Raw genomic sequence first — 72089 nt, forward strand, 5'->3', positions numbered from 1 at the left:
GTATTAATTAAAACACGCTTTTGGGCTTTTAGAATGAGGGAGAAATTTTGTGGAATCGAATATTCTCGAAGGAAAAGATTGAATGTTTCAATTTATTTATTTAATGAAATTAATTAAAATATACACGTATGTTGTACATAATTAAATAATATCTACAGCTTTATGAAGGGATTATTCCATAAAAAAAGCCTAGGTGTTTCGCCACTAAAACAGAAATTTAAAAAAAAAAGTTGTTTTTTTGTAAACCACTACTTTGTAGAATCCTAACGTAAAATATGTACAGGGTGGCTCAAATTCGACGCTCATCATTGGGATTTCGGAAACAAAAAGATACAGGATCCGTTAAATGGAGGCAAAGTTGCGCAATTTGATGCTCAATAAAATGTATCCATATTGAATTTTGAAAAATTCTGTATATATTCGAAAAAAAAATCGGTAGGCATTTCCGTTAAAAAAAAATTTCCGTTAAATTTGAATAACATTCCGTTAAATTTGAATATTCGGTAGGCATTTCCGTTAAATACTAAAAACTAGAAAATAAAAAATCGGTAAAAAAACTTTTAAGTTAAACGGTTTTATCTTATGTGCACTGAAAACTAGAAAATAATAATAACAATTAGGTATTTTGAACTTCTAGTTCAGAAATATTTTAGTACTAGGCATTAACTATTGCTGTAATACTTTCTTCTATACTAAGTGTGGATTGCATCGATTTACTATAATCGTAACTGGAGATTTTGACAATCAATAACCAGCCGTGGCGGCTTCACCAGCGAACGCCGAGCTCATGATCTACCAAAGTATAAAGATATGCTTTGCCATAGGTAGGATTTCAGCCCCACGTTTTTATTTTAGTCTAATATGCCTAAAAGCTATTCTGCCTAGTACTAAAATATTTCTGAACTAGATGTTCAAAATACCTAATTGTTATTATTATTTTCTAGTTTTCAGTGCACATAATATAAAACCGTTTAACTTAAAAGTTTTTTTACCGATTTTTTATTTTCTAGTTTTTAGTATTTAACGGAAATGCCTACCGAATATTCCTCATTATATTTAATTCATTTAGTGCATCATTATTACATGGTTTTTTACCTGATAATTTAGTACAATCTGACGCTCAGGTGTTTCTGACGCTAACAACTCTCTCGGTCTGTCGCGTTCTGATGCTAGCCTAGACTATGACGCTCAGGTGTTTCTGCCGCTAACAACTCTCTCTGTCTGTCACGTTGTGATGCTAGCCTGGACTCATGACGCTCAGGTGTTTCTGACTCTACCAGCTGCCTTTGATTCTCACGTTGTGCTATTAACCTGGCATCATGTTGCTCAGGTGTTTCTGTTGCTAACCGTTCTCTTCGTTTCTGTAGTCGACTATAGGTTTCATTTTCACTTTCTTTTGCACGTTTCGTTCTATACTTTTCTTTCGCCTTTTCGAGCCTTCTTTTTCGTTATGTAGCAGTTTCGTTTTTATTTTTGTTTGTTTTTTTATTTATTGTTTCCATGTTGTTCACACGAGTAATGGACATTTTAACGGTCGACCCCCCAGAGGTCCAGTAGAGGGGCAAGGCTATAATATACAACAAGAGGCGCCCAATCTTGAGGGGAAAACGCTTGCGACATTACATTTTTAGCCACCCTAATGCCATACAGTCCTCAGCACCTTTTAACCTATTACCTTAACTTGGGTGGTAAAGCTACTGCGAACTACGTAGGTACATCTAATCACCTATTTTTTTTTATCTGTCCTTCTAACGTCATACAATCTTGGACCCAACTGTTCTGGACACGACTATTCATGCCCTCATCTAATACGCCATTTTGTAACGACGTCCATCTTGGATTTTAAATTTTGTCATAATCACAGTATTCTACTAGTGTAGCCCTTTCATTTCATACCCATATTGAGGGGGTTGTGGAAAAATATGAAATCCGCCATTTTGTACCGGCGGCCATCTTAGATTTACAATGTTATTGATATTACTATATTTTATTGTCATCGGAACTAAAGGTGTGTACCAAATTTCAGATCAATCTGACAACAGGAAGGTACTTAAATTTCAATTTCTAATTTCGACCCAAACAAATAAATAAATACCGTACGGGTCGAGCTAAATAAAACCGTTTAAAAAAAGGAAAAATCTCCTCCCGCTTCTTAAGACGGGAGGTCACTGACAAGCTATAATGCTAAATAATAACATCTTTATTATTTAGATTTCTCTTTCAGTGGCGAAATAGAAATTCAGTGCTTTAATATTTTAAATATTTACTTAGTTAAAGTTAAAGAAAACTAAGCCATTTGTATCATGAGTATCTCGCAAACAACAATTTCTTTCAGATCCTTGGTAAAAGTATAAAAGAAGCTCATGGATGCTGCTGTCAGAATCCATTCGGTTATGGTACTGGTTAAGTGGAACTTGTAACCACCATCGTTAGCATCCCATAGTGTTATATTATCTCCTAAAATATATTTTTTAAGTTAATTTTTCTTATGGCAAACAAAATTGTAAGTAAAGGATACTTTCAGGCATTCCGACTAAAAAATTATCACTGGTTGGAAATCACCTTCTACCTTAATATTATTTCTGTCTTAATATTCAGATGTAATTTTACTGTACAAGGTGACCCAAATTTCGATGATTACTATTGGGATATTTCTGAGATACGAAGTAGGTCAAAGTGTGGCAATGTTTACCAATTTTGCAAATAAAAAAATAGAAAAAATTTCCAAATACAGTATATCTTCAGTAATCCGGATACTGCTATTATTCTGGCATTTTGAAACGTAAATTTCCTAATCTGGATCAGAACTGCAACAAGTCAGTTTTAAAAAAACTTAAGTCTTTTTTCAATCTGCAGTTATTTCTAAAATCAAAACGATTTAAATTTTTAGTCAAATTCAAAATAAAGTTCAAATGATTTAAGTCTTAAGTCTTTGACTTAAATCATTTTATTTGAAGTCAAGTCATTTTTGTTAAGACTTAAATCAATATAACGTTATTAAAATCGTTTTTATAAATTAAGTCTCCATTTTTGATTTAAATCGTGATGATCTGCAAGATGATTACCCTCAAGTCAAGACAACCAGAATTCAATTTAAGTACATTTTTTGTTTCACAAAATTGCAAGCGACGATCAAAATCGTCTTCGTTGTGTTCTTGTACCAACTGAATTTTGTACGGGTGGAACTTGTGTTTTAATATCCTTTGGACACTTGTACGATTCACGCCGGTCTCATTGGCTAATTTTCTTGTACTCAGCGTACTATCCATGGCAACTTGCAATACGAATACCTCCATAGCTTCATTTACTACAGGATTTTCCCTCTGCCTCTTTTTATTCATAAGGGAACCAGTTTCGCGAAATTTTGCTACTAACTCGCGAACAATTTTGCCATAAAGGTGTTTGTCAGGATGACGTTCGTTGAATATCTGCGCAACCCGATTGCCAGATTCATTATTTTTAAAATAAAGTTCGATTACGAAGCGGGAAAGTATAGATAATAGAAAGCCCTTTTCATTGCGGTACCACTTGATCCCCCTTCCCATTTGAAAAAAAAATTGGGGGATGATACCCCCGCTCAGAGGGTTGAAGATTTTGCAATCATTTTTGGGGCAAAAGTTGTCCCCCTCACAAACAAAATTGACGTGTTTTTGAATTTTCTGAAAAAAAAAATACCCCGGTCGTTATGCCTTGCGGAACGTTTTCGATGGGTCACCCTGTATGTACTGATTTCTTTTTGATTTTAATGAACAGTGCTTTCCATAAAATCAATATATTGAAAAATATATACGAAGTAATATATATGTACTGATTTCTTTCGAAAATCGACAACTATGAAACTATGAACCCTTCCCAGACACAAACGGTACATTGTGAAACAGGAAATTGTAGAGGGGCGTATATACGGGAGGGGTAATGGGGGTAATTACCCTTCCCAGAAAGAAATTAATTAATAAGATGAAATTTGGTATAAAATAAAATTGTTACTAAAAAGTTATTAATACGAATTAAAACAAAATATCCAAACCAATCTAAGTAGATTTTTTCCACAGTTACAATCTCTTCCAACAAAAATTTAATTCAAATTTAGTACTTTTTTGAATATTCACACCACCCCTCCCAGACTCAATCTCTAGATGCGCCACTGCTTTTTAGGGAAGACTTAAATCTTAAATCTTAAGTCAACTATCAAAAAATGACTTAAAATCAAATGACTTAAGTCATTAAAAAGATTTAAGTCAAAAAAAACTTTCTGTGAGCTTGCAGCTCTGATCTGGATAAGCAAAAACGTTTATATTTTGTTTATAAATTATTGTCGAGGGGTGTCTCTGTTGGAATTACATTTATATTTTCTTAGCAGTTGCTGGCATCAATCGATTATAATAAATATATAGCAGACATAGACAGTCGCTTGGCAGTAAATCTTGGCATTTTTTATCCAAGTGAGATACCCTTCGGAAGTTGGAGCTTTTAATTTAGATTATTTTTTTACCTGAAAATTTTAACAAAGACAAGGTGCCAAAAATGTTGCAAATTATGTAGGTGATGGTCGATATCGAGGTCAATATTACTCTGACGATATTTATCGTCTTTGTCTTCTGTCCTTGAGGGTTTAAATTCCAAGATAAAAATGTCTAAAACAAAATAAATATATTATTTATCTCTTTTTACATCAAACTTGACGTGTCTTCTATCTATACAGAATGTCCCCAGATGCATAAATATTTTTAAACGACGTCCTTGATCGCGATTCGGTTCTAGGCCGAACGATACCGCGTAAACAGCATACGATATCGCAAATCCGTCTGGTAAATAGCATCCGTGATTCCAGATTTTAACTGCCTTAATACCTCTTAAAAACACCATACGATATCGAAATGTAATAATGGGTTGCTCGTAATCAGCATTCAGGATCGCAAATTTTGTTTGTCAACGCAAAATTAAACGAGCTAAAAATAAGTTTTTTTCTCAAGTGGCCACCCCCTTCCAATAATAATTTCGATGATCGTATGAAAAATACACGTTAACGTGCTGTTATTCATAAAAATTTCGATTATTATAGGGGACTATAAAGTAAACCCTAAAATCGTGTCGAGAAATCAACAGAACATAGATTCCCAGATGACACTATTTTATGTTCATCCAACTTACATGCGTATGCAAATTACTTAAAACAAAATAGAGATATAATATATTTTCCATAGAACTCAATATAAATGTCTAATACCTACCTCACTTTTCTTAAAAAAAAGATGTGTCCTTAACTATAAAAAATATTCAAGAAGGAACTAAGTTACAATCTCCTTGATCTTCTTGTACTAGAAAAAGTCAAATTTTTACCTACAAAGAAACTACACAAAGTGTAGTTTTTATTTTAAATTTTCGAAGTAATTTGGAATGGATGAATGAAAGATGGAAATTTGGAATATTCTGTAACTTTATTCATTTCAGCCATTTTTTGGTTTCGATTTATAATCTGTTTTTTTTTTAAGTTAATTTGTTTTGAGTAATTACTCTTGTACGAGCAACCAATCAACAAATTTCGCGATATCGTCTGCTGTTTATAAGAGGAGTTAAGGCAATTAAAATTTGGAATCAGGGGTGCTATTTACTAGGCGAAATTGGAAGCGAATCGCGATCATGGACGTTATTTAAAAATATGCTCCCCGAATTGTCTTTGCGAGAGAAAAAACTTTTTTATTATTGACATTTTGAGATAAACGGGCACGGAGGGCCAAACCCCAAACGTGAAAGTGTATACCCTCGTAGGAGGTAGATGTCCACTCCTCGGAGGAAGAGCATCTGTTGTCAGAGAAGGATGGGAAATACCCTGTCACCCCTACAACAAGAAAATCAAGGAAGGGGGGCACAGTAGATCTTTAAGTTCGCGATGATTCTCGAGCATATGTTCTCGTGTAACGTTCTCCAGAAATAAATTGTCGTGCATTTTACTATTACTACCTGTAGCCATTGGTAAATACAACCTCCACCATACACGTTCCCGGCACCCAGCATGTGAACCCACATTAAATTCGTTTCTTGGAAACTTGCTACCAACACCAGGCCGAAGCAAGAAGCAAAGCCGAACCAAAGAGATGTCTTGTTCAGTTTTAAAATTGAAGTTTTCGTTTTTTCCGGCAGGTTCTCGCAAAATATTTGGACTTGTTTGAACCGTACACAATAGAGAACGCCCACTGAAATATAAATTATAAATTTATTTTATTCATTCCTTGTCATAACATATTTTTTTTAATATATTTGGTGAGAAAAAATCTCCATATACAGGGTGGTCCGAACTGTATTTCGGAAACATCGGTAGCATATTCTGCAGATAAAAATTCGTATAAATGTATGTTCTAGAAAGCTTAGTTTTGAAGATACAGGGTATAGAAATTTCATATTTATTTCAATTTTTGCCAAATAATTTCTGAAGTAACGTCAATATTTGTATTTAAAATTGGTGTCTGGGAGTTTTTTTGACATGAGAAATTTGATTTTGATGTCAATATGACTCCTATTTGTTGGGGGCGCTACCTACATGTGTTTTAACTTTTGAATAAGAAGACTGAGGAAGGAGCATAATGCTATGCATGTATTCATGCATGGTGGGCGGAAAAGCCACCATAAAAGCTCTCTAGGGTGGGGATCCTTGACAGTTCTGTATGACGATTCATTTGACACATTTGAATTTGATTTGAAATTTTGTGGATTTGTCAGTCTTTACGGAGCTTATTTTATGTTATTTATTGTTTAGTCTACTACTGATAGTTGTATAAAGATAGTAAATCTAGATGGAAATTGTGGCAGAACTTAAATTAACAGTGACACTATCGCGATTTATCGAAAAAGACTCTAAAATAGTTGGTTGTGTAGCGTGCGGTAGATCTGCGCAAAAATTCAGTGAAATAATGGAACACCTTTTCGCTAGTAAGTGCCTATATAATATACATACGTGTAGTAAAACCGATCATTTATGAAATTCACTTAAATTAACTAAATTATATATTTTCCTTGCATTTTAGCTTTTTATTTATTACTTGTCAAAGATTAGATATCAAAGAATTTAGATACGTTAATTTGACTTACCTGCTTCAGTAGCGTATCGGATGTTTGTGTTAATAAATACTTATTATAACTTATCTATTTTTATTAGAATTATATATTTTTATAACAATTTTAATAACTACCAACATTTATTCACAACGTAAAATAAAACAACAAATTATTGAGTCTACCTTACGTCTACCCTACATCATAGTTTTACATTTTTTAAATAAAATTAGAACGACACTGATAAACCGGAATTTAAGTCGGCCATATTTGAGGCCCATCGCGGTGTACCTAAGATTTTTGATATGCTCCTTCCTTAGTATTCTTATTCAAAAGTTTTAACTGTTTTGAAGAGTAATAACTTTTCGTCCGTACCTGTTTAAAACCACCGAGTGAAAAAATATACATTTCCGTGATCTTTTACGTAAAAAATGTCTCTTGGTAAAAATCGCCACGAGCAACCGTTCTGAACATATTTAGAATGGAAATAGTCAATGCATGTCATTATTGACAAAAAATAAACACGCCGAGTAGATAGTTATTTGACCGAAATGATAAATATGAGAACTTTTTATTTTTTTAAATTAGTCATAAATTTTTCTTCGAAAAAATGATGATAAAACAGTTTCTGTTGAACTTTTGACACAAAAACATTTCAAATTGATTCCAGTCTCATAACTATTTTGTAAACATGTTTAATTTATGTCATTGACGACAGGTATATTGATAATTTGAATTCAAAATATCTTGAGAACCATTACTCGCAGCGACTTTTACCAAGAGACTTTTTCTAAGTAAAAAACGTCGTAAATGTATATTTTTTTACTCAGTAGTTTTATACAGGTACGGACGAAAAGTGATTTCTCTGCAAACCAGTTAAAAAAATGTTGCTGGCGCTCTTTGCAAGTAGGAATTATATTGACATCAAAATCAAATTTCTCTTGTCAGAATATTCCCAGACACCGATTTTTATTCAAATATTAACATTACTTCAGGAATTATTTGAAAAAAATTGAAATAAAAATGAAACTTCTACACCTTATATCTCCAAAACTAAGCATTTTAGGACATACGTGTATAAAAACTTTTTTAATTATTTTTATCTGCAGAATATGCTACGGAAGTTTCTGGCATTCAGTTCGGACCACCCTGTATAAAAGATTCGATATTTCTCTATTCCTATATTTAAAAATAGTATGTTGTGTTGTAACTAAATAGTTATTAATTTTTATAAATAGAATGCTACACAGGGTGAGCCTCTAAATAAGTGCAAATATTTTCAGGGCTGGTAGATCGCGACAAAAGAAACATATTTTCTTTTACCGTTTTCAAATAAGTCCAAAATAACCCAGTTATTTTATTTCGAAAATTTCCAAAAAATAGTTTTTTGCTTAAATTTTGAAAACCACTAGATCTTTTCTGTTTTTTTTTTTTCTTGTAAATTTAATCTACTACTTATGTTTCCATATTATCAAGAAATTATGTTTTTTAACTAAAAACTAAAAAAATCCAATTTTTTTTTCAGAAAATTCCAAATTTTTTCGGGAAAAAACTATATAATGGTATTTCTGGGGTGGAAGTATACTACCCCTAAAAATATTTGCAGTTATTTAAGACTCACTCTGTATATTATATTTAAAAAAAAAATAAAAAATCTCAATTTTTTTAATGTAAAATTTATTCTCTTGAATGTGTTTAATCTAGTCTTAATTTAAGCTGATATGTTAGCACTTTTAAGTAGTGGAAATCGTATTTTGTATCCTGGGAAAACAGTGCAAGTTTTTCTGTTTTTTGTTAAAAAATACCTATCAATAATCGTATGTAGCAACAATTTATATGATTAAGAGAACATTTAAAACTTTAATTACATATGGCTTACTTATTATCGAAAATATGAAAAGCATCAAAGAAAATATACAGCTTTCTGGTGGCCATGTGCCTGTGTCACTGATATATGGAAAAACTGGCTTTACATGTTGACTAGTAGTTGACATTATATACCTAGGAAACCAAAATTCATATTAAATAATAAAATATTATATTTTCTAATATAATAATAATAAAAACAGATATTAAAACTTAGTCACCCTGTAATAACTTGATTATTTATTTTACTACTCTTTTCTTACATATTTTTTTTTTGATGGTTGCGTGGAAGAGCACAAACGTGAACGTCGCCATCGTTATTATTTTAATTTTTATACAATTGTTTATAAACCTAATAAAGACATTTTGAATTGAATTGAATTGAATTGAATTGAATACTTTACGTATGCGGTATTGATATACGATATGTCCCCGGATTGTCTTTACAAGAGGAAAAACTTTTTTATTATTGACATTACAAGAAAAGTAGATTTTTTATAAAGATTTTTGCTTGTTCTATAATGGTTAATATCTTTTATACTTTTCCAAATTTCCATACAGTTTTAGAGAAAATTAGTAAAAAAATGAAATAATGGTTGAATTTTTTAAAGTCCTAAAAATCGAAAGGCGTTTCTACGGTAATATAATTTCGTTTTCATTCTTTGATAGTAACAATCTATGATATTTAAAATTTAGATCGATAGAAAATTAAAAACAAACCGGTATTTGCAAACGCTGGCCCAAATTCAATAAAAATGAAAATTTTTTCTGTGAAAATCAGGCTTTTTTCACTGAAAAGGTATTTTTTGATTAATTAGCAGTCATTGTCAAGTTGACAATATACAGGGTGTTTTCGAATTAGTCTAAAAAAATATGGTGTGATTCCTCATGTGTTCTTAAAACTATTTTTATATAACCATTAGGTCTAAAGTACTTCCTTTCTGATCTACAGGGTGGTAAAAATGTAAAAAAAAATCGATTTTTTTGCTTAACATAAATGGTACACCACTGCTTTTTTAAAGAAAATATATTTTTTCTTGACTGGCCATCCGTTTTCAACAAAATTGATCTTTTGTGTTTTTCTTGTTCATCAAACGGTTGTCGAGAAAAAAAATATATACTTATTAAGAGCCCGCCTTAATTCGTTTTCTAACGATTTTTTATTTTTTAGATTAATTAGGAAACACCCTGTATATGCATATCACAGGCAACCAAATAAACTAGTAACCTCTAAAAATTATTTTTCCTGCCATTAGCGACATACCGTGAAATTTACTTACTAAATTATTTAATCAAAATTTCACCATATAAGTTTCCAGGCAATGCTTATATCTATCAAAAATAGTAGTATGAATAGTAGATAAAATACTTGGATAAAATAGTACTTTAACCGCAAGGGTAGATTAAATGATACTTTAACAGCGAGGATAGGTTAAAAACTGCATTTCTTCTTGCACGTTTTTTAATTGCTTCCATTTTTGAAAATTTTTGTATTCCTTTTCATAAGTTATTCGGGATTTAAATGGAAGTACCTAGTTTGGATATGGCGTTTGTCGCCTCAGCCTGAATATCTGTCCGTAATTTACTTATTTCGTTTTGAGCCATTTCTGGCTCCAGTTCAATCAGCAATCGACACGAAAGAGAATTAAACAATATTGACTCAAAACTGACAACTAAAAAGACAGCTTTATTTATTTGTCAAATTACATAGAAACCAATGCCAACTCAGCACAATATTTTTTCTACTCGTAATAAATTCCTTGAAATAATAATTTCTGAATATTTTTTAAAACGCTATGTAAAAAATATTGTTTTATACACGACGATAAAATTGCATTATCGTCTCTCGAAATTAATTCACTCGCGATTTCATCGCTCGTATCTTTTAATCTTTTCGGTCGATGATAAAATACCATGCATTTTATCGTCTTTTATAAAAATAACTATAGTTCAATGCTATGGAAAGGGTAATAACAATTACTGGAAAATATGATCCTTTAAAAGCAGTAGAAAATATGGCCTTAATCAAAATTAGCCATCTGTCAAAGAATTAAATCGATATTATATTACCATAGAAAACGCCTTTTGATGATTAGGACTTTGAAAAATTCAATTATATTTTCATGTTTTTTTCTAATAAGTAATCTCTAAAACGGTATGGAAATTTAGAAAATTATAAACGAGATTAACCATTTTAGAACATGCAAAGAGTCTTATGAAGAATGCATTTTTCTCAAAATACCCATAATAATATTTTTTCCTCATTTAAAGACAATCCAGAGACATACTGTATATTATATTTTATTATGACAATACTTACGTTATTAGAACAGTTATTAGCAATCCAATGGTTAGAATATAAGGAAACAAATATAAATATTTAAATCCCATCGATTTTTGTTGGTTTCGCAGCATTATTTAAACTAGAGCAATTATTGCTTCGAACGTACTAAAATATAATGATAGACAATATTACAAACCGGCGTTGTTCTGGTTGAATTTACGGACAAAATAATACTGAAGGAAAATTATTGACCGGAAAATTCACTGTTCCAAATGCCATAATTAAGAATCAATGTTTATCACTAATATCTTCAATATTCTCCTTCTATTTTTAAGCAAAGACTTTTTTATTACGACATTATATACCTTTACCATTATATGACAATGGATATTTATCTTTAATTTTCAATATAATCTACCTCAATATCATGAACCATCATTATGGAAGTAGGTATCTAATAAATAATTCAAAAATTGGCAACTTAATTACGATTAACTTACGTTAATTATAAATATTGAACTATATATATTTCATTAATTTATTAATTAACAAGGTTAAAGTAATATCAAATTCTATTTTATTAAAGTTAATGTTTTTTCTTAAATAATTTCAAAGTGTTCTCATTAACAAGAAAAAAAGATATGTTAAAATAAGTATATACAGGGTTATTCACTCATACGACATGGAGTAGTGTAGCCAGACGATTAGCTTTTTAGAAATTATTGTGAGTAGCGGAATCGTTGGAGGACTACTAAAGCTACAATTTAAAATTAATTTCAAAAGGTACAGAGTGTCCCAAGTATACAAATAAAATGTCATAGTTGTATTTATAAATGGAACACCTTTTTTAAATGGAACATATATTACATTTTTAGTTTCTACAATTAAAATAAAGATCTTGATTAATGTTTACCGCACTTTTATCGTACCGTTTTTTGAAATATTTACGATTTTGTGAAAATATACAGTAACAGTTTTAATGCTTTATTTTTCTATACGTATATTTATGTTTTTAAAACCAAATATTGTACTGAAGTTTTTATTTTTACTAAATTTTGTGTAGCAATAATAAAAATAATACAACCTTATACAGATCGTCTAAAAATTTATTTTAAATAATTACTTTTATTTATTTTTTTCAAAACTTTAAACGGCAATAACTTGTTTAATTTAAATGGAACACCCTCTTTATTTTACTAGAATGAGATGCACAATTTAATTGCCTCTCAAATTTAATTATACCATTCTTTACCTATCCCTTCAAGTTTTCGTAAAAAATGCATTTTCTTATAATTTAGACATCATTTATCAATGTATCCATGGAACATTGACATTTTAGATTATTTTTAAAGATGTAACAAATTTTCGAAGAGTATATAGATACTAATATTGTCTCTATAGTTCGCTTATTTCATTAAAAAAATAATAAAAAAAATGTTTAAGTATTTGTAAAAGGGGAACAATTTATAAAAAAATCTACAAAATAAAATAGTTATTTACCACCTATATAACTACTGACAAGTAGTTTCCGTTGGATTATAACGCAGCAGTGTTTACAAAAAATAACTATTTTACTTTGTAGATTTTCTTGCAGTGGCGAAATACCCATATACCTTTTAATTTTGGAGAGGACCAATTAATATGATTCCAGTATTCGAACTACATTAATTGACTGTTTGCGTTGATTAATAATTTTGTTCCAAATATTAAAAAAACTGAATTTTGTATGTGTATTACACAATGTGGTAAAAAGTAACACCTTATTAATTTTATTTCACTTTTTGACGAATGCTTATTTATAACACCGACGTTCATATTCATAGCTTATTATTATGTTGATTTCTGATTCAAATCCACATTTATTTAGAACAATTTAATTAACTAACGCAATTAAGTATGTAATTAATTAATATTCGGGCGGAAATAATAGCGGTATATTTAATTGGTTACTCTTTTACACAGATTTAAATAATTTTGTTTTTGTATACAAATGGGATAGTAATATATTGTCGGTTTTAGAACCTGTACATTTTGTACAATTGTTGCTTGATAAATGAGGTCTAAATTATATAAAAATGCATTTTCTACGAAAACTTGAAGAGATAGGTAAAAAATGGTTCAATACAATTTAATAGACAATTAAATTATGCATCTAATTTACGTAAAATATACAGGGAGTTCCATTTAAATTAAACAAGTTAATGCCGTTTAAATAAGCTAGTAATTATTTTTTAATATAAAGTTTTAGATACTCTGTATAAAGTAGCATTATTTTTATTAGTACTACATAAAATCTCTGATAAAATTTAGTAAATAGAAAAACGTCAGCACAATATTTGGTTTTAAAAACTTAAATACGTCTAGAGAAATGAAGAATTAAAATTGATAGCTACTACATTTTCACAAAATGGTAAATATTTCAAAAACGGTAAGATTAAAGTGCGGTAAACCTTAATCAAATTTACCTTTATTTTAATTGTAAAAACTAAAAATGTAATAATATACAGGGTGTTCCAATTAAAAAAATACAACTTTGATATTTTTTCTTTATTTGGAACACTCTATACCTTGTGAAAATAATTTTAAATTGTAGCTTTAATAGTCCTCCAACGAACCCATTACTCACAATTTCTAAAAATCTATTCATATGGCTACAATATTCCGTGTCGTATGAGGTGAATAACCCTGTATATGAATGACTATATTGTTTCTAATTATTTTACATACATTCAGATGTGTATGATTAAAAAGAATGACAAATGTTTCACAAAAGAGATGTCTAATCTTAATTAATAAAAACTGATATTTTCAAAATAAAAAATCTATGTAGGTATTTTGGATTAAAACTATTTTTATTACAAAGTAGATACAATTTTATTTTAATAATACATTAACAAAAATCTTAACTCTAAGCAGGAATGGCTGTGTTGGATGGCCCATACTGTTGACATATCCTTGCAAAATCACTCTCTTTTTGCTTTAAGTCCTTTATAAAGGCATGTTCTGGATGGGCATCTTTCAACTGTGACAAATACCTATTTGCAAACTGCAAAATACGTGAGTTAAAACATTTTTAGTACTTATATATGCAAAGAAAATATACTTCAGGTCCTTTTTCCAAATGCCTTTGCAATGTAATGAGGTTTATTAAAGTATCTGCATTCTTAGAGTCTTTGGTTAAAGCTTCCTGAAGTGCTGCTTCAGCTTCTTCATATTTCCCTTGTCCCAGAAAAGTTACAGCTTGACCATTCAGTAAAAGAGGCGTTGAACCATATTTATCAACCAGTTCCTGATAGATATAATAGGCATCTTGTAGTTTTTCACCTCCCTATAAACAAAAGTTTATTAATTTTAATACAATAGAATAAAAATGTAAATTACCATAGAACTATGAACCCAAGCTTGTGCCAGTTGAGTTAAAATAGCATCATCGTCTTTTTCTTGCATTTCTTTCAGTTTTTTCAACGCCAAATCGATCCTGTCCAACTTTAGTAAGATTTCAATTATCAGAGCCATACATTCCAAGCTTTCTGAAGCATGTAAATATCTATAGGCCCCATCAAAATTGCCTTCGTTGATAAAAATGGTTCCAGCAACGATAACCAACGTTTCGTTATGAGCGGTCGTGTCAATTTTCTGGTTTAGTTGATCCAGTAGTGTCGATTTGTTCGATTTTCCATGCAGATATTCGGCAAGAATCTTCAAAGGTTGAATTTCTGAGGGTGAATTAGGATTGATTTCATCCAAAACTACAAGAAACTTATTCTGAGCGATGTAAGACCGATAAGTAAAGATATCTCGCTGAATAGCTATCTCGGGAGACGATGGCTAAAAAAAGTTAGGCGGTTAGATGCGTTCAGAACGAATAATGATCTAGAATTCGTACCTTTCGTATTTTGGCAGCCTCGTTAATGCACTGCTGATAATTTCCAATGTAAAAATGAACTTTTACATCAAAGAGCTCGTCTATTTCTTGGTGTGGGGCCATTTCAATCCTATTTTAAAAATATTTACGTGGCCCAAAACATAAACGTCAAAAGGATGAAAAGTTAGGTTAGAAGTTAGAATAATTTTAATGACACTTGCTGCATCAAGCAAGACAAACTCCCACTTTCAAAGAATTGAATCATATATTTATATGATTAATATATTTTAAATTAACAGTAATACTATATTAATCAACGGTTATTATTACTACTAATTGCTCTTGAAAACTCTAGTAAGAAAATTCAAAATATTTTAGAATAATTGATGTTTTTGTTAAACAATGATATTAGTAGTTCTAATGAATTCCCGTAGGTCTTTGATAGAGTCTACGCTTCATATTCATTTTCTAACCTAAGATATTTACAGTGTAAAGTGCTTGTTTTTTTATTTGTATAAACATTTTATAAAGTTTTAAAATTGTTATTCCTTACTATTTATTTGAAGAATTAGTTTATAATATTATTTTTCTGGGTAATTTATGCTCAGCATGTAGTTATTAAAATCATTAATATGGTAAGGCAAAAATCTAGACAACTCCCGTCATAATTAGTTGAATAACCTTAATTTCTGTCTTAATAACATTTAAAATTTTGCAAAACAAAGCAGGGCATGTTACGAGACCATCTAAAAATTATTTTTAATGTGACCAGAACTTTTTTATCACTATACATTATTCTAATATCTAGTATAACTTTTTGGTAAGAGACCCTTATCAGTTTTATGCATCTTATGCAAGTTAATCATTGCTTAGTTTGCTAATTCTAATTTGCTTATCAATGACATTATTTTTTTTCAGTTATTGGCTTATTTATGGAAAGAGTATGACTGGAGATATAGAAATAAGTGTAAAGAGAAAACAGAGAATCGAAAATAAAAAGAAAAAAATGGCTGCATTGTTAGATATAGTTAAACTTAATGAATACGATAGACAGAAAAACAAAAACAATAAAACTGAACATCCTGATGCTCAGGAAGATATTGTGTGCACGATAAACACCGAGGGTATAACAGAAATTGATCCTTCCCCTAAGAAAAAACTCAAAACTGAGGAAATAGAGTTGGGTCCTTCAGGAAAACCAAAATTACAAGGCATAGAACTTGCAGAACTTAAAAAAATGCTTAGGGAGAAAACTTCCAAAATTAGACAGGTGTGTGAATAATATATATAGAATAGAAATTTTTGTATAAAAGAATTTTGTTATAGGCCCCAAAGCTTTATCTAAGGGATGTTGGTAAAAATGCCAGTCTAGCCGTTGATTTAGAAAGCAGATGTCCCTTGTTTTTATCAGATATTCAGCATTTAATTATGTATTCTCAAGTGGGAGTGCATTCACCATATTCACCAGCCAGGTATTGCGTGATAATTTAAATTGATACAATTATACAAGTATTTGTGTTTTAGATGGTGTGGTTTAGAGAAGTACAATAAATTAATGAATGTAACAATGTTAATCATTGAAAATATATCTTTGTATCATTATGAAGCTTTTCAAAGTCAATTTGAGTTTATGAAGTCGAATTTTTACCATAAAATTGAGGTGGTTAGTCCTCATTCTTACAATGATGACATTGTACAAGAATTGTCTATGGTTCCCCTATCAGGTACTTAGTTTATAGAAATCTTGTTTTTTAATTTTTTTATTACAATTTTTTTGTTCAGCCACTCAAATGCGTAAATTGGTAACTGAATATGGAACATTAGAAGAAGCTACAAAACTATGTGGCGAAGTATTCAACACTGTAAATAATTTCTTTCCTATTGATTCGGATGATCAAAGCACAAAGGCCCAAATTGATGGTTTACCATCGTCAGACAAATTTCCAAGGTTGTATTTTATCTATTATTCTTTATTTTCTTATTTTATGTTTAATTATATATTTTAGAACGCATTTATTGTTATCTGGCTGGCAAATGATTGAAGAAAATTTTCCTTTGCCCATTAAAGGTTTGGCAGAAAGAAAATATTCTGGTTATAGACTGACAAAAAAGAAATATAAACATGTTAGTCCTCATAGTCCACTGATAGCTATCGATTGTGAAATGTGTAAAACTGAAACAGGTATGTACATACGTTTTTTATTTTCTGAGCGTTTTTGGATTTTTCTATTGACAAAATGGTGAAAGAGTTTTTATTAAAAAAAAAACTGTAAATGGATTTATTAATATATTTTAGGCGATTTGGAATTAACCAGGGTATCAGTTGTCAACGAAAAACACGAGGTCATATACGATAGTCTAGTAAAGCCGGAAAACAAGATCGTTGATTATTTAACGAGGTTTTCTGGTATAAATTCAAAAATGTTGAGAAATGTAACGAAAAAATTGAGGGACGTGCAAGATGAGTTAAGTGAACTGATACCGGACGATGCTATTTTGGTTGGACAGTCTTTGTCTAACGATTTACATGCCTTAAAAATGATGCATCCATATGTTATTGATACAAGGTGAGAATTTTGAATTTTTTGTCTTGATAAAATGGTGAATGCGCCTGCAAATTATTTTTATATGAGGGGTATTCACCTCATTCGACACGAGGTATTGTAGCCAAATGATTGGATTTTTAGAAAATTGTTGAAAGACTACTAAAGCTACAATTCAAAATTATTTTCAAAACGTACAGAATGTCCCAAATAAAGAAAAACTATCAAAGTTTTAGTTTTTTAAATATCACCCTGTATATTATTAGATTTTTAGTTTCTACGATTAAAATAAAGGTGAATTTGATTAAGGGTTACGGTTTACCGCGTTTACCACTTTAAACTTACCGTTTTTTAAATATTTATGATTTTGTGATACAATAACAATTTTAATGCTTTATTTCTCTAGGCATATTTGAGTTTTTAAAACCAAATATTGTACTGGAGTTTTTCTGTTTGCTAAATTTTGTGTCTAAAAAATTTCATTAAATAATTACTAGCTTTAAATGGCAATAACTTGTGTAATTTAAATGGAACACCCTCTATATTTTACATCAATCAGATGCCCAATTTAATTATCTATGAAATTATATTATACCATTTTTACCTATCTTGTAAGTTTTCTTGAAAATGCATTTTTTTATAATTTATTTATCAATATACCCATGGAATGTGTGTTGGAGCTCAATTTTTGTCAAAAACATGATGGTGAAAACCGCATATCGATGTCTGTTACCGTTTCGGAGTTACGGGGTGTTGTTCTAAAATATGCATTTTTAATAAATCGCTGTAACTTTTTTGCTATGGAAAATTTTGTATTTTTATGAAAACATTTCCTAAGCACCTTTTTACGTAAAATTTAATGGTTTAAGTATAATTCTTTTAAAAATACGATAGTCTAGTAAAGCCGGAAAACAAGATCGTTGATTATTTAACGAGGTTTTCTGGTATAAATTCAAAAATGTTGAGAAATGTAACGAAAAAATTGAGGGACGTGCAAGATGAGTTAAGTGAACTGATACCGGACGATGCTATTTTAGTTGGACAGTCTCTGTCCAACGATTTACATGCCTTGAAAATGATGCACCCATATGTTATAGATACAAGGTGAGAGTTTTGAATTTTTTGTCTTGACAAAATGGTGAATGCGCCTGCAAATTATTTTTTACGGGGTATTTACCTCATTCGACACGCAGTCTTGTAGCCAAATGATTAGATTTTTAGACATTGTGATTAATGGGATTGTTGGGGGACTAGTAAAGCTACAATTTAAAATTATTTTCAAAAGGTACAGAGTGTCCTAAACAAATAAAAAATATCAAAGATGTATTTTTTATAAATATAACACTCTGTGTATTATTACATTTATAGTTTCTACAATGAAAATAAAGGTAAATTTGATCAAGGGTTACCGCACTTTAAATTTACCGTTTTTTTTTTAATTATTTGAAAATGCAGTAACAATTTTAAATTTTAATGCTTCATTTAAGTTTTTAAAACCTAATATTGTACTAAAGTTTCCAAAAAAGTCATACTATATCTACAAATTCATTTACCCAGTAGTAGGTATAAAAAACATTTTTGGTAAACTCTTATCTCATAGAGTTTCTGAAAATTTTTTTTTAAGAGGTCCGATTAAATTTATATCTCCCAAACTAAAGTTTCAAAAAAAGTCATACTATAGTCCGAATTGGACTTTTCGATTTCCTAAATTTTGTGTTGCAGTAATAAAAATAATACTACCTTATATAGAGTGCCTAAAAATTTGTATTAAATAATTACTAGTTTTAACAGCAATAACTTGTTTAATTTAAATCAAACACCCTGTATATTTTACGTGAATCAGATGCACAATTTAATTGTCTATGAAATTGTATTATAACATTTTCAACTATGTCTTCAAGTTTTCATAGAAAATGCATTTTCTTATAATTTAGACCTCATTTTAATATACCCATAGAATATTGACATTTTAGATTTTTTTTTAACGCAACAAATATACAAAATGTAGAGGTGCTAAAACCGATAATATTACTAGCCCCTTTGTTTATAAAAAGAAAACTATTCAAATCTTTGTAACAGACTATTGTTATACAGGGTGGCCCATCGAAAACGTTCCGCAAGGCATAACAGCCAGGGTAATTTTTTTCCAGAAAATTCAAAAACACGTCAATTTTGTTTGTGAGGGGGACAATTTTTGCCCCAAAAATGATTGCAAAATCTTCAACCCTCTAAGCGGGGGTGTCATCCCCCAATTTTTTTCAAATGGGAAGGGGGGTCAAGTGGTACCGCTTTGAAAAGGGCTTTCTATTCTCTATACTTTCCCCTTCGTTTTTGAAAATCGGTCGAGTCATTGAGAAAATATGAAGGATTGAAATTTGAAAAGTTTATTTAAACATTTATCAGAGTAAATGATAAGGATAAATTCCTTTGACCAATTTGCTGTTTTTTCTTATTATTTCTAGATGTCTACGCATTTTTTCACTTGTCACAAGATTGAACGATCAGGTTAGGTAGAGTGTACTTTCTTTTTGAAAGGTGTAGTTAATCGGCACAACTGCCGGTACTGGGCTGAGGGCAACCCCAGGGTTTTTCACGAGGTGCACATACGAAACCCTAAGAAATTGAACGTGTGGTTTGGTATTTTTAGAAATTCTATTGTGAATCCTTTTTTTCTTCCTGGAAATCTAACAGGTGATATGTACTTGGATTTACTGGAAAATACCATCGACCCAGCCCTAACTGACATCATAGAGAACAATCCTGGATACGTTGAAGCGGAACTAATATTTCAACAAGACGGTGCACCTCCACATTACTCTCAAAATGTGCGTAATTATTTAAACAATAACTTTCCCGTTCGGTGGATAGGACGAAGGGGTGCAATTGAGTGGCCTCCCCGGTCACCCGACTTGACTCCTATAAACTTTTTTCTATGGAGACACATAAAAAGTAAAGTGTATAGCACTCCACCCGCCTCATTAGAAGACCTGCGGAGACGAATTATTGATGTTTGTTGCGAAGTGACTCCGCAAGTTCTTCAGAATGTTCTAGAACGGGTTGAAAATAATTTGTATTACTGTATGGAGGTTGACGGGCAACATTTTCAGCATTTTCTTTATTAATAAGATAAGTTTTTTTTAATTAATTCAATTTATGCGTTTTTTGCAAAAAATACTTTTCAAATTTCAGACTTTCATATTTTCAAAACGACTCGACCGATTTTTAAAAATGAGGCGGGGAAATATAGAGAATAGAAGGCCCTTTTCATTGCGACGCCACTTGACCCCCCTTCCCATTTGAAAAAAGTTGGGGGATGACACCCCCGCTTAGAGGGTTGAAGATTTTGCAATCATTTTGGGGGCAAAACTTGTCCCCCTCACAAACAGAATTGACGTATTTTTGGATTTTTCGAAAAAAAAAATACCCTGGCTGTTATGCCTTGCGGAACATTTTCGATGGGCCACCCTGTAAATAAGCATTTGTCCAAAAATGAAATAAAATTTATAAGGTGTTACTCTTTACCACACTGTCTAATACACATACAAAATTCATTTTTTTGTATTTTAATGCATATTTTTGAAAAAAACACCCCGTAACTCCGAAACGGTAACAGATATTGATGTGCGGTTTTCACCATCATGTTTTTGATGAAAATTGAGCTCCAGACACCGATATTAGTTTTCGTTTTCGTCTCATCTCTTATAGAAAAGGATGTTTCCATTTAAAAGCGTCGAATTTGACCCACCCTGTACAGGTGCTAAAACCGATAATATTACTAGCCCCCTTGTTTATAAACAGAAAACTATTTAAATGTTTGTAAAAGGGTATACTAATTAAATACACCACCATTATTTCCGCCCAAATATTAATTAATTACATACTTAATTGTGTTAGTTAATAAATTATTCTAAGTAAATGTGAATTTGAAAAGAATTTCAGAAATCAATATAATAATAAGTTATGAATGTGAACGTCTCTGTTATAAGTTATAAATAAGCGATGAAGAGATAGGTAAAAAATGGTATAATACAATTAAACCCTGCATCTGATTCTTGTAAAATATACAGGATGTTCCATTTAAATTAAACAAGTAATTGCCGTTTAAACTAGTAATATTCAAAATTCATTTTTGGACACTCTGTATAAGGTAGTATTATTTTGATTATTGCAACACAAAATTTAGTAAATACAAAAATTTCAGGACAGTATTTGGTTTTAAAAACTTAAATTCGTCTAGAGAAATGAAGCATTAAAATTTTTACTGTATTTTCACAAAATCGTAAATATTTAAAAAACATTAAGATTAAAAAAAACGGTAAACCTTAATTAAATCTACCTTTATTTTAATTGTAGAAACTAGAAATGTAATAATATACAGGGTATATTATTTAGGTGTATAGGGTTTTCCATTTAAAAAAATATAACTTAGATATTTTTTATTTATTTAGGACACTCTGTATCTCATGAAAATAATTTTAAATTGTAGTTTTAAGTAGTCCTCCAAGGATCCCATCACTCACTATTTCTAAAAATCCAATTATTTGGCTACAATACTCTGTGTCGAATGAGGTGAATAACTTTGTATATGAAATATTTGGGGAAAGTATATAAAAAAATTATGTTTTTCAGTGTGATCTATAACATAACCGGCGACAGAATCAGAAAAACGAAACTGCAAACCTTGGCTAGAGAATTCCTAGACGAGAAAATCCAGGCTGGCCACCAAGGCCATTGCAGTTCCGAAGACAGTTTGGCTTGTATGAAACTAGCCCAATTAAAGCTTGGAAAACACTTATTTTTCGGCGACGCGGTCATGAGTTCGGTCCGTAGCCGACAGAGGGCCTATCCAGACATGGGAACCGCCAATTATGCAACCAGCATGCTAAAACAGTGCACCAAAAGCGGAAATACCGCTAATATCGTTGCCGTGGACGATATAGCTAATAAATATCGATATTATATCGATAAGGACACTTCGAAACCGTTGAAAAACATTAATTGCACGAGGAAGGATTCGAATAAACAGGTGGTGGAACATTTGTGCTCCACGATCAACGAGCATCAATTAAACATCGCTCATTTGAGGATCGCCAGTGACAAGATTGACGAGAGCAGCTCGAACAAGGAGAAAATATTTAAAACTATCGATAAGTGGGTGTCCAAAGTGCACTCTGCGTCAAACTTACCGTCTCTGGTCGGGGTGATGTTCAGCGGACAGAAAAACGGCGGCAACGGGTTGTGTTTTTTGCATTTGAAACAGGAATGGATTGTATAGAGCGAAGGATATGGTAATTGCATAGGTCTTTCCATTTTTATTTATATATCACGTCAATTTCTTGAAATAAAACATTGTTTTCTTTCTGTTTGAGTGGAATTTGATTTTATTTTATATGAGATTTTATCAATTTTATTAATAGGAATTCATAAAATTATTTCTATTGATATAGAAATCTATATAGCCTACCTTACAGCGGTGTCGTATAGATGTCACATAATCTTTCCTTCACTACTGTTCCATTCCCATAGATGACGCCACTATCGAGAAAATGTATTTTATTCCAATAATTTACTCTAAATAGAGATATAATTATTAAATTACTTAAATACAAATTTTACAAATATATTTCTAGTTATTTTGTCACTTTATTTAAATGTAAGTTTGTTTTTAATATAAATTAATTTTATAGGAAACTGTAAAATGAATTTATGCAGGAAGCAACTAAATAATCACCTCTCTTTAGACAATCTTTCATAGAGGGCAACATTAGTATTAGTACAGCCTCTATAATACAGATGTCGCGTCAATTTTATTTTCTGTCTCATTTCATATAGCATTAGAAAAAGATAGCCAATTGTCAATGAAAAACGTTTTTAAATGTCACTTTTAAATTTCATAACATTAAAAAAAACTGCTCGAAAGTTTAATGATATTGTTTAATTATTTATAAATTGTCTTTAATTTTAGAGTGTTTAATTATTTTAGGGTATAAAGCTTGTTTAGGTAAGGTTTAAATAAAATTTTAGATCTATGCCAATAACGTGTTATTTTAGATTAAAACAAACACTATGGACCTATTTAAGCAACACAAGGAAATGGAACATAAAGTTCATGAAAACCTATACAACAACTTAGTGCTTTTATCGCATTTTTACCCGACTAGCAAGGATTTCGATGCGGTGTTTCGTAAGGATATGTTTGTGAAGAACAACAAAGCCGCATTCTTTCAAGTGATTCACTATCTTTTAAATAGTATACACCCGGAAATCACTAAACAGAGACTCACAAGCTGGCCCATTCACGACGTAAAATGCGAAGTAAGGTTTCGTAATGAAGTTATCGCTTATATTAACGAAATAAATTCAATATATCCCTATGCCCATATACCTACGTGTCAGGCTTCGACTCTTATATCACCTGGTGGATATCGGTTTGCTAAATTCATGTTGAAAGTATCTCAGTTCGCGATATATAAACATCTTGAAAATTCCGATCTGACAGGGTTATTATATCCTATAAAACCAAATAATAAAGTGTTTCCCGGCATGGTTAAAACACAATTAAAACACTTGAGTACTTTGGTATCAAACATCGAGAGTGAATCTAAGGAAATTATAAAAAACTTTGATGAAAAATTCGAAGGGATGAAAAACAAAGGTGAAGAAATTACAAAATCCTTAACAAAGTTGAACAAAGATATACATTTAGCTCAAGAGAATTTCAAAACTATTCAAACTGATTTTGATTTGAAACATCCTTCATATCCTTCTTCGGAAAGTCTGGAAGAAAAATTACTTGTGATTAAAGCCGAAGTTCAGAAAATTGTTGAAATGAAAAACCTTTTTTCTCATTGTGAGCAACTGTTAAAATGCCTCAGCGGTACAGATTTATTACTGGAACACAATGAAGATTCATTGCAAGTGCCTAAAGATATTGAACACATTCTTCAGAACACTCGTCAGCTGGATTTAATACAATTTTTTCGTGGATTGTCAGTATTGTTGGAAAAAAGATCATTGGAACTATGCGAACCAACCAAAAGTTTTATTGGGACGACTCTGAAAACTATAGAGCAGCTTTCTAAGAAATATTCTGATGTCTTGTCACAATTAGAAGGATCGGATGAACATATGAACCATTTGTTTGAGGAATTGAAGCTTGTGTTGGATGTAACAGCTTCAGAAAGTGATAATATGTTAGCTGTACCATTATTGTAAATAAATGTTTTTTGCTTAATAAATTATATTTTTTATATGCTAAAAATTTCTTTTATTTTTTATTACATTAATGTAGAATGTTTAGGAGGGGAGTTAATCACCGCGACCTTATAGATCTATTGTGTGTTCCCCTTTCGTGAGTTATAACGAGGTATAACTCATCATACAGTCTCAGTGCTTTAAGAAAAGCCAGTATCTGAGACGGCTCCACAGAGGCCAGCTCTCCATCCTCGACATCAGACGTACCAAGGTTCATGGCACGAATGGTCGTCATCTCGGCGCACTCAGTGATAAGGTGTTCTGGTGTTCCCCATTTTCCCCACAAAATCTGCATTCGCCGTTGTTTCTCAGTTTCAGCTTACTGAGGTGTTCGTTGAGGAGACAGTGTCCTGTTAGAAACCCCGTGACAATCCGAAGATTGTTTTTACTAAAATCAAGGAAAACCTTTGATTTTTCTCGGTCATAAGTTCTAAGGAACTTTTTCGAGTGTCTTAGACCGTTAGAGGACACCCATTCCAAGTTACGGATGGAGTCTTCCAGATTCTTCAGTTCCGCTTTCAGTTGGTTCCCGTTTGGAAAACAGAACGGTTCTGGTTCAGTTAGTGGAGTGTTCGCTCCTTTTCTAGCTAGATCATTTGCTTTTTCATTGCCTTCCATCCCTTGGTGAGCAGGCACCCAGAGTATGAGGACTTTATTTTCTTTGCCTAACTTGTTGAGCTTCTCTAGGCATTCTTTGACCAACTTCGAATTGATGGTTACTGAGTTGATCACGTTAAGTGCTGCTTGACTATCGGATAGAATGGCAATTTCCTGTTTTCGATAGTTCCTATCTAAGATAAATTGTACGCATCTTTCGATAGCGCAAATTTCTGCCTGAAGGATACTGGGGTAGGTGCCCATTGGTTCGGATTATTCAGTTTTCGGCCCAAATACTCCTATCCCTGTCCCTGCTTTAGTTTTGGAAGCATCAGTATACCACGTGATGGTATGGTCTTTTATATGCTGAGTAAGCGTTTCTTTCTTCCAATCCTTTTTATTACTCAATACTACAGTGAGGTGTTTCTCAAAGTTGTAAATTCTTGGTATGTCATCCACTGGGAGTTGAAGGAGAAGTGAAATTTTCTTTTTGAGGGTGTTCCAAGCCCCTGACCTGAAAATTCTCCCAGTACTGTTTCCGTCAGTAACCATTCTAATCATTCGACACGAGGTATTGTAGCCAAATGATTGGATTTTTAGAAAATTGTTGAAAGACTACTAAAGCTACAATTCAAAATTATTTTCAAAAAGTACAGAGTGTCCCAAATAAAGAAAAACTATCGAAGTTTTATTTTTTTTAAATATCACCCTGTATATTATTAGATTATTAGTTTCTACCGTTAAAATCAAGGTGAATTTGATTAAGGGTTACGGTTTACCGCGTTTACCACTTTAAACTTGCCGTTTTTTAAATATTTATGATTTTGTGATAATACAATAACAATTTTAATGCTTTATTTCACGGAGTATTAATAGCCAAATGATTCGATTTTTAGAAGATTGTTGAAGGACTACTAAAGCTACAATTCAAAATTATTTTCAAAACGTACAGAGTGTCCCAAATAAAGAAAAACTATCAAAGTTTTAGTTTTTTAAATATCACCCTGTATATTATTAGATTTTTAGTTTCTACGATTAAAATAAAGGTGAATTTGATTAAGGGTTACGGTTTACCGCGTTTACCACTTTAAACTTTTTTAAATATTTATGATTTTGTGATACAATACCATTCTAATCATTGTCGCATTGGCACAACTACCGACGACAATATGCAGTGCTGTTGGACATGTTCTCATGGCACCTGTGATGCAGATACATGCCAGTCTCTGTACTTTGCACAGGTTTTGCCTTGCTGTACGTTGCTCTAGTTTTGTATACCAAGCAACTGCTCCATAAGTAATCATGGGTCTTACTATCATGGTATACACCCAGCACAAAATGTTAGGGACGCAGCCCCACCTATTTCCCGCCAGTCTTCTGCATATAATGAGAGCCTTTGTGGCTTTGCTGGTAATGTTCTTAATATGCCTGTTCCAGAGAAGTTTACTATCCAGGGTTATTCCCAGATATTTCACTTCCTGTGATGGCAGTATTTCCTTTCCATCTAGATGGATTCTTTTCAAGTTTTTCAATTAATTACATTAAAGTCAATAACAAATATATGTTTTTAAAAATTTTTTGTTCTAACATTAAATATTAAATTCTAATTCCAGTCTTTTATTTATCTATCGGGGAGTCTATGATTTTTCATGTTTTTTAATTATTTCTAGTATTTCCTCCACATCTTCTTTAGAGCCTAAAAATATGGGTGATCTTTCATGTATTGCTTGTGGCTGAATTTCCAAAATTGGTATTTTTCCATTTGATGCTGATCCTCCAGCTGTTTGAACTATATGTGCCATAGGGATGCATTCATAGAGTAAGCGAAGCTGTAGAAAAGAAACACTTTTAAGCATAGAAACTTTTAGATAAATTAAAGCTAATAATAATTATTAGTAATTCCAAGATTTTTAGTTATTATAAATGAAATATTTTTTAAACTGTTACCTTTCCTTTGGGAGACGATGTAGTGGCAGGGTAAATAAATATACCTCCATATTTGATGGTTCTGTGGACATCAGCAACCATGGAACCAACGTACCTTGCGTTGTAAGTCTTGCCCTTTGATGGGTCTTTCTTATTTTGCACGTATTCCTTTATTGCTGGTTCCCATTGATGAGTGTATCCTTCATTTATTGCATATATTTTACCTCTGTAATAGAAAATAGAAATACAATTAAATTCGAGAAATATTTAAGCACATCTACTTTTTTAAAGAAATGCGTCTCATAATTTTTTCTATTATGGAATGAGACTTGAATTTGTTAAATTATTGATCCTTTTTAAGTGTAATTAGTAAATTGTCCTCTTCAAGATTAGAGAAACACACCACATACCATTTGTTTTTAATATACGCATATTCAGAGTGTTTCAAAAAACATGTGGGTAATAAAGTAAACGTAAAAATAAAATTTATTGTTTATAACAACATGTGGATCCGATTCCACTTATTTAAATAAGTCCATAAACTAATTTCGATTTTGAAAATAGCTACTAACTGTCACTAGAAACTTGCCATGACAACACTAGCACTGTTGCTTGTCATTTTATTGAAAAATTGCTCTTTATTCGAAATCTGAGCTAGATAGGTATAGGAAACGGTAATATAGTTTGAAAGAGCATTTGAATCTGCTTCGATCTATTTAAAAAAATACAGGGTGTTGTATTTGAAATAACGAATTTTTTCTGTAAAATAAATATTTAAAATCGACCAGCAATTTTTGATACCCCTGTATATATTAAACGAAGCAATTAAATTCTTCAGTAAAGTTTATTTCTTTCGCTTAAAAGTCAGAGCAAGAATTAATTCTGAAAAGCAATATACAGGGAGAGTCTAAACTGGATTTTGTATTTTTCTCTACTATTTTAAGCACTCTGTATTTTATATTACGAATGAATACCGTTTATATCTAACTTATACCGTATGATCGAATAAAAACGGCGTCAGCGATGACTATGAAATGACGATTGATGACATTTCCCATATAATCTATACTAATATATAAAATCCTTAAGTGACTGACATACTGATTAATCACGATCCTGCTCAAACCACTCAACGTAAGAAGCTCAATTTTGGCATACAGGTTGATTCTAGGGTGTAGAGGTTCGATAAGAAGGGATTTTTCGAAATTCCAGTTCCAAGAGGGTGAAACCACCCCTCAAATATTACAATATTTTTTATTTAAAAAACGGTCATCTTTCCGAAAAACGCTTAAACACGTATATTTTATTTTGTTTTTTTACATATTTTAAGCTTTTTTTAAAAATGTGTACAGGGTGTTTCGAAAAATCTGGTCATTGATTAATCACGATCCTGCTTAAAGCGCTTGACGTAAAAAGCTGATTTTTGGAAAACAGATTGACTTTAGGGTGTAGAGGTTCGATAAGAATAAGGGATTTTTCGAAACTCGAATTCTAAGGGGGTGAAACTATCCCTCAAATATTAAAATATTTTTTATTTAAAAACCGGTGAGTTTTTCGGAAAAAAACTCTTAAACACTTATATTTTATTTTGTTGTTTTACATGTTTTAAGATTTTTTATAAATTTATACAGGGTGTTTCATAAAATATGACCCTTGAATAATCACGATTCTGCTTGAACTGCTTGACGTTTAAAGCTGATTTTTGGCAAACGGATTAACTGTGGGGTGTAGAGGTTCGATAAGGAGGGGTTTCACGAATCTCACATTTCAAGGGGGTGAAAACGCCCCTCAAATATTACAATATTTGTTATTTAAAAAACGCTTGGACATGCATAATTTATTTGGTTTTTTTACATATTTTGAAATTTTTAAAAAAATCATACAGGGTGTTTCAAAAAGTTGGGTAATTGATTAACCACGATTCTGCTTAAACTGCTTGACGTAAAAAGCTTATTTGTGGCAAACGGATTTTTCGAAAGTCAAATTCCAACGAGATGAAACTATCCCTCAAATATTACCAAGTTATATAATAATATCGCCATTTTGTTTTTTCTCATGCTGTTTTTTCTCAGTTTGTATGTTAAGGAAAATTCTTGCTTTGCTTTATCATCACCATTACAAATGATTAATTCGACGCGAACGAAGTCGCTGGTACACGCTAGTATTACATATAAAATGACAGCGATCTTCATTTCATAGCCATCGCTGACGCCGTTTTTATTCGATCATACGGTACATTATTAAACAGTTTAACGTAGAGTAAATATTGATTGAAAAACACTATAATCATTACGATAGTGCTTAATTTATATTGCAGGTAACGACTAATGTTTCTTTTAGTAATAAAAATTAAAAGAAAAATCTTATGTATATGCTACGGAACCCTAAAAACAGAAATAAGAAGCATTAAGTATTTGTCAAATATCGAAAAAATTGTTTAAGAAACTTGAACTAATACAGAAAATAAATATTTTTATACCTGTTGGGTATTCTCATATCCCTATCAGTCAATACGAATTCCCCAATAGTTGGATCCAACATAAACCCGTTGACACTGCTTCCCAGTGACAGCACCATCATGGTAGCACTACCATATAGTGCGTAACCAGCGGCAACCACTTTGGTGCCTGGTTGTAACGCATCCTTAAGAGTAGGTATGCTGTTGTCTTCTTTCTTCATAATGGCGAAGATGGAACCAATAGACACCAGACAGTCAATGTTGGAAGATCCATCCAGGGGATCAAAGGCTACTATGTATTTTCCACGTCTTTCTAGATCAACCTGTGTCAGGGAAACGGAATAATTTTTTTAAAGCAACTGTATAGTGTTTTATATTGAAACAACTAAACATTAGTGTCAAGTGGTGTATAACTACACACACCGGAAAAATCTAGGGATATCATTTTATTAAAGTTAAAAATAAATGTTTTGAATAAACAACCACATATTTGTAGGCCGATTCTTTCTACTTCGATTGAAACGAAGTAGTCACACTAGTTATTTCTAAATTTGGGATATTTGCAGAAGTGTTTGTGCATTTTTTGTCAAATGTATAAAAAGCACCTACCATCAATTGTTCGAATTTAACCTGTACTGGCTATGTTTTTTATGATAACTGGCCAGAATTCATTCAAATAACTCTGTTTAGTATTAAACTACATTATGGAGCGTAGACATCTTAACAGAGACGAAATGCTAAGGGCCATGGGTATGCTCGAAGCTGGAATGCGCCAAATCAACGTAGCTAGAGCATTAAATACAAGGCAAGGTGTAATATCGCGATTAAGTGCACGCTACCGTGAAAGTGGTGATGTTGCAGAAAGGCACACAGGGCGACATCGCATTACTACCCCTCAGGAAGATCATTTTTTACAATTAAATGATCGACGCCGACCGACTCTTACAGCACCAGAGCTTAGTTTAATTCTCCAGGAAACACATAATGTAACCGTTAGTCCTGACACTGTTCACAATAGATTAAGAGAGGTCAACTTAAGAAGTAGACGCCCCTGGAGAGCTCAACCCTTAACGAGAGGAAATCGAGAAGTACGATATTTGTGGGCTCAAGATCATGTTCAGTGGTCGAATGAACAATGGGCCAATGTTCTCTTCACGGATGAGTCACGCTTTGGAATTCATCCGGATTCGAAAAGACTTAGGGTATGGAGAGAACCGGGAAATCTTATTCGGTTAGATCATGTTCAGGAAGTGCACCCTTATCAAGGTGGAACAGTTATGGTCTTGGGAGGAGTCCAGTTAGGCCGAAAAACCGATCTCGTTTTTCTTGAAAGGTTTCTAACAGGAATCACATATCGTGATTTAATTCTTGAGCCTGTCCTGTTACCTATGACCTATGCTAATGATTTTGGGAGAAACTTCATTTTCATGCATGACAATGCACGGCCTCATACAGCCAGAGTGGTAAGTGAGTTTATCAATGCTCATCAATTAAACATCTTACCCTGGCCGGCACAATCTCCTGACCTCAACCTCATCGAGCACGTATGGGACGCGGTCCAAAGAAGAATTTTGAGAATGGGTATGCCTCGTGAAACTCGTAGGGATCTGGTTCGGGCCGTGAATGCAGCGTGGCAGGCTGTACCTCAAGAAGAGATCGACAACCCGATCAGGAGCATGGAGAGACGATGTAGGGCTGTAATGAACAGTAGAGGAGGTCATACCCTTTATTAAGTAAAAATGGTTTTATCTTTTTCTTTTAATTCACAGTTTAGAATAAAAAAAAAGTGTGTATTTTTTTGAGTTCAATAAAAATCAAGGTAAATTTGAAAAATTCGGTAAATTTCGCATTTTTATTTCCAATACGTCCTGTAAAATATTTGTTTATTTTAATTTTATTATATCAGAAATGCAAATAATAAAATTACTGACGATGCCTGGATAAAATTGTAATATCCCTAGACTTTTCCGGTGTGTGTATTTGTATACAAAATAACTATTTTTATACAAGACGATATACTGGTATTTTATCGTCGACCGAATAGATTAATTCACGAGCGATGAAATCGCGACTGAATTAATTTCGGGACACGATAATGCAATTTTATCGTCGTGTATAAAACAATATTTTTTCCATAGCGAGTTACTTTTTAAAAAATATTCAGAAATTATTATTTCAAGGAATTTATTACGAGTAGAAAAAATATTGTGCTGGGTTGGCGTTGGTTTCTATGTAATTTGACAAATAAATAAAGCTGTCTCTTTAGTTGTCAGTTTTGAATCAATATTTTTTAATTCCCTTTCGTGTCGATTACTGATTGAATTGGAGCCAGAAATGGCTTAAAACGAAATAAGTAAATTACCAACAGATATTCAGGCTGAGACGACAAACGCCATATCCAAACTACTTCCGTTTATAACGAAAAGGAATACAAAAATTTCCAAAAATGGAAGCAATTAAAAAACGTGCGAGAAGAAATAAAGTTTTTAACCCATCCTAGCTGTTAAAGTATCATTTAATCTACCCTTGCGGTTAAAGTACTATTTTATCTACTATTTTTGATAGATATAAGGCAATTTTAACAGTTGCTATGGAAAAGATAACTATAATTTGTTTGATAGTGTTACAACTTTTTACAAGGCTATATTTACCTCTATTACTGTTTCATTTTCCTCAGAAATCAGCAACGCTACTGTGTAAGATGACTTGAGCATATTAATGAATAGTTCATTGGCAAGCACGTCCAGTTTTTTTACTTCTTCACCCTGTACATTGGTCTGACCAGCAATACCAAACCTGAAAATTGAGATAGAGTAATCAGAAAACTATACTAAAGGGTGAGTCTTAAATAAGTGCAAATATGTTTAGAGGTGGTATATTTCAACCCCAGAAACACGTCTATGAGGATTTTTTTTGCGAAAAAAAATTGAAAATGTTTTGAAAAAAAAAATGATTTTTTTAGTTTTTATTTAAAAAAGCATAATTTCTTACAACCAAACCAAACGACAATTTGACTCGAAATACCAATAAGTGTGTGCCAAATTATTCTTAGCAAATATTATCAAAAAAAAATCAAATAAAGCAAAATTATACCAAGGGTGCCATTTAAAAATCAAAAGTTGTAGTCATTTCTGGTGAAACAGGAAGTGACCGAAAACAACTGAATACGTCTATCAATCCTAATTTATGTCATATACTAGAATTAGTTTTTTTTTATCTGAAAAAATAAAAAAGTTATAGGGGTAAACCACTTTTGAGACGCACCTGGCATAATTACTTACAAGGTTTAAATACTGTTTTAAATATTTTTATATTATTTGCAAGGTTTGAAATTGTTTATTACTCGGTTTATTATTATTTGTGACGTTTTGTGACGTTTGAAAAAAAAAATATGTTCTATTCGTAATAAAAATGACCTTTTATACCTATACAGGGTGGTCCGAATTGTATTCCGGAAGTTTAGTAGAAGTTTCATTTTCATTTCGACTTTTTCCAAATAATTTCTGAAGTAACGTCAATATTTGGATGAAAATTGGTATCTGGGGTTTTTTTGACACGTGAAATTTGATTTTGATGTCAATGTGACTCCTATTTGTAGGGGGCGCCACCTACATGTGTTTTAACGGTTTTGAAGAGTAATAACGAAAGTAATAGGGATCTGCCCAAGCTCACCTGATGATGGAGTAGGGCTCCGAAACCGGTAGTGAGAGCAGATTGATCCACATTATGACAAACACAGCGTATAATTAAATTTCTATATCAGCAGTTAAGTGGCAAGAATCCTTATATAATTTTATTAACAACTATTTAGTTGACATGTTTAATTTATGTCAATGATAATAGGTATCGATAATTTCGATTCCAAATATCTCGAGAACTATTACTCGTAGCGATTTTTACCAAGAGACCTTTTTTACGTAAAAAACGCCGTAAATGTACATTTTTTTACTTAATAGTTTTATACAGGTACGGACGAAAAGTTATTACTCTTCAAACCAGTTAAAAAGTATGTAGGTGGCGCCCCCTACAAGTAGGAGTCATATTGAGATAAAAATCAAATTTCTCATGTCAAAAAACCTCAAGACACCAATTTTCATCCAAATATTGACGTTACTTCAGAAATAATTTGGAAAAAATAGATATAAAATTGAAACTTCTACACCCTGTATCTCCGAAACTAAGCATTTTAGAACATATATTTATACGAACTTTTTTACTTATTTTTATCTGCAGAATATGCTGCCGAAGTTTCCGGAATACAGTTCGGACCACCCTGTATAAATTAAATTTTTATAAACAATCTTATGGTTATAAATATAATATTATGTTATTATTGTTATTGTTTCTAAGCAACACAGTCTGTGTTGCACAAGGCAAACGATTAGATATCATTTAATTTAAAACGTTTAACAGACAACAGTTTATTAGACAATTGTTTATAACCCTTGATTACAGAAGAAAATACAAGTTTTGGCTTACAATTGCGTTATTCCCGCCCGTCTGACAGCGCTACTAATAACTTTGACAGCTGTTTGAATGGAGTTGAGGAGTTGTGTGAGTTCTCCCGTGGCTTGGGGTACTTTTTTCTGTTCCGATAGTACGAATCTCGTCAGGGTGATGCAGTCCGAATCCAGGGGATCGTGGTTACTCATTTTTTCCTAGTGTTTTAATGGCACATTCAAGAAATCTGACGGAAAAATAATAAAATCGGTACTAACAATGCTTATCGTACTAACCGAATTAGTAAACGAATGTAACTAGTGATATGTCGTGTAAATACTTACTGAACGAGTTTAACACAAGGCCAGTCGTTTTATAAATAGGGTATAGGTTTCTACGTGGACGTTTCAAAAAGTAATTTATTGTGATAAATGATGTGATTTTAAAAAGGAACTTAAACAGTGCGTTTAAAATTGTTTAGGGCTATTCAGTAATTAATAGCATTTGGTTTTTGTTTCATCTCATAAATATATAAATGGCTGACACAATATAATCGAAAAAAAAAAAAAAGATCGCTGTCATTTTACATGTAAAATTATATGAGGTACGTCATCGATGTTTATTTCCAAGCCAAGCGGACGCCGTTTTTTTTTTCGATCATACGATATTTGATTTGATCATATAATTTGAGTCGAAATACTTTGTGGTACCTAGTTATTCGTAAAAAAAATGATTTTCCAGATATGCTAATTAGCCACCCTCGTTCCATTTGAAAAAATTGAGATATGATTAAAAATACGATTCTTTATTTTTTAACCGGTCAGGACAAGACGCGAAAAACATAAGACGATCAAATCAATTTTTCCAAGGCTCCTTGATTAAAAATTAGTGTTTTTAACACAGCCATGGCACTCTAGATTGAAATTTAAATACTTTTTTTAAGCGAGAATGCCAAAAGTTAAAATGTGATATTTCATTCTATTCTGAGTGCCATTTTCTATTGAATAAAGTAAAAAATACCGAGGGTGCCATTTAAAAATCAAAAGTTGTAGTTATTACCGGTGAAACAGGAAGTGAGCGAAAAGAATTGAATACGTCAATCCTAATTTATGTCATATACTAACATATGAAGTCTCGTTTTTTAAAAGTTATAGGGGTGAGCCACTTTTGAGACGCACCCGGTATTGTTGCATAGATTGATTGTTGTTTGTAAACAGTGAGTCGAGCCATAAAGTAAAAGTTCATGATTACATGATTTCATTCGTTTTGAGAATAATAAAACATTTCAAATAAAGAACTTTTAGGGAAGGTTGAGATATACAAAATACAATTATTTTTTAGTATATCCGGTGCATCAAAAAATATGATTTATTTATCAAGAGTTCGTATTGAGTTTACCAACACTTTATATTTTAATACAAATTTAATCGTTTCATTGCGATCGCACCTCGTATATCCCGTTTGTTAACCTTTCAGAAAGATATCCAAATCGTTGAGAAGCTGTTAGCGATAAAAATACTCAGTTTATCACATGTTTACGAACGTTTATATTTTGTTGATTCACCTTTCTTATAACCTATTTGTGTTCAATTTAGTCTGATTGAACTTTTTATGTAAATAAGATAGCTCTAATAATCTATGTAGATTAAATTTTTGGGTTTAGGTTTGTCAAAATATGTGTCAATCATTTTTTTCACAAATCAAATATGTTTAGTGTACTAAAAAATTTATGATAAATATTGGAAAAACTGATAAAACTGAAAGTAAAGTGTTTTTAGTTAACGTTTTGCTGCTAAGGCTAATCTGAATGGGAAATACTTAGTATACGCGTAATTCGAACCGCAGTCCTCAGCCATATCATTGTCAATGGCCTATCGACATGGCGAGTATCTAAATTGACTCCTACCACAAATTACCTATAACAGATGCGAAAGAACACCGAATTACGCGTTCAGGTTTCTGTGACCTTCCGAAAGAGTTCATAGACAAATCCGCATCAATGTATAGTTTGGGTTATTATTTGTTTGGGTGAAAATAATCTGCACCAATATGTTATCGAGGCATACAAAAAGGTCCACAGACTTCGAGACATACGAAAAATCAAGTCCATTTAGCGTGTGTCGCAATTTTCACACCTTAAAAAATTAGTTTTTTATAGCTATAGCAACTGCAGCGACTATGAAAAAAGCTGTGTGATTTTCATTCAAAATAAGGGCACCTGTAATTCATTTGAGAATGTTATAAATCGCTAAAAGAGGTTTCAAATCCCTTGGATTTCTATTAATATTAAATAAATTTTATTAAAAATTGAACTAAAATTGTTAATATCATTAAAAACAATTCAAATTCAAAAATTGTATCAGTCAAATTCCCTCATTTAAGGTGAATATTAAAGTAAATATAAATACAGCCCATTCTAAGCTCTACTTATCTTTAAGAAAAATTTAAATCATTGTTGCAATTGGGCCTTAATGCCATTTCGAATGAACAATAGTATTAATAATGTACATTATAATAATAATAAATTTTATATCATAGTGTGTATTAAAACTACTAAAACCCTTTTAAATTGATATTATATTAACAACTTTTGTTTTTTAATCCAAAAAAAAGTTACCAATTTTCTCAATCAGAATATTTGCGGTCCTGAAAAGGACCTCCGTTTTCCCATGTCCGTCAAGGTAGGTAATGGGTAAACGGTAAAAAAACAGGATAATGAAATTTAAAAAATTACAAAAATTGTTCAAAAGTGCCTCCCTCTTGCATTAAACAATAACCCAAATGATCATAAAATCCCCTCCACACATTGGATAACATATCAGGGGTGACAGTGTCAAAGGCATTAAATATTTTCTGTCTTAACTGCTCCAAGTTTTTAATTTCTTCATGGCCGTAAATTTTAGATTGTATGTACTCCCATAAAATCATTCACCGAGAAGTCAGGCGAAATTAAATGTCAGTCTAAACAAAACTGTAATTTTTGAAAACTTGTCAAAATTTGGACACACGCTAACTGGACTTGATTTTCCTATGTCTCGAAGTCTGTGGACTTTTCTGTATAATCTCACAGTAATTTAATAGATTGCTCGTCATATTATATCAGCTCGTAGGAGATTAGGAAAAAAAAAGATATTTATAGTTTAAAAAATAATTTATTTAACAAAATTTAATTAAAGACGTGACAAAATAGTTACATTTCTATTGGTTCTATCGGACTTTTTTCGACTGTATAAATCTTTATTTTTTGTACTAACTTTAATGCATAAAATATTTTCAATCTAATAAATAATTTAATGATGTAAATAAGAGGAAATTTCTCACATGGGTGGTCAAATTCTATAGTTTTCATTATATCAAACAGCCTCTGAATGTTTTATTCAGTGCAAAACTCATCAAAATTTAATATAAATAATTTTTCCAGCCCGTCAAAAAAAAATGAACAAATTTTTCCACTTTCATGATCAAAGGCTTTTAAATGGGTAAATAATTTCGAGTTATCCAGAGATTCGGATTCTTTTGCAAATTTTAGACAAATATCACATTGATGTATTTGAAGACCCTTTTTAATGATGTAGTCAAACATAATTAAAGGCATTTTGAGTTGAAATCTTTTCTCAGAGGCTGTTTGATATAATGAAAACTATAAAATTTGACCACCCATGTGAGAAATTTCCTCTTATTTACATCATTAAATGATTTATTAGATTGAAAATATTTGATGTATTAAAGTTTCAAATAAAGATTTATATAGTCGAAAAAAGTCCGATAGAACCAATAGAAAGGTAACTATTTTGTCACATTTTTAATTAAATTTTGTTAAATAAATTAATTTTTTATACTATAAATATCTTTTTTTTTCCTTATAAATAAACACATTTGCATCCCATTTTAAATAAGATATACAAATTACCAAAACTTAGAAATAACAGTTCAAAAGTTCAACAAAAATTCTACACGCGTTTTTAAAAAGAAACATATAACTACGCACTATGTCATTCCAGCAAGCGAATACGACACAGCATAAGTTTCCGGACTAAACGACTGGTGTATTTACACCACTCAATAGGCGTGTCGGGTTTGCCGAGCGGTTTCCGATGCAGTCGCTTTCTTTCGCATCTGTTATAGGTAATTTGTGCTCTTACCGTTGACTGAAGGAAATAAATTAATTATAATACAGTTCTTTCAATCAACGCTCTTACTCACAAGATTCACAAACCGGCGTGAATGGGCAGTGTGTGTCTAATAGATTTTAAATTCTTGCCATAGAACAACAGCGCGACCCGTCCATCCACTCACATAGTCTAACGTCGCTTAACTTCGCTGATCTATCGAAAACCGGTGTTTGGACGTAGCTAGATCAATACCCCGTATTAGTAAGTCTAATAACTATCTAGTCAACATATCTAATTTTTGTCAATGATGAGCTCAGTGTTTTCAGATTACAATTCGAACCACCCTGTATATTGGCAATTTACCAAATATAACTAAATATAATTGTCTCATTAGAAAAAAACGCTAAAAAAAGGATAAACAAAAAATACACATCCCTTTATTTTTTGTTTCGGCTCTCGTAAATAAATTTATCTCCAGACTTAATTCTGGCTTCCCAGGAATAATTCTGGATCGGACTGCCATCTCCGGACGTCCAGTAAATTTATCGTAGAGTTGCTGGACACATCCACCCCTGTAAAGCTTCTCTCCGACCTTAGACTATGTCCGATTTAACTGGACACCTCCATTTCAACCTTATCTTCGAATGTATCATTGGTCGCGATTCGAGTGACAAAGCTACTGACTGAGCAGAAAAAAGCTTAGGGTACTCCATAGTGCACTGGCTTCCCGCTTCTTGTTTTATTGCGACACACTAGCGGTAAAAATAACCGGCTTAGACTGCTTTTACCCGCTTTTACCGAAATGAATTATTGTTTCTTTTTGTCGCTTTCCCGCTTCATCCGCTCAACAGTTTCATCATCGCTATCCCTCTTTTGCAACCAATTCAACTCCCTCGCTCCCCGAACTTAATATACCCTACTCCATTTTTTTTCCAGAAACAATAAGTTTTTGACGCGTAAAAATTATTTTTTTACGTGTAACAAATAGTCGAGCAAATAGTTTTTTACACGTAATATTTTTTTGGCGTAATAAAGATTTTTTACCAGATACAATAAGTTTTTGACGCGTAAAAAATAGCTTTTTACGTGTAACAAATAGATTTTTACACGTAACAGATAGTTTTATACGCGTAAAAATTGTTTTCTGTCAGTAACAAAATAGTTTTATACGCGTAAAAAATATTTTTTTATGTATAACAGTTTTATTCGCGTAAAATAGTTTTTTTACGTGTAACAAATGGTTTTTTGCACGTAATAATTTGATTCTTTGATGAATTGTATTAAAATATCAATATTTTTGATAAACACGTGGACTGCTCCCAAATACACGTCGCGTCACTATGTATTTCTAAGCCGTTAAACATTTCGTTACAACTAGCTCGTGTGTCAGGGCCGTCTCGCTAGCTCGTATGTCACGGCCTTGAATTTTTACTCCTAGCGCGCGTAAAGAAGTTTCACTCCAAAAAGTGTCATAAATCATGTCCTAAAATTGCGTTAGCAACTAGTAATATAGTTACTATTCTATTATATAATTACATATAATTATTTATTATATTATATTATAATTACAACAGGTATCTACAACATAAAAAAACTATACACATATAAACTAAAATTCGTTAAATAAATGCACCAGCAGTAGATTGTGTTTGTCGCCGAATATATGCCCCGGCCCGTCCACAAGTCAATTCCAGCATCTTTTTTCTTCGTCTCTTCAACGCTAACCGCGCCGATCTCGCCTATCTCTTTCTCGCAGGATTGATTGTTGAACGGGCCGAGAATCCACGAGCTTGCGACGTTACTAATTGACATCTTGATAGAAACTGCAGACCTGCCGCGTCTTTTGCCTGTTTTTAACGGACACAAATCGAAAAAAACGCTTAAAAAGGTAAAATCGCAAAAAGCGCTTGAGACGCCTAAAACGCAAAACGCTAAAAGCGCTTTCTGTGTAGCCGTGGGCTTAAGGTTATGCTTTAGCACAGTTCAAGCTATTTACTTACGAAATTATTAAAAATTAATCGATTTTAATCACAACCATTTTGTGTACATCAATTTATTTTGAAAATTGCAGCATTTTTTAAACGATTTTCAATTTTGTTTGAATTATACTTCAACGTTTCTTTCTCCATGTGAAAATATTCGTAAAATTTTTGATTGTGAGCGGTGAGTTGTGAATATAACGTGTGATATTTACCAAATTCAAAATGAAATAGATTAATTTCATGAACGCGAGTAGTACTTTTTTGTGTCAGTTTAGTATAAACATTATCACTAGCTAATAAAAAGAAATAATAGATCCCCACGGGATGGTTCCATGATGCCAAATGATATTCCCGCTCCCTGTAAGCGGTTGTTGACGGCCCCTACGTTATAGAAGCTAGAGAGCCGCACTCCACTTTTGCTCCTTTGTTTCACGCATGCATTGAAATGCCAGAGCGCGAAGTAATACTTCAATATACACACACCGGAAAAGTCTACAATTTTATGAAGCCATCGTCAGTAATTTTATTATTTGCATTTCTAATATAATAAAATTAAAATAAACAAATAGTTTACAGGACGTATTGGAAATAAAAATGCGAAATTTACCGAATTTTTCAAATTTACCTTGATTTTTATTGAACTCAAAAAAATACACACATTTTTTTTATTCTAAACTGTGAATTAAAAAAAAGGATAAAACCATTTTTACTTAATAAAGGATATGGCCTCCTCTACTGTTCATTAGAGCCCTACATCGTCTCTCCATGCTCCTGATCAGGTTGTCGATCTCTTCTTGAGGTACAGCCTGCCACGCTGCATTCACGGCCCGAACCAGATCCCTACGAGTTTCACGAGGCATACCCATTCTCAAAATTCTTCTTTGGACCGCGTCCCATACGTGTTCGATGGGGTTGCGGTCAGGAGATTGAGCCGGCCAAGGTAAGATGTATAATTGATGAGCATTGGTAAACTCACTTACCACTCTGGCTATATGAGGCCGTGCATTGTCATGCATGAGAATGAAGTTTCTCCCAAAATCATTGGCATATGGTAACACGACAGGCTCAAGAATTAAATCACGATATGTGATTCCTGTTAGAAACCTTTCAAGAAAAACGAGATCGGTTTTTCGGCCTAACTGGACTCCTCCCCAGACCATAACTGTTCCATCTTGTTAAGGGTGCACTTCCTGAACATGATCCAACCGAATAAGATGTCCCGGTTCTCTCCATACCCTAAGCCTTCTCGAATCCGGATGAATTTCAAAGCGTGACTCATCCGTGAAGAGAACATTGGCCCATTGTTCATTCGGCCACTAAACATGATCTTGAGCCCACAAATATCGTACCTCTCGATTTCCTCTCGTTAAGGGTTGAGCTCTCCAGGGGCGTCTGCTTCTTAAGTTGACCTCTCTTAATCTATTGCGAACAGTGTCAGGACTAACGGTTACATTATGTGTTTCCTGGAGAATTAAACTAAGCTCTGGTGCTATAAGAGTCGGTCGGCGTCGAGCATTTAATTGTAAAAAATTATCTTGCTGAGGGCTAGTAATGCGATGTCGCCCTGTGTGCCTTTCAGCAACATCACCACTATCACGGTAGCGTGCACTTAATCGCGATATTACACTTTGCGTTGTATTTAATGCTCTAGCTACGTCGATTTGGCGCATTCCAGCTTCGAGCATACCCATGGCCCTTAGCATTTCGTCTCTGTTAAATTCGAACAATTGATGCTAGGTGCTTTTTATACATTTGACAAAAAATGCACAAAAACTTCTGCAAATATCCCAAATTTAGAAATAACTAGTGTGACTACTTCGTTTCAATCGAAGTGGAAAGAATCGGCCTACAAATATGTGGTTGTTTATTCAAAACATTTATTTTTAACTTTAATAAAATGATATCCCTAGATTTTTCCGGTGTGTGTAGTTCGGTTACGAAAGCAGCGTGTAGCTCCGTGGTTGAGGCTGCCGCTTTTTGTGCAACAGGACGGTGGATCGAACCTCGGTAGACATATAACTTTTTTATTTTTTTACAGCTGTTTTTATTTTTTAAAACTGTTTGTATTTTTTTATTTATTTAGAGTTGTTGGTAACAGCTGGTTAGTAGGCAGCAGCGTAACAGTTGGTTAGTCTTTGGTGTGAGTTTTTTGTATTTATAGCACGCGAAATACCCGATCGATTTTGTATAACTCATGCGCATGCGCGGAAGCAAAGGAGCAAAATTGGAGTGCGGCTTCCTAGCTTCTAGCACAGAATATCTAGCTACGCAAGCTACGCAAGCTTGCGTAGCTAGATATTCTGTGCTTCTAGTCTCCTACGTGCTTCAATGGCGCAGCTTCACAAAGCGCTGCGCGAAGTAAGCCGAGCGCCCGAAAGCGGAAAGCCGGTGCACTGGTGCACACATGGACGTACCTTTACACTCAATAGTTGGGACCGGTTGCTAAGCGTACAGAATTATTTAATGACTTTTTTAATCATAAACAGGGTGACCTATGCTTCCAAAAAGCTCTATATTAGGTTTTTGGTTTGCGATATTCGTTTCATTTTTTTTACACAATATAGGCCAGCTAGTTCAAAAATGTCAGAAAAAGATTTATTGCAGTAATTATTGAGGTTTATTTTATTTTCTACTGAAATTCTATGATATAAGATATTACTTTTTTTTGTTTTGGGAGTCATTATAACACTAAGATAAAAAAAACAGTGCTTTTAGATTTTAAAAATTTTATTTAAAGATTTTTAATAAGATGTAGTTCACGCTGAAGGTCTAAAAGGAAGGACTTGTAGTGGCATCACTGGCTGTTGTTGATCTGGTACCACAGTCGACTTCGGTGGCGCGATTGCAGCGGTCTATGCTAGTGTCGTAATAAGTACCGGTTGCGCACTGGAATCTGAGGGCCTTTCCGTTACTACATTCGTAGAAATATGAACAATCTGTAGGGTCTTCTAGGTATGTCGGGGTACCATCTTCATGAGAGGGACAAGCTACAATTGATATCAATATCAATTTTATTTGTAATAAACTTAAACCAGTGATAATAAAGAAAATTTTAAAGGTATTTGACAGTTGAAATTTTCATGGATTACTCGATTATTTAACTCGGATTTTAAAGATCAATACATTTTGTTCTAGTGGACCTATTTTCATCATTTTTTAAACAATGCGTAGCTATAGATCATACGAAATAAACTTTCAGTCACGTGATTAAGCTTGACCGGCACAACGTTACCCACTTTTACATATTTTCTTTTAATCAAAATATTTTAGAAAACAAAAATAAATTAATTATAATTATACAGGGTGTCCCAGAAATAAGTGCAAATATTTTAACTGGTAGTATAATAGTTCAACCCCAGAAACACGCCTATGAGTTTTTTTTTGCGAAAACTGTTAAAAAAAACATTAAAATATAAAGCGTTGGTAAACTCAATACGAACTCTTAAAAAATAAATCATTTAGGTACAGGTTTAGTACAGTCGAGTCCAAAATTCACAGACTTTTATTTTTAACCGGTAATATGTTTGGATCTCCAGAACACAGTCGCTAATGAGTTTTTTATTGACATTTTCTCGGAACATTTATAATACAACTTTTTTAAAAAATTTTGAAAATTCGAAATTTTTTGAAAAATTTTTTGGATTTTTTTTTAGCTTTTAGTTAAAAAATATAATTTCTTGATAATATGGCAACATAGGTATTAGATTAAATTTACAAGAAAGAAAATCCAGGAAGATCCAGTGGTTCTCAAAATTTTAGCAAAAAATCATTTTTTTTGAAATTTTCAAAGTAAAATAACTCCGTTATTTTGGACTTATTTGAAAAACGATAAAGAGAAAATATCTTTCTTTTATCGAGATCTACCACCCCTTAAAATATTTGCACTTATTTCTGGGACACCCTGTATAAACAGTTACTATTTACATAAAAAAACTCTCCTCCTTAACAGCACTTCGGGACGTAAAGGGCGATTACTACCTCTTTCCCGTTCAAAATATTCTAATAAGGTTGCGATGAGTTTTTTTCAACGGCTATTAAGCTATCTTGTACACTTCGCACTAAAAGAGGTTCTAAAAAGAACAGTGTTAGACTGCAAGGTCTGCTAGTAAAATTTTTTTAGCTTAAGCACAACTCATTATTCATTTAAACCAAAAACTCGTAATACAAAACTAAAGTGTCAAAACGAATGATAATGTTAGGAAATAAATAAATAAATGCGGCAACTTGACATTTTTTACAGCAGAGCTACCACCTGAATCCCCAGCGGGAAATTTATATTCCAGTTAGTCAGCCCGCTTCCCCTAGGAGATGCAAGACCTTGTCGTTGGTGGAAGCTCCTGGTCAGGTTCTGGGGTGAATCCCCCCTAGCGCTAGGCTTGCTCTAACGCGCATCTCACTCGTCGTGGCCAGGGAATAGCACCAAGACATATAACGATGCCGGACGGGGCTACCCCTGTCCGTCATATCAGGCACTCTCTACTGACTGTGGTCATGTCTCGCGGGTAGAGGGTGTGGGGGGGTCTTGGCTTAACCGTCTGGACCAAGAGGAGACAACCTCACCAAAAACCTAAATCCTACGATGGCGGGACCAGGTCAAAGGGCATCAGGGGGCACCTCATTGTATTTACCCCTTACTTCTACATGCGGGGCTCCGTAGAAGTGGACCGACTATCCCTAGCTGCTCGTGGGAACACTATGAGATCGAAAAATCATAAAAACACCACCGGTAAAGCTGTGGGGAAACCCCCTAGTAACAGTGGGAACATTATGAATGAAAGTTTCAAGGGACCAATCCCAAAGGGAACTACAGGAGAGGCGGCTGACATTTGCGTGAGGCCAGCTTCCACAAGTAGCACACAAGCTACCACCTCCTCTAGTAAGGATCGGGAGTGTACCTTTAGACCCAATAAGCGACACAAGCTGCCGTTTCGTCTACCCTGCCTGGGTCAACCAGGCGGGCTAGACGATCCTCTGAGAGTAGGTCTTAACGGAGCAGAAGCATGGAGATACCTCCGACTGCTCCACGAAGGACTCCGACTGCTCCAGAAGAAGCAAAAGCGAAAACACTCATCATCTCCATCAAAGGGCAAGAGAGGTAGCGAGAACCTCTCACCTCTTCTCCGGCAGGGAGAGAAAAAAGCCAGGATGGAAAGCCATCCAACACCGGGAGACAAGCAGGGACGTATCACCAGCTTTGCCGCTAATACTGGACAAGTGAAAATGGCGGTTCTGCCAATGATTTCCCAGAGGTTGCTCTGACCACCGACCAGCAAACGTCTCTAGAAGAGGCTATACTGGACGAAGTAGTGACGATCAGATCGCAACACAACGATCTACAAAATGTGGGTCAGTTGCGTTTTGCGGGGATACACTTTTGGGTGGGCATGATCCTCATAGACTGTGTATCTCAAGAATCAGCGAATTGGTTGGTGGAAATTGCACTTAAGCTTAAAAATTGGCAGGGGTCGGAACTGGTAGCAGTGAAGGGAGAAAACATCCCTAAAGGGATCATCACGGTCTTTTTGCCGAGGAGCAAGGGGAAAGACACCGCCTACCTGCTGAGCCTTATCCAGGGTCAGAACTTCAATGTAAGGACAGTGACATTACAAAACTATAAACACTATTTTATAAATGTGTGTTGAAGTGGACCAAAAGCAAAAGCATGCTTTTAATGCTAAGATTGTTATTGGTTGTTACTATAATCTTCAAAAGCGGTTAACTCCAATAAAAATAAAACAATTATTGAGATAAATCAAAAACCAAACTATTGAGAAGAGATTCACCTTGATAACTAAGTGCACTTTAGGTTTATTATTTTGTTAAAATATTCCACAGGGTGTTTCAAACTTTCGTCAAAATATCAACATTTTGTTTTTCTTCGTTTAATAGACAGATGACGACTTTAACATTTTTAGTAAAATGAGGCTAAAAAGTCAAATAATTTAGCTACACTTCGCTGAAAAATATCGAAATCGAGAAAATTTTTTAGCTGATCATTTTTCGTACAGGACCAGTATATTTTCAATGAATCCTTTTGATTTTAAACTGTTTATTACTTACTCGGGACTGCTCGGATGCTCAGAATACAAGACACTGCCAAGAGAAATCCAATAATCATAAAACTAGTTGGTTTAAATGCCATTTTTTCTTATAGGTTTTTTTTTGTTCTTATTTAACAGAGTAACTAATGTTTTTGAAACTAATCTGTTTACATTGTTGGTTCCTTTTATAGGTAACCGAGCAATTAGCTTATCAAAATCAATTGAACTTGGATTTGTTGTTATCTCCAACATTTAGAAGATACAACAGGAACCACAAAAAACGAAAAACAATCGAGATAGCCAAAATACTTGGAAAATTTTGAGTGAAACATATATAATGATAAATTGTTAAAAGAGAACGGACATAACCAATGGAACATCTTGTTAAAATGTAATCTCACACTTCAGATACGTTAGTAAACAGTACAAAACAAATTATATGTTGGGCTTATAAGTAGATTTATAAGTAGAACAACTATAGACACTTGTCCGGAATTTCCAAAAGCCTTTATGGAAACCTTATGTAGAAGGGTCGGTGTTATATCGATTTTTTCCAATAGCTTGGTTGGCCTGAAGGGTTTATGCTCAAAGATATCCAAATAGGATTTTTTTTGAGAAGCGTTCCTTTGAAAAACTACTTTTCCTATTTCGCAGAGCTGATAGTGTGGTATGAAAAACCTATTAGGCTGAAACCTGTCGTTGTAGGTGAAAAAAAAAATGAATTTGCTTTAATTGGTATTTTATAGAAAATCCAATATATCTTCAAGTCATCGTAATATAAATCAAAGAATTACTTCTTTATTTTTCATGATAAAATACACTCTACAAAAGAGCAGCAAATCCATAACTAATGTCGATTTTGAAAATAGCTACTAACTGTCACTAGCAAATTGCCATGGCGCCACCAGCCATCTTGATTGCCATTTTATTGAAAAATCACAAAATCTGAGCCAGATAGGTATAGGAAATCCTAATATAGTTTGAAAGAGCACTTAAATCTGCTTCGACTTATTTTAAAAAATACATACTGTTGTATTTGAAATAACGAAGTTTTTATGTAAAATAAATATTTAAAATAGACAAGCAATTTTTGATACCCCTGTATACATTTAAAGAAGCAATAAAATTTTTTACTAAAGTTTATTTCGCTGGCTTCAAGGTTTGCACAAGAATTAACTCTGAAAATTAATGTACAGGGTGTTGACAAACTTTTTATTATAGCATGCATATTTAAATATATTTAAATATCTCAAAAACCAAGCATTTAAACATTTTAAACCCTTATAATAAATACCTTATTTTATGCCCAAGAATCCAGAAAAAAAATACCGGGTGTTCCATAAGAAAAAATATAACTTTGGTATGTATCTTAGTTCTGACACATCCTGTACATTTGAAAATAATTTTAAATTTTGCACATTGCCCCTCTACATATACCCACAAGAAATTTTGTTTCTACATCTTTCCGTTTTCGTATAATCAACAGAGGCGAATGAGATGCGCCACCCTGTATAGTTTATTAATTTTATTTTTATTTGAATTTTATTAATTGTGATTAATAGAATTGCGTTTATTTTATCAAGGAGGCCGAATTCGACAAAATATCAAGAAATAACTTTTAATTGGCATTAAACAGCCTACACAGTTTTGATATTAAAAGAAAAAAAAAAGTCAGTGGCGCACATGTTTTTTTTTGAGAAATATTCTAGTGATAACCCATATGTACGTCCCTGATCAATTTATGGAGACTTTTTTAGCACTTATAGTAAGTTTTACCCTCAAAATGTCATTCTAATCACTAAAAGTACTTAGAAGAAAATTATAATAAATCGAAAGATTATTAAGATTTTAACACCCTGTAGCTACGAAACAAAGCAGAATCGGACCTATGTTGATATGAAAAATAAATCTTATTTTTACGTGAGGAATCTCCCCACGAAATATGGCACATGTTTTTTGAAACACTCTGTGTAATAGAACTTAATATATTTATACATATAACAGAATTTATTAATATAATAATTACCAGATTCAATGAGAAAACGCTAAAAAGGTGGAATAGACTGTTTATTTGGCTATGAAAACGTAACTCCTGCCTCTTTCTTATCGTTGCGGCTTTTACACTTGAAAACTGAACAAATTACCATTGAAATAAAGTTTATACAAAGGTCACTAAACTAAACAATGACTACGCACAAAAAGTTATTAAAAATCGCTAAAATTGTCGACGGTGACACATACGTTGTCTCCAAAAAAATGGCGTCTAACAACCAGGGGCGCATATACAGGAGGGGTAATGGGGGTAATTACCCCTCCCAGAAAGAAATTAATTTATTTTAATTATTACTTTCGAAAATCGACAACTATGAACCCTTCTCGGACACAAACGGTACATTGTGAGACAGGAAATTGTAGAGAGAAACTAGCCCTATAACGGAGGATACAACATTTTAATGAACAGTGCTTTCCATAAAATCAATAAAATGAAAAATATACGAAATAATATACATGTACTGATTTCTTTCGAAAATCGACAACAATGAAACTATGATCCCTTCCCCGACACAAACGGTACATTGTACAACAGGAAATTGTAGAGAGAAACAAGCCCTATAACATATGATACAACATTTTAATGAACAGTACTTTCCATAAAATCAATAAAATGAATAATATACGAAATAATATACATGTACTGATTTCTTTCAAAAATCGACAACTATGAAACTATGAACCCTTCCCGGACATAAAGGGTAGATTGTGAAACAGGAAATTGTAGAGAGAAACAATCCCTATACAATTACCCCTCCCAGAAAGAAATTAATTAATAAGATAAAATTTGGTATAAAATAAAATTGTTACAAAAAAGTTAATAATACAAATTAAAACAGAATATCCAAACCAATCCACGTAGATTTTTACCACAGTTACAATACCTTCCAGCAGAAATTTAATTCAAATTTAGTACTTTTTTGAATATTTACACTACCCCTCCCAGACTCAATCTCTAGATGCGCCAGTGCTAAGAACACAAATTCTATTCCAGCTCGTTTATGGGCATTACGTGTATACAGTATTCTTTACCCATTCTCATTACTAAACACCTCGTCTAGATGTTTGATGGTCTAAATTTTCTCCACCCTCTCTCACTTGTTTTTTTGTCCTCCACGGAAATACGCGTTCTCCCCAAATTCGTGTACACATTAAATTTGCATTCGGCGCTGAATTAGGACCTGGACGTGACATAAGTTGGAGAGGAGGATGGAAGACAGTGTTGCCACATCCTGGACACTGTCCCGGAGAACCAACAAAGTTGCGAAGAACTATTTTTTTCTATTTATTGAAATCATTTGTGTTTAAAAATGGCAAAAAATTTTACTATGGCAACATAGGTGGTAGATTAAATTTACAAAAAAGAAAACCCAGAAAAGATCCAGTAGTTCTCAAAATTTAACCAAAAATCATTTTTTATTTTAAATTTTCAAAGTAAAATAACTCGGTTATTTTGGAGTTATTTGAAGAACAGTAAAGAGAAAATATGTTTCTTTTATCGAGATCGACCAGCCCTGAAAATATTTGCACTTACGAGCCCTAACAACTATATGTTGGGACAAGGTCATATTATGGAATTATTGCCCTGGTTTTTCAAAATGACTGAAAAATATTTGTTTAATTTTTTAGATATAAACATAGCCATATATCCTAAACAACTTGACAATATTTTTATGAATTTGTAAATCAATCCATATTTACAGTAGCGGATTTTGTTCATAAAAGGACAAATTTGCTGACAACTAAATGTTGGGTCAAGTATTTTTAAATAATTAATATTATCATAGGCGGCTTTGCTATAAACGTCACAAATGTCGCAAACTGTTTACTTCAGCATTGACAGCTTGTAAGTGACTCGATACTTTGAGTAGTGAGGTTTACTGTAAGAAATTTTAAATTTTTTAATTTTCAATTTTGTTAATTTAATCCAAAGTAATGGTCCGTGGAAAAGCTACAAATCAAAAATTACGTGAAATTATCAATCGTCAATACACTACGGGAAAAACAATTCGAAAAATTTCTGATGATTTAAGTATTCCAAAAACCACGGTCTTTAATATAATAAAAAAATACGGCGAATCTGCCAATGTAGACGTTAGAGGTAAAAGTTAGAGAAAGCCAAAAGTTGTATCTCAGAGAGATTTACGAAATTTAGTAAAAATTTGCAAGTCTGCGTGAAGAAGTATATACTCTTCGCGAAGTAACAGTTAAATGGAATACTGTAAGTGGTTTAAATATATCAAGAGAATGTTGACGAAAATATATCCACAAATGCGGTCTGGGGTTTTACAAGATAAACTTTTGTGTGGATAATCAATTACCTGAAGATTATTGATACAAATTCTTATTTAGGCCAAAGAAAAACCGCTACTGACAGAAATTCAAAAGAAAAATCGCTACAATTGGGCAAAATCTAAATTATCGTGGACACAAAATGATTGGAATAAGGTCATATTTAGCGATGAGTCTATATTTGATGTTTGCGTTGGAGATCATCGAAAACGAATAATACGAAATAAACCAGAACCCTTTCATAAAGATTGCTTAAAGAGGGTTGTTAAATTTCCTAAGGGGATTATGGTTTGGGGTTGCATGTCAGCAAGAGGTTTGGGCAAATTAAATTTTAAAGATGGCACTGTTAACGCCCAAAAATATCAACATATTCTTGAGACCTCACTTTTGCCTAGTGCTCGAGAATTGTTTCCAAACGAAGACTATATTTTCCAACAAGATGGAGTATCGTACCATTCAGCAAGATCAACTAAAAATTGGTTCGGTAATAATAATATAAAAGTTCTATCCCATCCTTCAAGTAGTCCGGACCTCAATGTTATAGAAACTGTGTGGCATAAAATGAAGCAATATTTAAGAAACCACCCTCAACGAACAATTTTTGATTTGCGGACAAAACTGCAGGAAATTTGGGATAATTTTTCTCCTCAAATGTGCCAATCTTTGGTAAATACAATGCCATTAAGAGTTCAGGCAGTTGTTAAGGTGAAAGGTGATGTAACTCCGTATTAAACAAATTTCTTGTTGTGCTGTCCCAATATATAGTTGTCAGCAAATTTGGCTTGATTTTGTCAAAATAAGCTATTATCAAAAGTGATTTGTTTGCAAAGTTATAAAAATATAGTAAAATTTTCTAGATCAGATTGTAATGTTTGAATTTAGAATAATAAACAAAATAAATTGAGTCGTTTTAACAAATTACTATTTTTATTGCAAAAGAAGACCCTGTCCCAACAAATAGTTGTTAGGGCTAGTATTAAAGAGGAAAAAAGAAAACAAATCCAAGTTAAACTTTTAATGGCCATCGAGTACGCTTCAAATTTCCCAATTTTTCTCAACTTTTCCACTTTCAACAAAACTATCGTTTTCGCATAAATAATAAAACGAATAAAAATGGAAACCAAACTAGAAGCCGATATGAAACAGGTGCGGTATGTAGAGGTTCGGGAAATGGAAAATTCAATTTCCCAACATCGGAAAATATATATTTATTTTTAACTAAACGATGCCAAGTCGGGACGGGTCGCGGGACGTCTCGAAGTCGATCCAGGAAAATATTCCGGAGTTTTCCCGATGTCGAAGGAGCGGAAAATAGACGAAGGAAACTCGCGGATATGTCGCATTTTCCGGATTTGCACCGGTAGTCGAATCGAATCGAGTTTCGTTCGCTTTTCTTTTCGTTTTTCCGACGTATTTTTAAACCTAGCTGCTCGATGTCGGCTACCTGCAAAGCCTGCAATTTCTGTCAGGATTTCCCTGTTTTTCTTTTTCCCAGGATGTTTTTTTTGCGTGACGAGTGTGAGAAAAACAAAAGGAAACCTATAAAATAAATGAGGCTTCTCTAATTCAATCAAATATAAATAAATGTAATTCCTTGTATAATATATCTCAGCAAAAAAATAGAATGTAATAAAATGCCAAGTCTCGTAACAATTCTTCCACTATAAAAAGTTGTAAGATCTCATGTAAAACCAAGGCAGTTTTTTTATTTATTCTCTCTTTAAGTACCTATTCAACAATTTTGTTATGAATTGTTAGTGACAATATTTGTCATCTTTATTTCTATAATAATTATTACGATGATTATAAAAGAATAATCTACCATCTCTATTACTAAGTAAATCTAATAGGCCAGTAAACGTAGCCGAGTATTATATGAAAAGGTGGAAAAAATTAGTTACCAACCAATCTCAACGGGAATATGTAGATAATGGTCTCCTATTTAACCCCTCAAAAGTCCCATTCGGTCCCAGTGGGGGAAGTTTGAAAAAAATGGCCGTTATCTTGGATTTTTTCGTTTTTTTCAAATATCTTCGTTTGTATAACTTTTTTTCGAAAAAAATAAAGATATATTTTTTCTAGAGAATTAAATTTAGAATTTTTTACCTTTAATCATTTTTTTTTAAAATAAATAGTAATAGAGATAGAGCAATTGTTTACTATACGCTTTATACATTTTCCATTTTTTTTTAAATCAATCCGCTATAATTTTTGCGTTAACAGTATAATGTTAAAATAGATAAACCAAGTAATTAAAACCATTAAAACAATTAAAAATAACGTTTAAATATTATTTATTAAATAAAATTATTGTTAAAAAAATTATTATTAAATTAAAGTTATTAAATAAAATCCTGAGCGTCATTTTAGCCTCAACTAAAATACAAAAGTTTGTACAACTGATTCCGTAGCACTGACCACACTTTGAAGAACATGCAAAACCCAGTTTTCTACAAGAGCAATTTTTAGAACACTGACTCTGGCAATTGCAATAAAATAATTTTAGTAGGTCAGGAAGCGCCACAACTTCTGTTGATTGAATAGGTGTCAGAATGCCTTTTTGATCTTTCTTCCATCCATATTGTAAAGGATCTAACTTGTTACCAATCCATTCTTCAATCTAAAAAATACAACTTATAAGATTTCCTATGATAGATATATCTTTACAGTTACCTGAAAGTATGTCCTGAGTAAATGGAGTTTTGCAGTTGGAGGCAAATTAGCTAAATTAAAGGTGGTCTTAAGGGATTCTCAGATGGTTCATATGTTTAATATAGCTTGGGCAGTGATATAGCTTTAAAAGATAATTTAATCCTGATTGAAACAAAAAAAATGTACCTATCGGTACTGAAATATGACGATCTTGTAAACCTCGACGTATTTTTCTTCGACGAAGAAAAAAATCCTAACAAAGATGACTTCTTTCAGTCAGGGTTAAATTATCTTTTAAAGCTATATCATTGCCCAAGCTATATTAAACATATTAACCATCTGAGATACACTCTATACAATAGGTTTACATCAAGACAAGCTCTTAACACTACCTGTAATTTAGCTAATTTGCCTCCAACTGAGAACTCTGCAAAACTCCATTATTTTACTCTCATCATTTACTCAGGACATACTTTCAGGTAACTGTAAAGATATATCTATTATTTCTTGAATCTAAAAAATACAACTTATAACATTTCCTATAATATCTTCCTATCTTTACACTTACCTGGAAGTATGTCCTGAGTAAATGGAGTTTTGCAGAGTTCTCAGTTGGAGGTAAATTAGCTAAATTAAATGTAGTCTTAAGGGATTCTCCTCTAATTTAATCCCGACTTCAAGAAGTCAAAAATGTGCCTGTCGACTCTGAAAAAAGATGACGATATTTGTCAATACCTCAACATACTTTTAGAAAAAAAATCCTAAGAAAGATGACTTGTTTCAGTCAGGATTAAATTATCTTTTAAAACTATATCACTGCCAAAGCTATATTAAACATATTATATTAACTATCTGAGATAGTTTATACAAAAGGATTGCATCAAGACAAACCCTTAAAACTACCTTTAATTTAGCTAATTTGCCTACAACTGAGAACTCTGCAAAACTTCATTTACTCAGGACATACTTTCAGGAAACTGTAAAGATATATCCATTATAGGAAATGTTATAAGTTGTATTTGTTAGATTGAAGAATGGATTGGTAACAAGTTAGATACATTACAATATGGATGGAAGAAAGATCAACACAAACAAACAGAAGATGATGCCTCCTGACCTACTAAAATTAATATTTTGCAAGAGAGTCAGTGCTCTAAAAATTGCTCTTGTAGAAAACTGGCTCTTAAATGTTTCAAATGTTCACTTCAAAGTGTGGTCAACGCTACGGAATCAGATGCACAAATTTTGTATTTTAGTTGAGGACGAAAGTGACGCTTTGGATGACGTCATAGTAGATTTTATTTAATAACTTTAATTTAATAATAATTTTTTTTAACAATAATTTTATTTAATAAATAATATTTAAACGTTTATTTTATTTTTAATTGTTTTAATGCTTAAATTTATACTTGGTTTAATCTATATTAACACTATACTGTTAACGCAAAACTTATAGCAGATTGGTTTAAAAAAACTGGAAAATTATTAACCCGTAGAGTAAAAAATTGCTCTATCTCTATTACCATTTATTTTAGGAAAAAAATGATTCAAGCTAAAATATTCTAAATTTAATTCTCTACAAAAAACATATCTTTATTTTTTTCGAAAAAAGTTATGCAAACGGAGATATTTGAAAAAAAAAACGAAAAAATCCAAGATGGCACATTTTTTTCAAACTTCCCCCACTGGGACCGAATGGGACTTTTGGGGGGTTAAATAGGGATCATCATCTACGCATTCCCGTTGAGATCGGTGGGTTACTAATTTTTTCCACCTCAACCTCCAGATTGACTGGCCTATAGTGTAATATCATATCGTGCAATTTTTTCATTAAAATATAGTTTTGATCGTTTTATTAATTTACTACTAAATCGTGCTGTAAAGTTTCACTCAAGATTGGTTGCAAGATTATCAATTATATTATTATTTATTTTTCAATTGATCGAAATGATTTCTAACGTTCGAGACGCTTTCAAGTAGCTTTTAAGAAGCTCTTAACTCACTCAAAATGCGTGAATTAAGAGCTTCTTAACTCACTGACGTAGATAAATATCATATTAACGTCTATGAAGATAAATCCGGAGGTTAAATCTATTAAAACAACATTAAAAATCTACGAAATATATTTTTTAATGTTTTTAGAAAATACTATTATCTCCCAGATGTGATTCCAAAAATCTCTGAGAACTACTTGAAAGCGTCTCGAACCTTAAAAATCAGTTCGATCAATTGAAAAATAAGTAATAATATAACTGATTATCCCGCAACCAATCTTGAGTCAAACTTTACAACACGATTTGGTAGTAAAAGAATAAAAGGATCAAAACTATATTTTAATGAAAAAATTGCACGATATGATATTCTATTCTAATGAAAAATTCACAGATTTTGCAACATGCGCAACCATCATAGGCGTATTGAAAATACCAGACACTAAAGTCGGCGGTGGTCAACAATCACCTGTTTTTTACATTTTATATTAACTTGTGACGTCATTTGGAAGAGCTCAATAGAAATATAAAAGAACTAAAGCTTGTTTGGAAAGCAATTTGACATTCGTGACGTCAGCATTCCGGCAGTCTAACGTATCGCTAATTGCCATTCGCAAATATATTCCAGATACGTATAGTGAACAAGTGAAACGTTCGCAACGTTAAATAATTTTGATATTTGATTTTTATCGTGATGGCTTTTTATAAAAGTGAAGAATTTAGTAAGAAAAATATTAATGATGGAGATGAACGTGTACAGATTCATGAATGGTCACGATCACGGTCACGACACTATAGATAGTGCAGATTTCAATGTGCCATTTTTTTATTGGAATTATTATTTTTAGCATATTTGGTATACTCATGAAGTTATTTTTAAGTGCTCCTCTCCATTTTTCAATTATTAAAGTGCCTTTAGATACAATTAAAATTAATTAACTGGTGTATAGTATTTGTATTATGGGTTTGTTTATTTTTATGAAACGATTTTTTTTCCTATGAAAATAAACATAGCTTACTAAATCACTAGCTAGCCATTTTTAAATACAGGATGTTAATTAAGTATCTGGCCAAACTTCAAGAGGTGATTCTTTGAGTGTTTTTAAGGTAAAAAGTTCATAAACATGTGTCCGGAAATGTATAATTTTAAAGATACAGGGGTGTCAAGGTGTTTTCTAATAGACCTTTTTTGTGAAATTTAATAAGTTAGCACTAATTAAATGATAATTATTATTTACAACAATATTTAAACGATAAAAACTTATCCCAATAAATATTTAGCACCGCCTTGAATTAATTTGTTTTACGTTGGCGGTGGAAACCATGCAAGCTTTTTCTTTGTCCTAAGTTGTTAATTAAAAAAATAATTATCATATACAAAAATATAGGTCCTAATAGCCTAAAGTTTATCAAAATATATCAGCAGATCCGATGAGACCCGAATTATTAACTTAATGATTTAATTAATTATTCCCTTTAATGCATTGATTGTGCGCATTATCCTACGCGCCAAGAAAAAAATATTGCATTAGTCTAAATTTATTATTTATGTTATTCCGCTCTTTCACGTATAATTTGCCCCCTGCTTATATGGAAAGAGTTAGATTAAAATAGCCCAACTGTACCTACCAACCCATGCCTTGACGCATATTCTTTTTTATAATAATATCGGCTTTCCCAGACTAAACATCCATATCCATAAAATAGTTGGCCCACACTAATAAGACCCCATTTCGGCCCTCGGACGACCTTGCTCTATTCAGCTTATCGACTTACGTGTTGACAAGTTGATTAGGCAGGTTATTGAACTCCATGTCGCCTCTAGCATGTTGTTTTTTCAAAGATGGGTCGCATATAAACGCGGCCAGAAGTATTTTCAATACATTTTTATCAATCATTTGTGTTGCTTCTTGACTAACTGCATCTCCTTGTAAACTGAGCCTAGTATTGTATACACTTTTTAAATTGGTCAAAATTGAAGACCAGCGATTTTTTACTACGCTACGACCATAGACAAACTAACAAAAGCAAGACTTTTCAAAGGATTGAGGAAGTCGAATTATTGTTTTTGCGCTGGCCAGTTGAGTCAGAAATCATCGCGCAGTCGCACTCGTCAAACCTAACCTAAATAAAACGAAAAACGTTTTTGCCTTGAACCATCCTTGAACGAACTGTTGAATTCTGATTTTGCGTTTTGTTTGGTTATTACTATTATTTTATTAGCGTACAAAACGAAAACAAATAATTTAATACATTTTACATTTATGAAGAACATAATAATTACCGTGATTATACATATTATTGTGATTACATCGCTAACGTAGACAAAACGAAGGTCCTACAAATTGACTGTAAGTTATAAGAATCTTTATCTTTTTAATCTTTTTATGATTTGAATTTTCGTGCTTTATATTTTATAATAGACTCGAAATGTTAATATTTTTGCAAATTCTTGTGAAAATGTGAAGTTTATGTTTTTGTTTTATATTTGAAAAAGTTTTATATTTTTAAGATGTTTCTTGTTGTTCCTATTATTAATATTATAATATACATAATTATTTTTTTGTACCTTTTGAAGAATAATGCTTTTATTTCGTTTACCATAACTGTTTTTTTTATCATCTTTTTTGTTATTTTAATAAGAGAAATACGTTTTCGTTTATTTAACTTTTGTTTTTATATCTGTTATGTCCAGAAATTATTGTTTATTTTACCGATGGAAATAAATTTATTTGATTTTAATAAACGCTTTTTAATTAAACATCCTTGTCTAAAAGGCTACTACAAAATACACAATCCATAAGTAAACCGTCCTCGTCTAAAAGGCCAGTTGACGCAAGCGCGGTAATAAACTCTTATCAAACTTGTTACCGTTTTGCAGTACAGCGTTGACGCGTCTTGCTTTTGTTAGTTTGTCTATGGCTACGACTTACGAGCTCGGGACTTACCCGTAGAAATGCGAGGTTGCAAATAAGTTGGTGAATCCTCAAACTCGATATATTCACCATATTATATGTTTGTAAAACTGTTCTATAGTAAGTTTAATGTTTATAGGGTTACAAAATATGAAAGATATATTAATAAACATCGGGTTTGAATCGTTAATGACAAGATTTAAGTATTTTTAAAAATATGTCCAATATTCCCAATATTTCCAATATTTCCGAGACACGTTTGGAAATTTCCAATATTTCCATTTCCATGGAAATATTTACAACACTACTGTAGCGTTTTTTATAAACATTACCACTGCGAACGGCAGCTTTTTGTTGGTAGAGCAGTCGTGGATAAGGTATTTCACTGGAAAGAACTAATTAACAATAATAACTCGAAATTATAAATATTGGGCGCCAGGCATGAACAGAGAAAGAAAACACAGTTGTTTATTACTTAAAACTAGTGACTATATTCATTCATGATGTTCTTTGCTGGTACATGACATTGTAAAGTTCTAGTAAATATATAGTGGTTATATGTCAAAGAAAGTGGTGTTAAGAGTTGTACTAAATATCTATGAAAACAACTATGATAAAATACAATACATGTAAAGTTTAAGAGAATATATGAAATGTAGTATTACTTTAATTAATTTGATATATTTGATATGATGTTAAATCGAAGATGTTGCAACCCGTAGATGCTAGAATCTATGTTTGGTTATTCATCTGTTAAAATAGTGCAATAATAATATCTATAAAAGTAATACCATTACAAGACGTAATGCAATGAAACCTAAGATCTAAATTATATTTTAAATATTAAATCGACATGAATGTTCTTAACAATCTAACCACTAAACATAGTCTGTAGGATATTACTTAAGATGTACGTTATTGTTTAAGACTGAAAATGTGTTTAATGTTAAATGTAAGCTAAAACTTAAATCTAAACTTAGCTGTTCTTTATGTAATCTTGCTTCAAACAGTAACAGCGTGAGGTGGGCTCGCATCTCTGTACTCGGCCATCCAATACAACAAAAGGGGCCAGAATGAGGACACCATGAATTGGAACAGCCGTAACTACTAACTAGCTTATGGATGGGAACGAAGCAGCATGGGACTCAAGCTACATCCACGCTGGGGCACTTTATATGCAAGAAAAATCATTCCTACTGCGGACACTCGTTCATAGGACATCCGTACATAGGATAATGGTACAAGGGAACACTACCCGTACCTTGGACCATAACTTAGGACTATAACCTTGGAAATAGTCCGTACCTTGGACCCTCGAATTACTTCCGAGGGCTCACTAAATAATAAAGAACATGTCCTTTCTTCCATGTGACATTCTGGAGGACAAAAGAAAAGGGACGCCAACGTGCCAGCTAAATACAAATACAAGTTAGGTTGGGACATCCAAAACTCTACCCTGTAACTTCGAAATAGCAGCTGATTCAAATTATACAGCAAGATTTTTATAATTGCTGTTTCTCGAAGCAAGGATTTTTTGACGGTGACAGTCGGACGGTCCAAGCCAAGTGAAGTTAAGCACGGGGAGAGTTGACAGAAGCGATGTTGGCAGCGCTTCATCAGAGCGATGACAGGGTTGTGTCAAACGATAACAGGGTTGGCGACTAGGGAACGTAAAAATTACGCCAAGCGTGCCAAATAAATTATTAGGCCTGAACGATACGGAATCCGATGACGATACGCCAGACATCATATATATCATATATAAAAAAGACATATAACGAACTAAAAACGTTACACTACCCATAGAGAACATCGTAGAAAACTCACCCTGTATAGAGAAAAATACTGTTTAAATATATTTATTTAATAACAATAAAAACATCACAAATAATTTAATAGGAATTAAAACATCACAAAAATCGATACCTACATAAAAAATTTTTACTTACCCTTTTTTAACCTCAAATCTACCGCAATATTTTACTTACTCTCCTTTGTGCCTCCCGCCCCTTTGTTTTCCACACCCTTCTTCTCTGGGGAGGCCACAATAGACGGCGTTTCATCGTCTGATTCCGCCGCCATCATCAATCTTGTTTTGTTTTCGAAAAGGAAAACGTTGTCAAAAACAAAAATTAATCCAGGCGGCGGCGGCAGAGGTACCGCTGCGGCTGGCGCGCGTGCCAACATAGCAGATTTAGGAAAGTTCTCTCCGTAGCAAACAGTAGCGGATGAGACCGCAGGGACATGGGGTAAATCCCCGAAAGACTTATTCGATCAAAATATACAGAAAGTGAGAAAAAGTAAAGTTAAGAAAAAAAAAGTGACATATGATGTACAGGGTGGACCAAATCGGTGTCTGGAGCTCAATTTTCGTCAAAAACATGATGTTGAGAACCGCATATCGATATCTGTTACCGTTTCGGAGTTACGGGGTGTTTTTCAAAAATGTGAATTTTTAACAAATTGCTGTAACTTTTTTGCTATGGGAAATTTTCTATTTTTATAAAAAAATTCCTAAGCACCTTTTTACGTAGAATTTAATGATTTAAGTATAATATTTTAAAAATGAATAATTTAAGAATTATCAACAGAAAATTTGATTTTTTATATGGGACACCCTATATATTTTTAATTCATTGAAAATAATTTAAAATTACCTTTCCACAAATATAGCATACTTGTTATTTTGCTCGATTCCTCTTCGAGATATAGATTTTTTAAAAATTTGCCCACTTTAAATAAGTAGGCTTTGAACAGCACCAGCTGTAATGCAAAAAAATTATAGCTTGTGTGCAGCAATTAAAACGAAAATAATATTTGAAATGAAAGATGCAGAATTTGATAGCAATTTAACAACATAAACACATTTAAACTATATCTAATAACAATAAAAATTAATAGCAAACCAATACATGAGATTTTGCTACATCAGGTGTTCGACATGTCGACCGCTTTCTATTTGGACAGACGGGACCTTTTTGAACATTTCTCGCAGAATTCATTAACTCACTGGGGATAATACCCACCTAATTCTTGCCTAGATTATACGGGCAATTTAAAAATAAGAACTTTTATTCAAAGGCACTAAGTAGGCACCCATAGGCACTAAGTCCTGCGGCCTCGACGACCAACGCCTGGGATCTTGGTTAGCTATTTAATTATTCTCGAAATTGGCTGGCAGCGTTCTGGAGGTGGTGCCTCGTTTTGCTGGAAAAATATGTTATCGAGTTCCATTGGGGGCAGATCATCAATAAGCCGTCCAAATTCTACTAGTTAAAAGTGGCGAACTTTTAAAAGTACTGTATTTCGAAGGAGACTATAACAAAATATCAAGTGTGCTCTATTTTTGGAGAAGTAATTTTAAGTTGTTTTCAGTTAATTAAAAATATACCCAAATAAAAATCAATTTTTCTGTTGATAACTCTTAATTTATTAATTTAAAAAAAAATATATACTTAAATCATTAAATTCTACATAAAAAAATGTTTCGGAGATATATATTATATGCCTAAGCTTCTTTCCCAGAATAGCTATTTATGTAACAAGTTGCGAAATGAATGTGTTTTAAGCACGGGACGCAAAATTGTCCAACGAGGCGAACGCCAAGTTGGACAATGCTTCGAGTGCTTAAAACATTCTTTTCGCAACGAATTTCATACAACATTTTTTTTGTGAAAGCGCATAATTTGAGATTTTCATGCTATTATTATTATTTATTTGTAAACATTTTCTAAAATGTTCTAGTAATCAGTTTCTAAGGCATTGTTTATGCATTGTTTAATGACAAAGTTCAGTCAGGTTCAAACGTCGCCGTATTTCCTGCAAAGTTTTGTGAAAAAATGAGTGATAATGACGAGTCTTTGGATATTCAACAAGCTGCCGAAACTGCGCTATCCACGTTAGTGCCCGAGAAGTCGAAAAACTTATATGAGACCACCTACCTACAACAACTTTGAAACTTGGTTCAAAGAAAAACATGTTGAGAATTTCACAGAAAAGGTATTGTTAGCCTATTTCCTGAAGTTATCCACTACCTTAAAGCCGTTAACTCTGTGGAGTAAATATTCGATGCTCCGCACCATGATTTACCTTGAAAAATTATAAACAATATAAGATATGCAGACGACACCGTGGTATTAGCAGAATCCGAAGACCAGCTGCAAACCCTAATGGACAAACTGACAGGAGAAAGTATCAGGATGAGTCTAGAGATTAACACCGCCAAGACAAAAACTATGATTTTCGACAGACATCCGCAAGACAATGAAAATACCGACATAATGGTAAACGGCGTCCATCTAGAAACCACGCGGAGTTATATTTACTTGGGCAAGGAATTAAACAGCCAGCTAGACCACTCTAAAGAAATCAGAAGAAGAATAGAAATAGCTGGGGCTGGTTTCCTCAACATGCGGAAGTTTTTGTGCCATCCCAGAATAGGTATACCAACGAGGCTAAGAACATTAAAATGATATATATGGCCCCTACTTCAATATGGATGCGAAACTTGGACGCTAAAACAAGAAGACATCAAACGCCTTAATGCTTTTGAAATGTGGATGTATCGTCGGATGCTGGGGATAAGTTGGACCTCCAGAACAACAAATTGTGAAGTTTTAAACAGAATGAAAACTCGTCCACACCTAACAGGCACCATTATAATCAAAAAGACTTTCTACCTTGGACATACAATGCGGCACTCAGAATATGAAGAAATACAGCTCATAATAAAAGGAAAAATCAATGGAAAACGTAGCATAGGGAGGAAAGAGAAACCATGGCTACGTAATATAAGAGATTGGACCCACACCGACGGAAACACTCTTATTCACCAAGCTCCGGACAGAGAGTCATACGGCATATTAATCGCCAACCTCAACAGAGAAGGCACCTAGGAGGAGGAGGATTGCATTTTTAAAAAGAAAAGCTTCCGGATATCAGGCAAACAAATCAAAAGTATTTACAAAACTGGAAATAGAACGCTTTATGAAAGAAGCCGATGACAAAGAATTCCTGTTAGCTAAAGTTGTGTTAATCGTTGGAGTATTTGGAGCATGTAGGAGGGAAGAAATCACTTTATGACCGTAGATGCCATTAAAGATTGTCAGTCATTTATTAGTGTGAACATTCCGAATACAAAAACCCATTTTCCAAGATTGTTTACGATTACTGAGGGACCAATAGACGGTATCAATTTCTTACATGTATTTCGTAAGTACGCAAAACTTCGACCACTCAATGTGGTGACACATCAGCGATTTTCTTGACGTATCGAAAAAACCAATGCTGTACCCTGCCAATTGGAATCAATACAATTGGAGGTATGCCAAAAAAGATAGCGGAATTTCTTGGACTCTCCAACGCCATTGGAGACTGGTCAAATACACTGGTCATTGTTTCCGGCGCAGCTCTGCAACAATGATGGCAGATTCAGGAGGGGACATAACAGTTTTAAAGCGACATGGAGGTTGGCGATCAAGCTCGATTGCTGAAGGTTACATTGAAAATTCAATTGAACAGAAAATCAAAATAGCAAAAAGAATCATGGGACAGAAAGATACGCCAAATAAGAAATTAAAAGCAGTTCACGTAGAAGCAGAAGCTACCATCAGCATTGCCAGTACAAGAAATTGACTTATTCCGACTTCTACAACTTCCATTTCTCTTACAGACGAAAAGTTGGATGCCTCTTGTATTCACTTTAATAATTTAAATAATTGTACCTTTAAGATATATAATAAATAAATATTTTCATTGTTTCTAACGTTTCATTTTTTACTTTTAGGCACCAATGCCTAAACAAGTGTCACTTTTAGCAAAGTTTACAGAATAAAATATAAGTTCGGTCACTTAGCATCGGCACTTTGAAAATCGCGTATCAAAAGCCAGATGCCGCCTCGTCCGATACGCCGGATTTCGACGAAAACAGGAGTGGAAGCCGGGGTAAATAGAAGCCGAATTTTTACCGATCGCAATGTGTGACAAGGTGCAGGGGAACGTGGGGTATTTCAAAAATACCTAATGGTAAATCTACAAAATAAAAAATATACTATGAGTTTATTGGTGTATTACATATAAATATTTAGACATGGCAAGATAAAAAAGATATAGCAAAAATAAAATAAATTTTAAAAAAAAAACCAAAAAAAGCTACACAATATCAACAGTAAATAATGTAAAAGTATATTATGTAACGAGTGTTTTGGAAAAAATAATATTACGCACGAGTGCAGTATTCCATGAGTGCGTAATATGGTTTTCCAACACGAATTACGTACACTATAAAATTCAAAGCTGATACTATTAAATGTCAACAAATTTTGATGTTTAAATGGTATCCTCGGTATTTTTTACGTTATTCGATAGAAAATGATACTCTGAGTAGAAAGACATATCATATGTCAGCTTTTAACAGTTTCACATATGATTTATTTGAAAGTGTAACATGCGGTTTATAACGACAATTTGACTCGAAATACCAAGTGTGTGGCATGAAATTATGCGTAAAAACACTTTTTCCAAATATACTAATGAGCCACACTCTTTCCATTTGAAAAAAATTAAGATATGGTTAAAATTACCCTTTGGGCATCTTTTAACCGGCCAAGACAAGACATGGAAAACATTAGACGATCAAATCTATTTTTCCCAGGACTCCTCGATTAAAGTTTTGTTTTTAAAAGAGCTATGGCACTCAATATTGAAATTTTAAAAGATTTTTTTTAAGCTAGAATGTCAAAAGTTGACATATGATATGTCATTCTATTCAGAGTGTCATTTTTTATGAAATAAAGTAGAAACATGCCGAGGTTGCCGTTTAAAAATCAAAAGTTGTAGTCATTTTCGGTGAAACCGGAAGTGACCGAAAAAAATTTAAAACGTTAATCAATCCTAATTTAGGTCATATACTAACACACCAAATCTCGTTTTTTATCTGAAAAAATAAAAAAGTTATAGGGATAAGCCACTTTTGAGACACACCCAGTATATGATTTTTCGTGTAAAAAAATAAAGTGTTCTTGAATAATTCTAATTAGATATTTTAAATAATTTTTTTCCAGTGGCGAAAAACTCAATATTATTTTTAAGAAATAATAAAAATAATTATGCTTTTTTTTATAATAAACTAATAAATAATTAACTAAGGCTAATGTGATCAGTAACACTTTGCAATGAAAATTAAATAACTACTTGAAAAATAATTCCATATGCATGCGAGACCACTCTGTAATAACGCCAAAATCAGAGTAATACGCCGAACGTGATCCGCCGTGTATGCTGGGTCCAAAGTCCACACACCAGTAATACACTGGGAAACACGTGCGTGAAGCGGCTTTTGATACCTGCCGCCGGCACAAGTGACGGAACTTATATTTTATTCAGTAAACTTTGCTTTTAGATACTAGGCCTAAAAGAATGTCATTTCGAATCTCAAATAAATATGAAAAACTGTCAATTTCGAAACGCTTTTTTAATTTTATTTTAGTATAATTAAAAATGTAATTACTCTCCTCTATATTGTATATCCGTCTTTGCTCGGCAGTGAGTTTCGTCTAGCTCCCATTTATCAGACTCCATAGTTTCCCGGACAAGGTGAGAGGGTAGTAACCTCCCTGCAGCGCCGTAGCTAGTAAAATACGCGTAACCTTTCTGCAGCGGGGGTGAAGGCGGAACTGAGGGGGATGAAAAGCAGCGGAAAGAGCGAGACAGTGATAGGAACAGAGTGAGATGGATAAAAGCTGGTTCTATTCAGCAAGAGTCGGTAATAGTTATTCTGGGAATTCGTAGGGATAGACGTAAATAAAAAAGGTTAATAAAAATAACGTTTAGTTTATGTTTTTAGTTAATTTGCTCTATTAAACAATTTTATAAGCATTACCTGAATTATGTGAAATATTTTTATATTTTTTCGTATCGAGGGTTGGAGCTTCACATCAAGTCATTATCGTATCGATTATATTTATGAGATGCATTTTATTTATCTGTTTGTGACTATCCATGTGTCTGCATCCACGAGTATCGGATATATAAATAATTAAATATAGTGCATGAATTAGAGCGTGGAAACCGTTTAAAGATATAATTATAATATAAACTTTATAAACTAGTGCCGAACCATAGCGGCAACCAGGGCAACGAAAAAGCACATGCAGTAACAAGGCAATGATCATCGGAATTCTTTTTGGATGTCTTTGATTTTTCTCAGGATTTGCGACGGAGAAGAATCAAAGACATTCCTTGATTCAAGTAAGAACAATCTTACAGGCTCCTCAATGAACACCTCAGTAGAATGGAGCTAAGAATCAACGTCCAATGCAGATTCTGTGGGGAAAATGGGAAAACATCAGAACACCACATCGCTGAGTGCACCAAGACGATAACCATTCGTGCTATAAATTTTGGTACGATTGATATCATATTGATATCGGACGTGGAGAATAACCCCTGTAAAACCATTTCAGTTACTGGTTTAAGCCCTGAAACTGTATTAAAGAAAGAAAGAAAGAAAGAAACTATTTATTTATTAATATCTCTGAAACTATCGAAATATATTTACTCATACCTTAGGATTATGTAAAGTGATCTGAATAGAAGCCAAAAATGCAATAATATACAGGGTGTTAACTTCTTTAGGAGGTACAGATGCCCGACGCACTATTGCCGGACCCTGTATATAAAAATACACAAAACCAAACTTATATGAATCATCTATTATTTTTCATAATTTTTGAGATGGATGAACACTTTGTGTTTATGAATAAAACTCAGTCCTTACCAAAGACTTTTAATGAAAAATAATCCATATAACAATAAAAAAATAATCAATTGTAACCTCTTGAGTTACTAACATATATTACTCGAAATTTTCAAATTTACTCATTTTTTTATTATTTAAAATACACACACTTCAATCTTTTGAGATGAAATGTCACGCATCCATCAAAGGTATGTCCCGATCACCATGACAACCGTTTACTTTGTTACTCGGCGCGGCCTACTATCTACTAAGTGGATATTTTAAGAAAAATTTGAAATGTTGAGGTTAATAGTGAAAATAAATATAGAGTGTTATATATTTTCGAGAAGCCCATGCCAAGCTGAATAATAAAATTAACAAATATACAGGGGGTTCTATTTAAAAAAACATAAGTATAATTAATATCTCAAAAAATATTTTTTTCGAAAAAAGTCTGACTAGGCCACTGCATTCTACACAGAAAAGTGCCTTTAGAATGTATAATTCATTTTTCCGTGGTTGCTGAAATAAACAAACTATCGAACATCTTCAAAAAGTACAAAATTCGAGAATCCCCCTGTAGCTTCGAAACCGATCAAGATAGCCACGATCCGTTTGCGCCATTGTAATTTTTTCAAAAAAAGAACCCGAGACTGCAGTATCAAAATTTGAATATTTCTCACGGTTTCCTAGATACCCTATAGAAACAACCAAAATAGTCCACCCTGTACATCTGTTAATATAAGGCATTTTAAATTTTTTTTTGGATCGACTGAAAATTACCGGACAATCGTGATTTTATTACTAAACACAAAATTCACAAGAAGATAAATCGCAGCAGTCGTTTATTCTTTATTATCATGTTTATTTACAACAAAAAGCTTTGTCTTAAAGTTGTATACCAATTTTTTTTCCTTGTAAAAAGTTTAGTCAGAAAAAAAGAGTGATTCCATATAAGTCTGGTTGTGTGTGGCGATGGCTATGAAATGAAGATAGCTGTCATTTTATGTGTAAATTTATATGGGAAATGTCATCGATCGTCATTTCCCAATAACTGGATAAAAATAAACAGCAAACCAAGATATGAGATTTTGCTACAGGTGTTCGACATATCGATATCGCTATGAAATGAAGATAGCTGTCATTTTATATGTAAATTTATATGGGAAATGTCATCGATCGTCATTTCCCAGCCAACTGGACGCTGTTTTTTTCGATCATACGGTATATTTTCTTTGTTTAAACGAAATTTACTTATAATCTTGACCAGTTTATAAGGTCGCGGTGATTAACTTTCCACTATCATATCCAATCTACAATCCCAATTCCAGACCACGTAGTATAAACGTAGTAAACAATCCATACCGAATAAAACGGACGATTGTTTGCTTTTTTGATAGCGGGAAGAGCAGAACCGATGCAGGGCCGAACTGCAGGCATTAGGGTGCAGCAGGGCGCAGGGCGAACCCGCCGCCGTCGGTGCAGCCGGGGATCGATGGTCTGGGGGCGGCGCAGGGTGGCGGCGGAAGCGTCGGTCTGGGTCGATGCCGGTCGTTCACCTGTGCACAGCCCTGGCGGCGGCGGCGGCGGTTCCGCGTTCGCTGGCCGGAGCTGCAGCAGGGGGCGGCTGGCTGGCTGGCCGGGGGTGGGAGCGGTGCACGATGTTGCTCTGGCTACGTCAAAATTGCAGCTTTCGCAGAATAACGCCGGCATAGGGCAAATAAAAGAAACAGATCGAAGTGGAGGGGCGCACTAAAAAAATTAATTTGTGAATTTAGTAACAATATTGAGGGATATTTCTTGCCACAAATTATTGTAGTAAATTTATCATCCGTTCTTTAGTTTTACAACTCGTTTATGTAAAACGCTGTATGGCTAATTTATTATTGGCGCCAACTTCTTGTACTATTACTATACAGTAACATCAAATTAAAACATTTTATTAAAGTGAATTTACAATTGAAGAGGTGGCTGCAATAATTAGGCAGTAATTCATTAAAAATCTCATTTTCTAAAAAAAAATTGGCGCCGGGAGGCACGTATAGCCGCTCATACTAAAATATGTTAATAAAAAGTTGTTATGTTAATAAAAGACAGTTCTTTTAGTTTCAATTACATACACCGGAAAAGTCTAGGGATATTACAATTTTATCCAGCCATCGTCAGTAATTTTATTATTTGCATTTCTGATATAATAAAATTAAAATAAACAAATAGTTTACGGGACGTATTGGAAATAAAAATGCGAAATTTACCGAATTTTTCAAATTTACCTTGATTTTTATTGAACTAAAAAAATACACACATTTTTTTTTACTTTAAACTGTGAATTAAAAAAAAAGATAAAACCGTTTTTACTTAATAAAGGGTATAGCCTCCTCTACTGTTCATTACAGCCCTACATCGTCTCTCCATGCTCCTGATCAGGTTGTCGATCTCTTCTTGAGGTACAGCCTGCCACGCTGCATTCACGGCCCGAACCAGATCTCTACGAGTTTCACGAGGCATACCCATTCTCAAAATTCTTCTTTGGACCGCGTCCCATACGTGCTCGATGGGGTTGAGGTCAGGAGATTGTGCCGGCCAGGGTAAGATGTTTAATTGATGAGCATTGATAAACTCACTTACCACTCTGGCTGTACGAGGCCGTGCATTGTCATGCATGAGAATGAAGTTTCTCCCAAAATCATTGGCATATGGTAACACGACAGGCTCAAGAATTAAATCACGATATGTGATTCCTGTTAGAAACCTTTCAAGAAAAACGAGATCGGTTTTTCGGCCTAATTGGACTGCTCCCCAGACCATAACTGTTCCACCTTGATAAGGGTGCACTTCCTGAACATGATCCAACCGAATAAGATTTCCCGGTTCTCTCCATACCCTAAGCCTTCTCGAATCCGGATGTAATCCAAAGCGTGACTCATCCGTGAAGAGAACATTGGCCCAATGTTCATTCGACCACTGAACATGATCTTGAGCCCACAAATATCGTACCTCTCGATTTCCTCTCGTTAAGGGTTGAGCTCTCCAGGGGCGTCTGCTTTTTAAGTTGACCTCCCTTAATCTATTGCGAACAGTGTCAGGACTAACGGTTACATTATGTGTTTCCTGGAGAATTAAACTAAGCTCTGGTGCTGTAAGAGTCGGTCGGCGTCGAGCATTTAATTGTAAAAAATGATCTAAGGCGATGTCGCCCTGTGTGTCTTTCAACAACATCACCACTTTCACGGTAGCGTGCACTTAATCGCGATATTACACTTTCCGTTGTATTTAATGCTCTAGCTACGTCGATTTGGCGCATTCCAGCTTCGAGCATTCCCATGGTCTTGAGCATTTCGTTTCTGTTAAGATGTCTACGCTCCATAATCGTTTAATACTAAACAGAGTTATCTGAATAAATTCTGGCCAGTTATCATAAAAACAAAGCCAGTACAGGTTAAATTCGAACAATTGGTGATAGGTGCTTTTTATACATTTGACAAAAAATGCACAAACACTTCTGCAAATATCCCAAATTTAGAAATAACTAGTGTGACTACTTCGTTTCAATCGAAGTAGAAAGAATCGGCCTACAAATATGTGGTTGTTTATTCAAAACATTTATTTTTAACTTTAATAAAATGATATCCCTAGATTTTTCCGGTGTGTGTATCTCAAAAACTGCGATTTTGACTGATTTTGATGTTATTACAAATTTTGTTCCAAATTCCTAATCTTAAATTGAAAACCGCGTTTCGCTATTTTTTAAAATGTTTAACCTCCTCCCATACCCCCTTACCAACCTCCCGCCCCCACCAAAAACTAATGGCCAGATTCTCGGGTGCCACAGTATTTTTGTGCCAAATTTGCTTAAAATCGGTTTAGCGGTTTTTGAGTTATCGTGTTACAGACAGACGGACAGACAGAGAGACACCATGAAAATATTTTGTATTTAGGTCATTTATGACCCAAATAACTCATTTTGAGTGAAATTAAAAAACTTTTTTTTGCCGATCTTAATAGCCTACCATACCTGTTGGTATGGTTGATATGGAAATTCTATCCTTTAGCACAAAAATATAAACATCGGCATCGCAACAAAAACTCGCATACATACACGATGCATGATGGTTAAGAGCACACTTATACATATGGCGCTGAAGTCTGGCAGATTTATAAGCAAGTTCATGGAGGGGAAGCTTTTAGCAACTGAAATGGACTTCCTCAGAAGATCGGCAAGAAAATCAAAATTAGAAAAAGTGCGAAATGAAGAAATAAGAATAACAAAGAAGGAGATAACCATCGTAGCAGAAATCCAAAAAAAAACAATTAATCTGGTATGGGCATGTAAACAGAATGGGAGAAGAAAGGCTACCAAAGAACATCATAAAATGAACCCCAACTTCTTCTTATAGTACTATATTCTAATGAAAGTTGTTAACAATCGTGGCGAAACACTGTCTGTGCTGTGCAGATCTAAACAGTTCGTGTGAGTTCAGTCCAATCTCGTAAGTTTTTCAACCAAGAGTGGCTTGCGTCTCCCAAGTCTTCTGCCTTCTACCTTTTCCAACTGGAAAACAAAACGAGGAAGACCCCGAGAGACATGATTAAAAGGGGTAAGAAAGGCAATATCATTACGCAATTTACAAGCTGATGACTGGATGGACAGAAGGCAATGGCGGCAAGGAACCGGAAGGCGGATCACGCTGTATAACTGGACTTGGGATATATATAAGTCCTGAGAAATATTTTAGGGTGTCTTAGACACTTGGAGGATTCTCATTCCAAGATTCAGAACAGTTTTGGTCGAGTTAGAGGATAATTCGATATGGAGTGTACTAGATAAAATGGAATCCTTCTATGCTTGCAGACCACCATTGATCTATTGTTAGAGCTGCTCCACAAATGATTACATAAAAAGAACACATTTAGAAACTCTAAAAATATAAAAGTATCTATTTTTCTAATTTTATCGGAAGTAAAATTAAAAACTTGTTTTTGTATACTATAACTGTTTTTATTTACTTACTTCTACCTATAATTTGCTATA

At 33.1% G+C, this 72089-nt stretch overlaps 5 protein-coding genes and 1 long non-coding RNA gene across 8 annotated transcripts; 2 read left to right on the forward strand and 4 right to left on the reverse strand.

Annotated features, from left to right (window-relative positions):
* Positions 1 to 2287: 2287 nt before the first annotated feature.
* Positions 2288 to 9044, reverse strand: LOC115886029 (DNA damage-regulated autophagy modulator protein 2-like). The gene is made up of 4 exons (XM_030905059.1): positions 8930 to 9044; positions 5962 to 6194; positions 4493 to 4634; positions 2288 to 2457 (listed from the first exon to the last, which is right to left on the reverse strand). Exons 1-4 carry the CDS (start codon positions 9042 to 9044, stop codon positions 2288 to 2290), a joined length of 660 nt encoding a protein of 219 aa, XP_030760919.1.
* A 5005-nt stretch (positions 9045 to 14049) lies between these two features.
* On the reverse strand, positions 14050 to 15254 carry LOC115886014 (coatomer subunit epsilon-like). Its single transcript, XM_030905042.1, has 4 exons — positions 15087 to 15254; positions 14582 to 15028; positions 14304 to 14528; positions 14050 to 14246 (listed from the first exon to the last, which is right to left on the reverse strand). The coding sequence occupies exons 1-4, from the start codon at positions 15186 to 15188 to the stop codon at positions 14109 to 14111; spliced, it is 912 nt and encodes a 303-aa protein (XP_030760902.1). The 5' UTR covers positions 15189 to 15254; the 3' UTR covers positions 14050 to 14108.
* Positions 15255 to 15511: 257 nt separating this feature from the next.
* On the forward strand, positions 15512 to 22973 carry LOC115886011 (RNA exonuclease 5). 3 transcript variants are annotated; one of them, XM_030905040.1, is made up of 9 exons: positions 15512 to 15700; positions 15984 to 16335; positions 16392 to 16537; positions 16590 to 16789; positions 16848 to 17013; positions 17072 to 17247; positions 17362 to 17472; positions 18553 to 18712; positions 22238 to 22973. In XM_030905040.1, the coding sequence occupies exons 2-9, from the start codon at positions 16009 to 16011 to the stop codon at positions 22881 to 22883; spliced, it is 1932 nt and encodes a 643-aa protein (XP_030760900.1). In that variant the 5' UTR covers positions 15512 to 15700; positions 15984 to 16008; the 3' UTR covers positions 22884 to 22973. The 3 variants fall into 3 exon arrangements, with proteins under 3 accessions (XP_030760900.1, XP_030760898.1, XP_030760899.1); XM_030905038.1 differs by lacking the exon at positions 15512 to 15700 and adding an exon at positions 15740 to 15885; XM_030905039.1 differs by lacking the exons at positions 15512 to 15700; positions 18553 to 18712 and adding an exon at positions 15740 to 15885 and having other exon boundaries at positions 17362 to 17632.
* A 113-nt stretch (positions 22974 to 23086) lies between these two features.
* On the forward strand, positions 23087 to 24888 carry LOC115886013. Its single transcript, XM_030905041.1, has 2 exons — positions 23087 to 23609; positions 23660 to 24888. The coding sequence occupies exon 2, from the start codon at positions 23675 to 23677 to the stop codon at positions 24821 to 24823; it is 1149 nt and encodes a 382-aa protein (XP_030760901.1). The 5' UTR covers positions 23087 to 23609; positions 23660 to 23674; the 3' UTR covers positions 24824 to 24888.
* A 2133-nt stretch (positions 24889 to 27021) lies between these two features.
* On the reverse strand, positions 27022 to 34630 carry LOC115886026 (fructose-1,6-bisphosphatase 1). The gene is made up of 5 exons (XM_030905056.1): positions 34323 to 34630; positions 32495 to 32639; positions 29865 to 30166; positions 27407 to 27611; positions 27022 to 27288 (listed from the first exon to the last, which is right to left on the reverse strand). Exons 1-5 carry the CDS (start codon positions 34493 to 34495, stop codon positions 27097 to 27099), a joined length of 1017 nt encoding a protein of 338 aa, XP_030760916.1. The 5' UTR covers positions 34496 to 34630; the 3' UTR covers positions 27022 to 27096.
* An 8456-nt stretch (positions 34631 to 43086) lies between these two features.
* Positions 43087 to 46596, reverse strand: LOC115886045. Its single transcript, XR_004050828.1, has 2 exons — positions 46438 to 46596; positions 43087 to 43364 (listed from the first exon to the last, which is right to left on the reverse strand). It is a non-coding gene; the product is annotated as an uncharacterized LOC115886045 (long non-coding RNA).
* Positions 46597 to 72089: the final 25493 nt, after the last annotated feature.

This window comes from Sitophilus oryzae, unplaced genomic scaffold (assembly GCF_002938485.1).
Source record: "Sitophilus oryzae breed Bouriz unplaced genomic scaffold, Soryzae_2.0 scaffold_466_pilon_pilon, whole genome shotgun sequence".
NCBI lineage: Eukaryota > Metazoa > Arthropoda > Insecta > Coleoptera > Curculionidae > Sitophilus > Sitophilus oryzae.

Coding starts and splice junctions, on each gene's coding strand:
- LOC115886013 (XM_030905041.1), top strand. CDS start 23,675: ATGGACCTATTTAAGCAACACAAGGAAATGGAACATAAAGTTCATGAA.
- LOC115886029 (XM_030905059.1), bottom strand. CDS start 9,044: ATGTCAACTACTAGTCAACATGTAAAGCCAGTTTTTCCATATATCAGT. Junction 6,195..8,929: donor TTTCATATTTTCGATAATAA/GTAAGCCATATG, acceptor TTTATATTTCAG/TGGGCGTTCTCTATTGTGTA. Junction 2,458..4,492: donor GTCTTTGTTAAAATTTTCAG/GTAAAAAAATAA, acceptor AATATATTTTAG/GAGATAATATAACACTATGG.
- LOC115886026 (XM_030905056.1), bottom strand. CDS start 34,495: ATGAGTAACCACGATCCCCTGGATTCGGACTGCATCACCCTGACGAGA. Junction 30,167..32,494: donor AAAATGAAACAGTAATAGAG/GTAAATATAGCC, acceptor TCCCTGACACAG/GTTGATCTAGAAAGACGTGG. Junction 27,289..27,406: donor CATCGTCTCCCAAAGGAAAG/GTAACAGTTTAA, acceptor TCTTTTCTACAG/CTTCGCTTACTCTATGAATG.
- LOC115886014 (XM_030905042.1), bottom strand. CDS start 15,188: ATGGCCCCACACCAAGAAATAGACGAGCTCTTTGATGTAAAAGTTCAT. Junction 15,029..15,086: donor AGGCTGCCAAAATACGAAAG/GTACGAATTCTA, acceptor AACTTTTTTTAG/CCATCGTCTCCCGAGATAGC. Junction 14,247..14,303: donor ATTTGGAAAAAGGACCTGAA/GTATATTTTCTT, acceptor CGTATTTTGCAG/TTTGCAAATAGGTATTTGTC.
- LOC115886011 (XM_030905039.1), top strand. CDS start 15,797: ATGTTACGAGACCATCTAAAAATTATTTTTAATGTGACCAGAACTTTT. Junction 16,538..16,589: donor TCACCATATTCACCAGCCAG/GTATTGCGTGAT, acceptor TTTGTGTTTTAG/ATGGTGTGGTTTAGAGAAGT. Junction 17,014..17,071: donor TCGTCAGACAAATTTCCAAG/GTTGTATTTTAT, acceptor TATATATTTTAG/AACGCATTTATTGTTATCTG.